General features: G+C 40.9%; 1 protein-coding gene across 1 annotated transcript; it reads right to left on the bottom strand.

The window, feature by feature from the left end:
- Positions 1 to 34,762: 34,762 nt before the first annotated feature.
- On the bottom strand, positions 34,763 to 59,121 carry FAS (Fas cell surface death receptor). Its single transcript, XM_068961783.1, has 9 exons — positions 59,086 to 59,121; positions 52,167 to 52,323; positions 43,469 to 43,606; positions 42,077 to 42,185; positions 39,206 to 39,261; positions 38,958 to 39,035; positions 37,174 to 37,235; positions 35,998 to 36,022; positions 34,763 to 35,271 (listed from the first exon to the last, which is right to left on the bottom strand). The coding sequence occupies exons 1-9, from the start codon at positions 59,119 to 59,121 to the stop codon at positions 34,952 to 34,954; spliced, it is 981 nt and encodes a 326-aa protein (XP_068817884.1). The 3' UTR covers positions 34,763 to 34,951.
- Between the last annotated feature and the right edge of the window lie 12,968 nt (positions 59,122 to 72,089).

Below are 72,089 nucleotides of genomic sequence, written 5' to 3'. Positions count from 1 at the left end.
GATCTCTGGTTCCTCTGCCTTTTCTAAAACCATCTTGAACATCTGGAAGTTCACGGTTCACGTATTGCTGAAGCCTGGCTTGGAGAATTTTGAGCATTACTTTCCTAGCATGTGAGATGAGTGCAATTGTGCGGTAGTCTGAGCATTCTTTGGCATTGCTTTTCTTTGGGATTTGAATGAAAACTGACCTTTTGCAGTACTGTGGCCACTGCTGAGTTTTCCAAATTTGCTGGCGTATTGAGTGCAGTACTTTCACAGCACCATCTTTCAGGATTTGAAATAGCTCCACTGGAATTCCATCACTTCCACTAGCTTTGTTCATAGTGATGCTTTCTAAGGCCCACTTGATTTCACATTCCAGGATGTCAGGCTGAGTGATCATACCATCGTGATTATCTTGGTCATGAAGATCTTTTTTGTACAGTTCTTCTGTGTATTTTTGCCACCTCTTCTTAATATCTTCTGCCATGTCTGTCCTTTATCGAGCCCATCTTTGCATGATATGCTCCTACCAAATATATAAAAGTAAGTTACAGCATAACTTAAATGTAAATATAATGTACCATATAAACTAAAACATAAGAGTTATAAGCCTATAAGAACTATGTGGATTAAAAATGTCATTTGGTGCACCTGAAAAGGTTTCTTGCAGAACTATGGACTTGAGCTGGGCTTTTAAATGTTAACCTAATTTAGTGATGGTATCAGGAATAGAGGGCATTTACAAACATGCAAAAAACCACTAATTAAATGCAATAAAAATACTAGTTAAACCTGTGTTTATTGAAGATTTACAAGATGCACAACTCTTTGAGTCACTAAGCTCTGGGACTTCAAAATCATAGCACCAACCTTTTATGAAAGAATTTACAGTCCAGCTGGGGAGACAAGATATAAAATTATAAAACAATTAGTGATAAGAACTAACAGCACTATGTAATGTAATGTATTAGGTTATGTAATGTAAAATAATGTACTAGGTTGTAATGGATCACTCAACTCTCTAAGTCAAGGGCTTAATGATAAATGATATGGCAACGGCTGTTTAGACAGTAAGAGTCAAAAAAATTAGAACTGAAGTAAATTTGACCTCTAAATGACTTTGGAAGTTCCAGAAAGAAAAACCTGGAGGCAAATTAGCATGTTTGTGTGTGTGTGTGTGTGTGTGTGTGTGTGTGTGTGTGTGTAGGATTGTATTTTTCCAGGAAAGATAGACTCAAGGTTGTGTTTTAGTCTGTCTGTATCCTTTTTTCCCCTCTTCTGTATCCTTTTTGAAGTAAATTACTTACTGACACTATGGGAGGAAACACATGTGATGTTTTCTGCTTCCTCTTAAGAGTACAGATTTCTATTAATTTCCTGTTTCTCAAAGCTTTGTACTATACTTTTCATTGTTCTTTTGCCAAGGCTGTCGTTCTCAACTTTCTACTAGATTCAAAGTACAATAATGAATTCTTGGAATGGAAATTCTGTGTATATTTAGTTTTTTTTCAGGACATATATTTTAATGTTTTTTTTTCTTTTATTAAAATATTTGAAACATTTATGACAACTGCTGATATTTGTGACACTTTGGTTGAGAGTACATGAATGTCTCACTATTGTATCATGTACATATATATCTTATTAGATTACATTTAAAATTTTCAAAATAGAAACTTTTTACGCACTTATAATATTCCCAAATTCTTGGCACTACAAATATAGCTCACAGCTACAATCCAACATCCATCATTAACAAATGAGGCAAACCCCAGGTTTACTTATATCCGACACAGCAAGTAGGAGGAAAGTGAAAAAGATTAGCTCGGGATGACAGTTACAAAACTGTTTTAATATAAAAAGGAAGGAAAATCTCTGACTTTAGTTTAACAGAATCAAATTGTGATAGAAGTCAAATGTACCACCCAGAAAACAAAACAAAGAAATGGTATAATTCTATATTTTTCACTATTACTCTTCTCTACACATCCTTCCAAGGCTTCCAAACACATAAGGCGTTTAACATCTGTAGCTCAGAAAAGTCTTTACGAACTCAAGAAATGAAATGACTGGCTTATTTCCTAATAGTTTAGGGGTACAGCCTTCCTAGGGTGTTGTTTAGTTGCTAAGTCATGTCTTGCTCTTGAGACCCCATGAACTGCAGCCTGCCAGTCACTCTCAAGCCGCAGCACACACGCTCTCTAGTTGGACCTGGACTTCCATCAGAATAGTTGATGCAAGTGTTTCCATTTTTGCAACTTTTGTATTTGAAAGACAATGAATTTTTTTTTAACTGAACCTTGTTTTCCAGAACAGACTTAGAGATTTACAAAAAATTGAGACGATAATACACTTGGTTTCCCCTACTTTTTATTGAGGTTACATTGGTTTATAACATAATGTAAATTTCACATGTACAACATGATATTTCACCTTCTGTACAAATTTTCCACTCCTCCCCTTGCAGTCAACTCCCTTTACTAATTTTGCTTTTGCCCTCCCACCCTGGTAACCACTGCTCTGTTCTCTGTGTCTATGTGTTTGTTTTTGTTTGTTAAATTATTTATTTGTCTTATAGTTCACATGTGAATGAAGTCACATGCCTTTTGTCTTTCTCCCTCTGACTTATTTCAGTTTGCATAATATTCTCAAGGTCTATTCATGTTTTTGCCAATGGCAAGATTTTATCTTTTTAATGAAGAGTTGACTCATTGGAAAAGACTCTGATGGTGGGAAGGATTGGAGGCAGGAGGAAAAGGGGAAGACAGAGGATGAGATGGGATCACCGACTCGATGGACGTGAGTTTGAGTGAACTCCAGGAGTTGGTGATGGACAGGGAGGCCTGGCATGCTGCGATTCATGGGGTCGCAAAGAGTCGGACACGACTGAGCTACTGAACTGAACTAAATGATATCTTTGAATGAGTGTGTGCGTGTGTGTGTGTGTGTGTGTGTGTGTGTGTGTGTATACCAACCACATCTTCTGTATTCTTTTATCCTTGGACTCTTAGGCTGTCTCCATCTCTGGGTTATTGTTAACAATGTTGCAATGAACATAGAGATGCCTATATTGTTTTGAGCTAGTGTTTTTGTTCATTTCAGATAAATACCCAGAGGTGGATATTAATTGGCTGGATCATAAGATAGTTCTATTCTTAATTTTTTGAGGATCTTCATACTGTTTTCCACAGTGACTTCACCAATTTATGACCCCAGCAACAGTACATAAGTGTTCTTTTTCTCTACATTCTCTCCAACATTTGTTATTTCTATCCTTTTTGATAATAGCTTTATAATTCCAATTATAGTTCAGATTTGCAGTTCCCTAGTACAGCAATGTTTAGCATCTTTTCATTTACCTGTTTCCCATCTGTGTGTCTTCTTTACAGAAATGTCTATTTCTTCTGCCCATTTTTAGTCGGGTTGTTTGAGGGGTTTTGTTGTTAAGTTGTTTGAATTCTTTCCATATTTGAATATTAATCCCCTAATGGATATCAAATATCTTCTCCCATTCAGTGGACTGTCTTTTCAACTTTATTGATAGTTTCCTTGGCTATGCAGAAGCTTTTTAGTTTGATGTAATTCCATTTGCTTATTTTTGCTTTCATTTCCCTTGCATGAGAAGACAGATCCCCCCCAAAAAAGGATATTTCTCCTTTATATCTGAATGATAACTTTGCTGGATAGAGTATTCTTGGCAGACAGTTTCAGTATTCTAAGTATGTCAAGTATTTTAGTATGTAAGATAATTTTCAGTATTATCTTTCAGTATTGTAACTATGTCGTTCCATTGTCTCCTGGCCTTGTAGAGTTTCTGCTGAGAAATCTGCTGATTGTCTATTGTGCTTTCCTTCATAGGTTGCTGCTTGTTTTCCCTGAGGGCCTTCAACATTCTTTCTCTGTCTTCAACTTTTGACAATTCTACTATAATGTGTTTTGGAGAGTCTTTTTGTGTTGAGGTAACTGGGTGTTCTCTAGCTTCATAGGCTTGTATATGTTTCTTCCCCAGATTTGAAAAGTTCTCAGTTACTGTTTCTTTAAATAAACTTTCTGTTTCCTGCTCCCTCTCTTTTCTTTCTGGGATACCCATTATCCTTATGCTTCCCTTCCTCATAGAGTCAGACAGTCTTCATAGAATTTCTTCATCGTTTAGCTTCTAGTTTTTTTTAGATTTTTTGGATGTGGATCATTTTTAAAGTCTTTATTGACTTTGTTACAATATTGCTTCTGTTGTTTATGTTCTGATATTTTGGCCCTGAGGCATGTGGGATCTTAACTCCCTGACCAGGAATCACACCTGCACTCCCTAGATTAGAAGGCAAAGTCTTAACCATTGGACTGCCAGGAAAGTCCCATTGGTTTGGATCTTAGCTGTTTCTTCTCTTCTACTTGTATCATATCTAAATTTCTATCTTCCAGCTCACTAATTCTTTCTTCCATATGGTCTGCTCTATTTCCAATACTTTCCAATATTTCTTTGTCTCATTTATTAAATACTTTAGCTCCATAATTTCTATTTGGTTCTTTTTAAGAGTTTCAGTCTCTTTGGTAAAGCGTTCTATCTGTTTATTAATTTTATTTCTGAGTTCATTGAACTGCCTCTAAGTTTTCTTGTAGCTCATTAGTTTCTTCATAGGGGCCATTTTGAATCCTCTATCAGTTATATCACAATATTCCACAACTTTAAGTATGGCTTCTGGAGAACTATTATTTTCTCCTATGATACTGTGTCCCATGGTTTTATATGGTACTTGATGAACTGTTCCTCTGCTGGTGCATATGAAGTGGCAAAGCTTTCATCTTTAGGTAGAGCTCTTATTTCACTTGATTCTAAAGATTCAAGTTTAGTAATTAGAGACCTTTCTTTTGTTTTTCAGTAGCTGGCACTAGAGCACATGTTTCTGGTTTCTCTTACCTGAGCTACCTCTGAGATACAGGCATACCTCTGAGATATAGCAGATTCAGTGCTAGACCACCACGATAAAACAGATATTGCAGTAAAGCAAGTCACATGAGCTTTTTGGTTTCCCAGTGCATACAGAAGTTATGTTTATACTATACTTTAGTCAGTTAAGCTTGTAATAGCATTACGTCTAAAAATCATTGTCACATATCTTATTTTTAAAAATATTTTATTTCTAAAAAATGCTAACCATCATTTGACAATGCAGGGTTACCACAAACCTTTCATTTATGAAAACAAAAAACAAAACAAAAAAAACACCCACACACAAAAAAGCAAAGCACAATAAACAAGGTATATTGTTATTTGAGAATCGGCACTTTCCACCATCCAGGACTATTGTAAATTTTACTCAAAAAATGGTAAGGAATTCCAACCAATTAATGGAATGAAGAATTTGGAAATTCTTCAGTATTGAGAATAAAGTAGAAATAGAAGAGAATCTTCTTAACACTGCTAGTCTTACACTTTAGCTATTTATCCAACTTGAGAAAGTTTAATCGAGTAACGTGTGATGTTACCTTGAATCCAGTTGTAATAGTTAATTTATAAAGCCAAAATTTAGAAATCGAATTTTCTTTGTCTTTCTATATCTTTTGTCAATCTTATATATTTACCAATCGAGTACATGTTATATAAAACAAGAACTATTATTTCCAGGAGAGGCTTTAATTAATATTTGATTATCTCATTTCAAACATATCAAATTATTTACAAGCTTAAATTAAATTATGTAGTTATTTAAATATTTAACTGCATTTATAATTTTTATATTCAATTTTCTTGTTAAATACATCAAAATTTGCAACAAGTTTCAGTCTCTGGGTTGGCAACTGATAACTTCAATGTAATTGTGTACTAGTATAAAGAACTGGAAGATACATAATTCTAAGTTGAATCTTCTTGAGCCCTAGATAGAAGCACTAATACCCTCCCCCACATCCCCTACACACACATTCTTTTTGAGTTTTTATGATGACAGTGGGAGATTCCAAGTTAATACTCGTTTTATGAGATTAGATTTAAAATCTTGACCTCCGAGTTCTTTCACCTTTGTCTCATGACATGGTTAGATGACATTCTGTATCCTTTCCAGCTGCTGCTGTTGCTGCTGCTGCTAAGTCGCTTCAGTCGTGTCCAACTCTGTGCGACCCCAGAGACGGCAGCCCACCAGGCTCCCCCGTCCCTGGGATTCTCCAGGCAAGAACACTGGAGTGGGTTGCCATTGCCTTCTCCAGTGCATGAAAGTGAAAAGTGAAAGTGAAGCCGCTCAGTTGTGTCCAACTCTTAGGCATCCCATGGACTGCAGCCCACCAGGCTCCTCTGCCCATGGAATTTTCCAGGCAAGAGTACTGGAGTGGGGTGCCATTGCCTTCTCTGAATCCTTTCCTAGGTTGTTTTATTAATTAGACTAAACCTATAAATCTATTTAATGTTTGAGCATATTAACCACAACTCTAAAGTCATTTTAATGACAAATGCTTACCATCTTTTCCTTTTAACTCTCAAATCACATTTTTACCTCTACATTCTGAGAAAATTTTTCCTTTCCTATTAAATTGATTTGATTTTTTTTTTAAACTGGGTAATTGGAGTATCTTAAATTGAATGTACTTTCTATACCTCCTTTGTCCCATTTGCCCTATGAAAGTTTTTTTGTAAAATAGCCACTTTTCACTAGTGTCCATGAATGGATAGTGTTACCATCGTATCACAAAAAGAACTGATAATCTCTCATGTGGTTAGAGCTATGTTTCTCCTGGGGAATTTGCAACTTCTGATTTAAATCTGAAAGAATTCTTCTCTGGACCATAGACTCAAAACTGCAATGTAGATTCCTGCCTACCTGCACTGCAGATTGCAAACCTGCCAGCCCCATGTCTGTGTGAGCCAGTCCCTTAAAACTCTCTCTCTTGCTGCTACTGCTAAGTCGCATCAGTTGTGTCCAACTCTGTACGACCCTGTAGATGGAAGCCCATCAGGCTCCTCTGTCCCTGGGATTCTCCAGGCAAGAATACTGGAGTGGGTTGCCTCACCATACAGATCACCATATAGGCTCTGTTTCTCTGGAGAACTCTAATACAATTTATTTTTTGCTTTTTTTGGTTTTGTTTAGGATGTGGGGTGTGTAGTATAGATTTAGAAGTGATTCTGTGATTGCTAAGGCTAGGTTTCAAAAATGATGGAGCTTTTGCTTACTTCTTTTGGATTGCTTGCTGGTGAGAGCCAGCGATCACTCTGGGAGGAAGGGGAATGAAAAAACTGCATGTTGGTGTTCTGACTACAGTCCAGCTCAGATCCCAGATGGCAGCCAGCCTTAACCACCAGACACATGAAGGAGGAAAGGAGGGAGGGAGGGAGCCATCTTGTGGTCCAGCCCTCAGCCACTAAACTGCACTAATTTATTCTGCAGGGAACAGAAAGATGCTACCTTCAACTCTCCCCAATCCCAGCTCTGCCTAAGTTGCAGGTTTGTGAGCAAACAAAATGATCATTGCCATTTTAAGCCACTAGTTTTAGGGTGGATTGTAAACAACAATAGATAACTGAAACACCTTGTAAGTAAACATATGGATCAGCTTAGACTAGGTTTAATTACAATAGCTATCAACCCTCCAAATCTCAAAGACTTGATAACATCAAAAGTTGATTCCTTGCTCCTATCACTTGCCCATTGTGGGTCAGCTGCAGTTCAGGTAATCTTTGTTTTGGACCCAGAATGAAAGGGCAGCCTCAATCTGCAGCGTAGTGATGTCACAGTAAAGGGTCAAAAGGAAATGAGGTAACTACACTTTGTCCCTTAAAGCCTCTACTTGGAAGATTCATACGTTTCTACTCACACTTCATTAGACAAATCATATGGCCAAGATGATGACATTTCAAAAGGGGCAGGAAAGGATGGCCTCCTGCAAGAAACAGCAGAAGTTGGACTTCCCTGGTGGTTCAGTGGATAAGAATCTGCCTGCCAATGCAGAGGACAGGAGTTCAATCCCTGGTCCAGGAAGATTCCGCATGCCACGGAGCAACTAAAGCCTGCGTGCCTCAACTACTGAGCTCGTGCTCTAGAGACCACGAGCTGCAACTACTGAAGCTCATGAGCCTAGAGACTCTGTTCTGCAACAAGGGAAGCCACCACAATGAGAAGCCTGCACATCCTCACTCACCGAACTGGAGAAAGCCCCCACAAAGCAACAGAGACCCAGCATAGCCGTAAATAAAATAAAGGAGCAGAAGCAACATGAGCAGCCACACTGGGACATGCATGCATCACCCTTTCACGGGGAGAAGTGGGGAACTTGCTGGACAATGTTGTGATCTGCTAGAGGGGACATCCTTATGCAGGAGAAAGGACAGGAAAGAGTCAATGGTTTGGACCCTTTCTAAATCTAGTTCCTGAAAAAAAAAATTGCTCAAATATCAATACCTCTTGTAAAACATTGCCCTCTCTTCCTGTTCCCTGTTCTCATAGTACTTAGCGTTTCCCTCCTCTATATTTATCATACTCTTGTAATACTGGAGTGGGTTGCCATTTCCTTCTCCAGGGATCTTCCCGACCCAGGGATCCAACCGGGTCTCCCGCATTCCAGGCAGACGCTTTAACCTCTGAGCCACCAGGGAAGCCCTGTAATACATCATGAGTGAGTGAGTGAGTGAAGTCGCTCAGTCATGTCCGACTCTCTGCGACCCGGTGGACTGTAGCCCACCAGGCTCCTCCGTCCATGGGATTCTCCAGGCAAGAATACTGGAGTGGGTTGCCATTCCCTTCTAGTAGGCAAATGAATTTAACCTGAATGCTATCTCTAAAAGACAATAAGGGGTTATTGAGGATTTGTGAGTAGAATGGCAAAGCAATCTACCTTATATTTTAGAAAGACTGATCCAGTAGCAGTTTGGAAAATGGGTTCAGATAGGATGAAACTGGAGACCAGTTAACCAGCAACTCAGCATTTTGTCTAGAAGTGTAGTGACTAGGGTCTGAATAAGTTCATAATGGGACAAAGGCCAAGGACATGGTTTAAAATTGTTGATAAATTTCATTGACTAGCATGAGTGATAAATAGGATATGGGAAGTGAGAGAGAAAGCGATGGGGATGCTTGAGTTTTCCAGTTTAAATAATTTCCCATTAATATTGAACAACTGGCATGTTTCCTTTCTTATGTTATCATTTCTAACTTTCCAGAGAAGAGAGACTAATTTGCAAAAAAAAAAAAAAAACTTCCTGGAACACAGGACTTTTGTTTAAGACAGGAGTGTTCTACTAATTTATCAATGTTTGTGTCACAGGTCTTAGATACTTCTTATTCAAAATCTACATGAAAACTCTTCTTAGACCAAGAAAAAAATAATGGCAATAAAATTTAAACTTGAACTCTGCTGAAATGTGTGTCTGGGACTTCTGGGCAAGGAAGGATGTGAAACCATCCGAAATGATGCTGTCGGCTGCTCCATGACAAGTCATAAAAAGACACAGCGGGTTGCTCAGCACAGCAGTTATCTATCTACTTGGAAGTTCTCCAACTGAATGGCAAAGAGAGACTGTCTTTTGAGGAAAGAGGAGGGAGAGAAGATTTATCTGCCCAGATTCCTCCCAGTGGATGTTTTGCCATATTCAAAATTTTTTTCCCACAAGGAGAAAATGCTCCTGGGTTGTGTCATCCAGTCTTTTCAGTAACCTCATGGGATGCTTGACCCCAAACCCTGATACATGGTGTTCTGTCTAAATCTAGAAATGATGACCAGAACTGGAAACACCAACAGGGCCGGTAGTCAAGTTTGAGTCAACACACGCAGCGCGCTTTACTGGATGGCTTAGACAGCAGAGCGACAGGGACAAGCAGAGTTTAGGGGACTGTACTCGACAAAGTAGAGTAGTAGCTGGGGTCCTGGGAGACCTGCGGAGTTGAAGGAAGCTGAGAGGGTGTATAAGACGTGTGCCCCATACATAACCTATTCTTCTTCACGATGTCACTGCTGCACACTAGATGCTCTGTTCAGATCATCTAATCATTATAACCTTGCAGACATTTTACATGTGAGGAAATTAATATCCAGAGAGGTTCATGTGTTGGCCAAGTCCACACTGCTAGAAATGCAGCACAATTTGAAAGGAATTTCTTGGCCACAATACTAAATTGGCAGACTTGGAGGAAAGTCTCCTGCACTTGACCATCGACATCATGAAGTCGAGACCCTGGTTGTCTTATTGCCACAGAAGGTATGCATTCCATTAGCACTGCTTGAATGAATTTAATAAACAAGACACTCCATTACTCCAAAAAAATATTTTATATGCATTCTTTCTCCTTAACCTTCCTGTTGTGTAATTTTTCAAAATCATAGGACGCTGGGTCCCTTTGGAATGCTGAAAAATATAGTTTAGAAGAAAAAAAAAAGAGTCTCAATTATGTACAATATGAATTCTCATTGGTAGACATACTTTTCTCACTATGATATATTATTTATGAAAAAGTGCTCCCTGAAAGCAGAATGCAATCCCCATCTCATCATTCAGAAATAAATCATTAAAATTTAACAATAAATCTGCTGTTTTTAATCTCAAATGTTAGACTTTAAGCATGTAAGCTTAACTGCTAGCTATATAATAATGAGTCATCAACAATATGAAAGCCTTTGAAGCACAACACTTTGTAAATTATTAAGCTCCCATAGCTTTGAAAGACCATAATACAGATATTTTGTTTTTCCTTCTTTGACAGCCATAATTAGATTTATGTTTGATGACAGTCTGGTTAAAAATGAATATGGAAACATTATTCAATAACACAGCATATTGAATAGCATATATGTCCACCAATAACATATACATTCTGAGTTTAACATATATCAAGAAAGAAGAGGAAGATAAAGTATAAAATGTGGCTTGCTGTTACATGGATTTTTTTTCCACAAATGTTCAAAACTGATCCTAAAACGTATATGGAAATGCAAGAGACCTCAAAAGCCAAAGCGATATTTGCTTTGGCAGAAAGAATAAAGCAGGAGCACTCATATTTTCCTGTTTCAAAACATACTGTAATCAAGACAGTGTGGTACTGCCATAAGGATAAATATATAGATTGCTAGAATAGAATTAAGAGTTCGTAAATAAACCCTTACATTTATTGTCAATTGATTTCTGACAAGGGTGCCAAGGTGCCTCAATGGGAAAAGAACAACAAATGGTTCTGGGACAACTGGGCATATCCACATACCGATAAATCAAGCTGGGCTCCTATCACACACCATATAACAAAATTATCTCAAAATAGACATAAACCTAAAGGTACAAAACTATGAAATCATTAGTGGAAAACATAAGAATAAATCTTTGTAACCTTGGGTTAAACCAGGGGTTCTTAGATATAATACCAAAAGCACAAGTGACAAGATAAGAAAATAGATAAAGTGGACTATATTAAAATTAAAAAGTTTTGGACTGCAAATGATAAGAAAGCCCAAAGAATAGGAGAAATATTGCAAATCATGTATCTGATAAGTGACTGAAGTCTAGAATTTATAAAGAACATTAATAATTCAATAATAAAAAGACAAGTCAAAAGTGGATAATCGATATGAATAGTCATATCTCCATAGTTGTACAAATAACCAATAGGCTCTAAATTTTGATAGACATCATTAGTCATTATGGAGTTGAAAATCAAAAGTACAATGCAATATCATTTCACGTCCTATAAGATGAATATCATCAAAAAGACAGTAACAAGTATTAGGAGAATGTGGAGAAACTGGAACCCACATTGCTTGCTACTGGAAATGTAAAGTGGTGTAGTCACTTCCCAGAAAAGTTGGACAGTTCATCAAAATGTAAACCCTAGAGTTAACATAGGATCCAGCAAGTCTACCTATTTCTAGGTATATACCCAAGAGAAACGAAAACATCTGTCCACACAAAAACTAGTACATGAATGTGCAAAACAGCATTATTTGTAACAGCCAAGAAGTGTAAGCCACCCAAATATCCATCAACTGATACATAAAATGTGATATATCTATACATGTAATTGCACTATTTATCCACAAAAAGGAATGAAGTACTGTACATGGTATAACATGGATCAAACTTGAAAATATTATGCTAAGTGGAAAAAAGCCAATCACAAAAGGCAACATATTGCATGACTGCATTGATATCCAATGTCCAGGATATAGGGATAGAAAGTAGATTAGTGCCTGCCTACGGTTGGACATCGGAGAAGGCAATGGCACCCCACTCCAGTACTCTTGCCTGGAAAATCCCATGGACAGAGGAGCCTGGTGGGCTGCAGTCCATGGGGTCGCTAAGAGTCAGGCACGACTGAGTGACTTCACTTCCACTTTTCACTTTCATGCATTGGAAAAGGGAATGGCAACCTCCAGTATTCTTGGCCTGGAGAATCGCAGGGACAGGGAGCCTGATGGGCTGCCATCTATGGGGTGGCACAGAGTCGGACATGATTGAAGTGACATAGCAGTAGCAGCAGGGTTAGACATGGGGACTCATTGCTAATGAGTATGAGTTTTTTGGCAAGGTGATGAAAATGTTATAAATTTAGATTATAGTGATGGCTGCACAATTCCTTGAATATACCAAAAACCACTGAACTGTACGCTTAATTTTTAAATTACTTTTGGGCTATGCTGGTTCTTCCTTGCTGCATGGGCATTTCTCTAGTTGTGAAGGGGAGGACTACCCTGCAGTTCAGGCGTGCAGACTTCTCACTTCTGGGGCTTCTCTTATTGCAGAGCATGGGGCTTCTCTTACTGCACGGCTTCAGTAGTTGATGTTCCCTGGATCTAGAGCACAGGCTCAGTAGTTGTGGTGCATGAGCTTGGTTGCTCTGGGTCATGTGGGATCTTCCTGGCTCAGGGATGGAACCTGTGTGCCCTGCATTGGCAGGCAGATTCTTTACCACTGAGCCACCAGGGAAGTCTCCTGAACTGTACACTTTAAATAGATGAATTCATTCAGGGCTGTTGAAGCGGCAGGTGGAGGGACTATTTAACTTCTCTGAGCTTCAGTTTTATCATTTGTAAATTACTTAGTTCACCGGCTTTTGTGGAAATGAAGTGTCCAATGAGCACCTAGCCCTTAAGAAGCACATGTCAATCAATACTCTTCAAGGAGGTGATTTGTAATTCATTTCCAACCTGGATTTTAGAAACGCTGATGAGAAGGATGGGCCGTTTCCTAGAAAAATTGACATGCAAGCTCAATTTAATACATAATTCCAGAGGACTCAAGGCTCCTGGAGGCACATCTACAGGTTCTCTAGGTCTGTATCTCTCAGGGGATCATCACCAGAAGTCACTCATGGAGAACCACGTTAGGAATTCAGCTGTTACCCGTGTGCATTAGAATCTGCATATGAGAACATCCTCTACGCTTTAAACTTACCCCACAAGGTGATTCACGTGCACTCACAACCACAGAGGTTAGATGGCCGCAGTCATGTCCTGCCTGACGTTCTGGGTTATTCACAGGAGTAAGAGGATGCAGCCGAAGTATACTCAGAAAGGGCTTTTACCTGCTTGACTGGCCTTTCCCTCAAGACAGCATGGAAACTGCCCAGGAGCCTCCTTGACATACTCATCCAGCAAAGGTGCTCTGACCTGTGTGAGCACATCACAAAGGAGGTTCTCTGCCTGGTGTTACAGAAAGACTAGCCTCGTGGGATGGCTTCCATTAGGGTTCAGCAGACACTGTCATTATTTGAGTTTGTAATAGGTATTTTGCAATCCAATTCTTGGAAAAACAAAACATCTGAGAGTTCCTAAGTGCCTCTATGGATATCAAATAGCTCCTTATTTAGTAAAAATTGCAGAGTCAAGGATAAAAAATCAGCAGAGAATATCTGTTTTTCATTTGATTGTTTTTAAATCTAACTTTCAATAAAAGTGTATGTACTTTACATAGGAAATACCTTAAAAATAACTTGTTTCATATGTGTGTGTGTGTGTGTGTGTGTGTGTGTGTGTTGAAAAGAATAATTCTACATAATTCCAATGCTCACTGTTTGGAGATAATTACATTTTAATTTTTCATGAATATCTGTTCATATCCGTTAGAGATACATTTAGCTAAGGAAGAATACAGTTTGATATCATGTCCTTGAGAAGCTCTTCCCTCATCCCCGTCTAGAATAGTTTCCCCTGTTAAACAGGTTCATATCACCTGTACTTTTTCTTGATATTCCTTATTAGAGAAGAAATTATTTAGTTAATTACTGGAGATGTTTTCTGCTATATAATTCCACTATGAAATAAGTTCTACTAGTGAGGTAAGAACAATGTCTATCTCATTCATTGCTATATCCCCAGCATTAAACTGAGTGCTAAGTATATAACATACGTTTCTTGAATTAACAAAGTTTAACATTAAAAGTCTGTGTGTGTGTTGTAAGGTCAGTTAGCTGCCATTTCAAACATTTTGTCAAGCGCAGTCTTGAAAGCATCCTATAGAAACAAAAATGCTACTATAGCTCTCATTAGGAACTGATACATTTTGTGGACTTGAAACAGAATAGGGTTGATGACCAAGAGAAGTAAGGTATGAGAGGGGACAGGGGTGCTCAAGAAGGAGGGATATATATATATATATATATGTATATGTTTGTTTATTTAGGGCTGATTCACCTTGTTTGTGGCAGATGCCAACATAACACTGTAAGGCAATTATCCTCCAATTAAAAAAAAACAAACCACAGAATAGAGAACGCACATACACGTACAGAGAGTTTGTGAGGAGCAGTATGAGGCATAGAGGATACTGGCAAAGTCTGCGCCTGGTCTGGTCATCTTTATTGAGTGTTAACTGAGAGAGTCTTCTCAAGGTGAGAGCAGGCACCTCTTCATCTAACTCTAAATCTCATGTCAAACCCATGTTGGTTTTCCATGAAAGTTCATTAGGCTTCCAGTGAGATGTAGGCATGACTAAGAGTTCCTGCAAATGACACTGCTCATTATTTTAGAACTTTCTCTAGAATGTGAAAACTCAGTCTGAGTTGTCAGCTGAAAGATGTATAAATATGTATAAAGCTTTATCTTCTTAAAGCCTTGGTTTTTTCATCCCTAAAACGGGGATAATAATACCTACCTCAAAGTCTGGGAATAAAATGCATTGATGGAATTAAAATTTAAAAGGATTCTTGAGTGAACCAGTAATCAGTCAGTCAGTTCAGTTGCTCAGTCATGTCTGACTCTTTACAACCCCATGGACTGCAGCACGCCAGGCCTCCCTGTCCACTGCTAACTCCGGGAGCTTGCTCAGACTCATGGCCATCAAGTCAGTGATGCCATCCAACCACCTTGTCCTCTGTCGTCCCCTTCTCCTCCTGACTTCAGTCTTTCCCAGCATCAGGGTCTTTTCCAATGAGTCAGTTCTTTGCATCAGGTGGCCAAAGTACTGGAGCTTCAGCATTAGTCCTTCCAATGAATACTCAGGACCAGAACTATTTTTCTATAATGAAAAAAGTAAGACTACCTCAAACAAATCTCTCACATCTGAGACCCTCCAGCTTCACATCTTACAGGAAACAATCTCACTAAACCTCTATTGAAATGCTTTCTTTTATTGACAATAAGGGCAGAAACTGAGGAAAGACTATGCAAGGACCTATCAAAGCTATTATTGTTGCCATGTGTATTCTGGGTCTCTCTCTCTTTTTTTTTTTTTTTTAGTTTTTATTGGAGTATAGTTGATTTACAATGCTGTGTTAGTTTCAGGTGTTATTATGTATCTTTACCCAAAGAAAACTTGCCCCAGGAAATACAGATCTGACAAGCACTGTATGTGTCACCTGAAGCTGAAGAAATCAGAAAAACCTTTGATTATAACTATCAGATAAGAACTAGCAGGTATTGCATTTCCTTTTTTTCACTGCAGAATTAAAATCTGCCTCTTCACTTGAATATTCTTAGACATACAGTTCCATGAGAGAAAGCAGACACAAAAGACCACATATTATGTGATTTCATTTATATGAAACGTCCAGAAGAGTTAAACCCTTAGAGACAGAAAGCAAATTGGTGGTTTCCAGGGGCTGGAGTTGGGGAGGGGGAGAAATGACCCCTACATGGATACTGGGTTTTCTTTAGGAATGATGGAAATGTTTTGGAACGAGAGAGAGATGGCGATTGCACAACTTTGTGAATATACTAAACGCCACTGAACTGTACACTTTCAAGTGGATAATCTTATGTGAATTTCATCTCAGTTGAAAACAAAAAAAGAGGGGTGCAGAAAGGGACTTTCCAAATTTGATGTTCTTAAGAAAGTCCTTTCTCAGTGAAAAGATGACTAAGGTGTGAGGCATAGGTCATCCCTAGAAAAAGTAGTGGAGTCAGGAAAATGCCCAAAGGCAGAGTGTGCTTTGCACAAGAAGGACTTGGCAGGATGGGGTGCAAAAAGTGCTGCATTAATGAGTCACATTTTAGGTCAAGCAAAAAACAGTATCACATTCCTTTATTTGCTATACTACATTTATATCAGATTTACAGTTCTTCCATGGTCCTCACATTTCTGTATTCAATCTTTTTTCCTAAGCAACTGCTAAGAGCAAGAGCTGGATGAGTAAAACCACCAAAATAAAAAAAGGAAGTGCTGCATTGAGATCACCTCTCATTTACTGATTCAGGTTTCCACCAATTCAACAAATGGTCTTTACAAAGATCAACGGCAATCAAATCCATTTATCATGTAGCATGTCTCCTGCTGCTAGAATCTTAGCTCCACAAATAGTAGTCTTTGGATATTTTATTAACATTTTAGTGAAAGGTTTAAAATGGTGCCTGGCTCAAAAAGAAAAGTTCAACAGGGATTTTCTCAGACTAAAAATTCTGTGATTCCATTTAAGCACCTTCCTTGCCATCTTAGTGTGAAGTCTGAACATAGTCCCAGCAAAGCAAGTTTCTGCAGCCCCTTTGGGAAGCTTGGTTGTCTCCTGTTGCCTAAGATGAGAGTAGAAATACTAACGTCCAGGTGCTGGGGTTGTCACATCGAGCTATTCTACTCCAGCCCCACTCCCCAGGGGCCAGACTGCATAACGCTTGTGCACGCTTTGAACAGGACCTTCTCTGCTGGGGCAACAACGCAGTGGAGGAGCACCCTCTGAAGAGTAAGGGGGCCGAATCTTTGCTTTGATGTTGTGAAAATCCTGCCAGTACTGGTCGGAAAGTCCTGGAGGTCTGTGATAGCCACAGTGACAGAGAACTTAAGGAGATTCCTGAAACCTCATTGCTAGACTTCCTGCACATCTCTTTCTGCAGGGCGAAGCCATTATCAGAAGGCACTGGGTCACTTATCTGTAAGCAAAGAGCAGCCCATGGGAGTCCAGGGGCAGAGCTCACGATGATTCTGTTGAGTCTGCCAAGTCCTGTTACCCAAATATACCTGTAAATGAGGTAAAACCTTCAAGGATGCTTTATAGACTGTCCTAGATCTGATCACATGTATGCTAAGTCACTTCAGTCATGTCTGACTCTTTGCGACCCTGTGAACTGTAGCCTGCCAGGCTCCTTTGTCCATGGAATTCTCCAGGCAAGAATACTGGAGTGGGTTGTCATGCCCTCCTCCAGGGGATCTTCCCACCACCCCCCACCCCCCAGATCTGATTACCACATAGTAAATATTTCTAAATATTTGCTGTGAACACCGAAGGATGAACAAAATACAATTCTCTGATGCTGGGAGGGATTGGGGGCAGGAGGAGAAGCGGACGACAGAGGATGAGATGGCTGGATGGCATCACTGACTCGATGGACGTGAGTCTGAGTGAACTCCGGGAGTTGGTGATGGACAGGGAGGCCTGGCGTGCTGCGATTCATGGGGTCGCAAAGAGTCGGACATGACTGAGCGGCTGAACTGAACTGATGAGTAAAGGGGATTTCATAAAACTTTTATTCAAAATAGAAAACAATTAGTGTTATTACAAAGGAAGTTAATAACTTCTGTGCCTTAATCTCTCTTTCTATTTGTATATATTTGCATAACGCAGTTTCTTAAATTGTGGTCCAAGAGCCTTCAGCATTGTGACTATTTATCAAAGATGCTTGGTAATATGCACCTTTCCAGGCACAGCCCTGTACTTACTGAATATCTCTGGGAGAAAGACCTGGGGAATATGCATTTAAAGAATTTTCTCAGGTGATTCTATGCACATTAATGGTTAAGAACCTGTTCCACAGTGCATTATAATTGATTACACTTGCCCATGTGTTTTCTTCTTGTTCTTCTCCATCATAAGAAGGGCAAGCCAGGTGTGTCTGTCATTTTATAGGTGAGGAAACGGAAACTTGGAGATATTAAATTCAAGATTGTAAGTTAGTTAGTGGCAGAACTAGAATCTGAACTTGGATTTATCTGATTTCAGATTGAGTCCTTGCCCTACTACTCCAATCTGGGCTGTGCCTGTACACAGGGACACTAGGAAAATTAAAAAAAAAAAGAATTAAAACACAAAATGACTGCTTTGTTTCAGTAGGCATGTCTTTTACACAAGCCGGGCAGTTAGTACTAGGAGACACACTGCCATCTTCTGGCCACCTGAAAGCAAAGTGTAACCTTATTATTTTACTGATCATTTTCTCTTGCAGACCTTGATGCTCCTTTCAATGATGGATATGTTCTGAGCCATCCTCACTCACCATAGATGCATTTGAAGGACCAGTGGACCAGTCCTTCAATCTTTAATTTTGTAGTTGAGATTTTTTTCCCTCGTAGCTGAAGTTAGCTTACTCGTCTAGGAGGGCAGATACCACAAGATTATTAATGCCATATACACAGGAAGGTACATTGATGAAAATGTTTTCTGGGGCTAACATATCCTGAATCTCTAGACTCTTAGTCTTTGTTTTTAATTAAAAAATATTTTTTGTTATGGTTACGCAACTTTCCTGATGAATCCAATGTGAAAGTGAGAGAAGAGAAGGGGAAAAATACAGCAAAAGCGTGAGATGGAGGGAAAGAAGGATGGAGAGGGGTGAGGGGCAAGAGAGAGGTGCTTTCAAGTTGTTGCTAGAGAAGAAGGGGAAGAGGAGAAAGCTGAGAAAATGGGGTCAGAGGAAGGAAAGGAAAGGCTCTCCCTTCTTGGTTCGGTGGCCACTGGTGGCACCCAGTCTCTGTGTTTCTAGGTTTGTGTCTCCAATAGGAGCTGATGGTTGATGGCTGCAGATGTCTCACAAGGCGGTTAATGTTACCACTAGATTAGACCCCTCTCATTAAAATTTTTTTTTAAAAAGATTACTGTTGGTGTCAGAAAGCTAACCCCTCTCTTCAAGCATTTTTTAAACACTATTTTATTCATTTATTTGACTGTGCCAGGTCTTGAGTTGTGGCATGTGGGGTCTTCAGTCTTCATCACAGCATGCAAACTCTTCATTGTGGCATGTGGGATCTAACTCCCTGACCAGGGGTTGAACCTGGGCTCCCTACATTGGGAGCACAGACTCTCAACCACTGGACCACCAGGAAAGTCCCCTTCAAACATGCTCATGGAAGAGAATAAGATAGAGCTTCTCTCTGCTCTGCTTAGTCTCTCAGATGTGTCCCACTCTTTAGCTTGATCCTATCTTTATCAGTGCAAGCCTTACCAGACAGATGCTTGCAATGGTGGCTAGAAATTAAATATAGGACTTTTAAGCAAAACTTGCAAGTCTCCTGATATTCACTGGGTTTCATAGTAGACTGATCTCTTCTACTTAAGAAGCTTTATATTACTCCCCTCCACAGTAATATAAAGCTGCCAGCAATTTAACAGTTGGCCTACAAAATTCCTGAGTATTGAACAATTAATGCTTGTGAGCTGGTCCATAGACTTGGATAACTGTGATATTGAATGGTTTGCCTTGGAGACGAACAGAGATCATTCTGTCATTTTTGAGACTGCATCCAAGTACTGCATTTCGAACTCTTTTGTTGACCATGATGGCTACTCCATTTCTTCTGAGGGATTCCTCCCCACAGTAGTAGATATAATGGTCATCTGAGTTAAATTCACCCATTCCAGTCCATTTTAGTTCCCTGATTCCTAGAATGTCGACGTTCACCCTTGCCATCTCTTGTTTGACCACTTCCAATTTGCCTTGATTCATGGACCTGACATTCCAGGTTCCTATGCAATATTGCTCTTTACAGCATCAGATCTTGCTTCTATCACCAGTTACATCCACAACTGGGTATTGTTTTTGCTTTGGCTCCATCCCTTCTTTCTTTCTGGAGTTATTTCTCCACTGATCTCCAGTAGCATATTGGGCACCTACCGACCTGGGGAATTCCTCTTTTGGTATCCTATCATTTCGCCCTTTCATACTGTTCATGGGGTTCTCAAGGCAAGAATACTGAAGTGGCTTGCCATTCCCTTCTCCAGTGGACCACATTCTGTCAGGCCTCTCCACCATGACCCGCCCGTCTTGGGTTGCCCTGCAGGCATGGCTTGGTTTCATTGAGTTAGACAAAGCTGTGGTCCTAGTGTGATAAGGTTGACTAGTTTTCTGTGAGTATGGTCTCAGTGTGTCTGCCCTCTGATGCCCTCTTGCAACACCTACCATCTTACTTGAGTTTCTCTTACCTTGGCGTGGGGTATCTCTTCACGGCTGCCCCAGCAAAGCACAGCTGCTGCTCCTTACCTTGGATGAGGGGTATCTCCTTACCGCTGCGGTTCCTGACCTTCAACGTGGGATAGCTCCTCTAGCCTTCCTGCGCCTGCGCAGCCACCGCTTCTTGGGTTGCTCCTCCCGGCCACTGGCCCTGGCCTCGGGTGTGGGTGGCTCCTCCCAGCTGCCGCCCCTGGCCTCGGGCTCAGGGTAGCTCCTCAAGGTCACCGCCCCTGGCCTCGGGCGTGAGGTGGATTCTCCTGGCCGCCCCTGACCTAAGACGCGGGGTGTCTCTTCCCGGCCGCCGCCACTGACCTCGGATGCAGGGTAGCACTTCTCGGCCGTTCCTGCACCGTCGCAGGCTGGCACTCTAGGCCGCTGCCCCTGACCTCAGACGTGTGGTAGCTCCTCTCAGCCGCGCTTAGTGAGCTGGCTCGCAGCTGCCCGCACTTATTGAACAGTTTTATGAAGACCTACAAGATCTTTTAGAACTAACACCCAACAAAGATGTCCTTTTCACTATAGGGGACTGGAATGCAAAAGTAGGAAGTCAAGAAACACCTGGAGTAACAGGCAAATTTGGCCTTGGAATGCAGAATGAAGCAGGGCAAAGAGTTTTGCCAAGAAAATGCACTGGTCATAGCAAACACCCTCTTCCAACAACACAAAAGACTCTACACATGGACATCACCAGATGGTCAACACTGAAATCAGACTGATTATATTCTTTGCAGCCAAAGATGGAGAAGCTCTATACAGCCTTGACTAGATGGACCTTAGTTGGCAAAGTAATGTCTCTGCTTTTGAATATGCTATCTAGGTTGGTCATAACTTGTCTTCCAAGGAGTAAGCATCTTTTAATTTCCTGGCTGCAGTCACCATCTGCAGTGATTTTGGAGCCCCCAAAAATAAAGTCTGACACTGTTTCTACTGTTTCCCCATCTATTTCCCATGAAGTGATGGGACCAGATGCCATGATCTTCGTTTTCTGAATGTTGACCTTTAAGCTAACTTTTTCACTCTCCTCTTTCACTTTCATCAAGAGGCTTCTTAGCTCCTCTTCACTTTCTGCCATAAGGGTGGTGTCACCTGCATATCTGAGGTTATTGATATTTCCCCCGGGAATCTTGATTCCAGCTTGTGTTTCTTCCAGCCCAGCGTTTCTCATGATGTACTCTGCATAGAAGTTAAATAAGCAGGGTGACAATTTACAGCCTTGACGTACTCCTTTTCCTATTTGGAACCAGTCTTTGTTCCATGTCCAGTTCTAACTGTTGCTTCCTGACCTGCATACAGATTTCTCAAGAGGCAGGTCAGGTGCTCTGGTATTCCCATCTCTTGAATTTTCCACAGTTTCTTGTGATCCACACAGTCAAAGGCTTTGGCATAGTCAATAAAGCAGAAATAGATGTTTTTCTGGAACTCTCTTGCTTTTTCCATGATCCAGCGGATGTTGGCAATTTGATCTCTGGTTTCTCTGCCTTTTCTAAAACCAGCTTGAACATCAAGGAGTTCACGGTTCATGTATTGCTGAAGCCTGGCTTGGAGAATTTTGAGCATTACTTTATTAGCATGTGAGATGAGTGCAATTGTGCGGTAGTTTGAACATTCTTTGGCATTGCCTTTCTTGTGATTGGAATGAAAACTGATCTTTTCCAGTCCTGTAGCCACTGCTGAGTTTTCCAAATTTGCTGGCATATTGAGTGCAGCACTTTCACAGCATCATCTTTCAGGATTTGAAACAGCTCCACTGGAATTCCATCACCTCTACTAGCTTTGTTCATAGTGATGCTTTCTAAGGCCCACTTGACTTCACATTCCAAGATATCTGGCTCTAGATTAGTGATCACATCATCATGATTATCTGGGTTGTGAAGATCTTTTTTGTACAGTTCTTCTGTGTATTCTTGCCACCTCTTCTTAATATCTTCTGCTTCTGTTAGGTCCAGACCATTTCTGTCCTTTATCGAGCCCATCTTTGCATGAAATGTTCCCTTGGTATCTCTAATTTTCTTGAAGAGATCTCTAGTCTTTCCCATTCTGTTGTTTTCCTCTATTTCTTTGCATTGATCGCTGAAGAAGGCTTTCTTATCTCTTCTTGCTATTCTTTGGAACTCTGCATTCAGATGCTTATATCTTTCCTTTTCTTCTTTGCTTTTTGCCTCTCTTCTTTTCACAGCTATTTGTAAGGCCTCCCCAGACAGCTATTTTGCTTTTGTGAATTTCTTTTCCACAATGTCACGAACCTCATTCCATAGTTCATCAGGCACTCTATCTATTAGATCTACACCCTTAAATCTATTTCTCACTTCCACTGTATAATCATAAGGGATTTGATTTAGGTCATACCTGAATGGTCTAGCAGTTTTCCCTACTTTCTTCAATTTAAGTCTGAATTTGGCAATAAGGAGTTCATGATCTGAGCCACAGTCGGCTCCCGGTCTTGTTTTTGTTGACTGTATAGAATATGGTTTTTCCTGTGGTCATGTATGGATGTGAGAGTGGACTGTGAAGAAGGCTGAGTGCCGAAGAATTGATGCGTTTGAACTGTGGTGTCGGAGAAGACTCTTGAGGGTCCCTTGGACTGCAAGGAGATCCAATCAGTCCATTCTGAAGGAGATCAACCCTGGGATTTCTTTGGAAGGAATGATGCTAAAGCTGAAACTCCAGTACTTTGGACACCTCATGCAAAGAGTTGACTCATTGGAAAGGACTCTGATGCTGGGAGGGATTGGGGGCAGGAGGAGAAGGGGGCGACCGAGGATGAGATGGCTGGATAGCATCACGGACTCGATGGACGTGAGTCTGAGTGAACTCCGGGGGATGGTGATGGACAGGGAGGCCTGGCGTGCTGCGATTTATGGGGTCGCAAAGAGTCGGACACGACTGAGTGACTGAACTGAACTGAGCTGGTCCAAGCAGTCTTCATGGTATCACTGAGCCATGCCTTTGGACTGCCTGTCCTGTAATATATTGGGTTGGCCAGAAAGTTCATAGCATTTTATGGAAAACCCAAACGAGCTTTTTGGCCAACCTGATACTGTATTTTTTTGTTGTTAGTTTGAGGTGGGTACCCAAAACATCCTAGCACTCCTGCTGGGAACCCCCTTTACCCTCTTACAAGGGTCCTCCTCCCAACTACATCTTTGGCAATTCAGGGAAACCTGATCCTACCCCAGGCTCAAGATTGAGCCACATGGATTTAGCCAACCAGAACGTCTTGCCCCCTTACATAACTGTTGTCCTTCCTGGATGTTGTGATACACAGATAGGTCCAAGTAGCTTGTTGCTATCAGTCTGACAAGTACATCGATATGAAGATGGTAAATCCAAGAGAATCATGGGAAATCATGACTGGAGGCACTGGAATAGATTAGTGCTTAATGGGACCAGTCGCTCAGTCGTGTCCGACTCTTTGTGACCCCATGGACTGTAGCCTACCAGGCTCCTCCCTCCATGGGATTCTCCAGGCAAGAATACTGGCGTGGGTTGCCATTTCCTTCTCCAGGGGATCTTCCCAACCCAGGGATCGAACCCGGGTCTCCCGCAATCCAGGCAGACACTTTAACCTCTAAACCCACCCTATCTCTGAACTTCTAGTAAAATATGCCAGTCAATTTACATTTTGCTTATGCATCTCAGTTGGATTTGTTTTTTTATTACTATCTGCCAAGGTATAGAGTCAGGCACCATGGCATATACTTCATACATGTTTAATTTATTCATCATAAAACTCCAAAATACTGAAACAATTTTCCCATTTTATAGATGAGGAAACTAAGTCTCAAAGACATTAAAATATGCATTTCTACCCTTATGGAGAAAATAAACATTTAATCCCAGATCTGTAGGTCTCTAGATGTATCACAATAATAAAACTCAGGTCCACTTGGGAAATCCTATAGTCCCTGTTCTTCTGTTCTTATCAAAGGACTCTGTGTAACTGAAAACAACTTGAGTGTTAGTTGTAGCTTAAAAATGTAAAACAAAACATTGTTTCTGATCACCTAATGACAAAATTGGGGCCTTAGGGTTGAAATAGAATTGTAAGCAGCTTCTGGAGGGCCACGCCCTCCCAATCTGAACAAACAGCAATGATCCACAACACACTTTAAAAGGAAAAGGAAAAGGCACAGCCAGGCTAAAGAATAAGAAACCCTTCCTTGCTAGAAGACTGGAAAACAACTGCAAGATAATTAATGACCTGGACACAAGCCAAAGCCTTGTGAGATCAATGCCTGGAAAGAAAGTAGCGTTTGTTCATGGGTTTAGTCAACAATAAATATGCCCCACTTGAGGCCGAGGACAAGAGCCAGCCTCTCTTCTTAAAATCGGGGAATGAGGCAGAGTTTTCTGACTGGTGAAAGAAAGCTAAACAGAACTTCTGCCAAACATGGCCCGGGACTATGGCTTCTATGCAGTTGTGGAGTTTGAGAGCTAGGAAGTCCTAGGTACAATAGCTACACGACATGGAGCTGAGCCAAGCTGCCCCTAGACGCGTGACTGAGTACTGTTGTTCAATCGCTAAGCTGTGTCCGACTCTGTGACCCCACGGACTGCTGCACACCAGGCTCCTCTGTCTGAAAATGTGACGCTCTAATGTCACCAAGGACTGTGAGTTGCATAACACATCTATAAATCCAGTCTCAGAACTGAGGACTCTGGAAGCCCTGATGAAAGAAGCCACGAAACTACTAGACAGATGAGACTGCAGAGAAAAGGGCGGCGGGGGTGGGGTGGGGGCGGGGGGCGGGGGGCGGGGGGGGGGTGCGGATCCATTACGGAGCTCAAAAATACGAGAAGAAAATCCTTCCAGAAGAGCCACACTTCAAAATCAGTATGAAATTGCTTCAGTGAAAGTTAACAAAGCAGTTCTAAACAAGACTTTAAAATAACTATAAGATCCTCTTCTCTAGAAGGAGATCGACAGTGGAATAAAATCCATTAAACTCTAATACATTGCCAATGAAAAACAAGCATAAATGAGATAAGTACAAGAGAAAATGTGAAAGAAGCACTTAGAAATGTTAAGAATGAAAAATGTAGAGAATAAAATACATACCTAAGTAGATAGAATACTCCAACCTGATTACTAAGAAAAAAATAATTTAAAGAGAATGATGAGGAATTTCCCCCAAATGCAACATTTAGAGACAAATATATTAAAAATAAAAAAGTAAAAATTAGATATGCAAAAAAGTTCACCAGATAATACTAAGAGTTTCAAAAGAAACTCTTGTGAAAGAGAAAATAGCTGAGAATTTTCCAGACAGAACAAAAACTACAGCCCTATCTTTCTGATAAAAATTCTACGCTTATTACATAGGTTAAGTAAAACTAAATCTTCACTGAAGCTCATTATAGTGAAATAGCAGAATACCAAGGAAAAGGTAGGGGAAAGTTTAAAACTTATCAGAGTTAAAAAATAAATATTATCTTTGAAGGAATGATATTTAGACCAACAGTAGACATTCCTTCAGCAGTAATAAATGTAAGAAGACAATAGATTAACATTTTCAAAGAAATGAGGGAAAATTGCAAGTATCCTAACATAAAATTCTGTACTCAGATAAAATACCTTTCAGGAGTAAGTATGGAAAAAATTTTTAAATTGTATTGATGCTATAACTTATCTAGACAGCTGTGCAGAAACTGATTCGATCACTAAAAATTTCTGATCAAATCAGAGTTAGGAGAGCTCTGTGTGCATGCCAGTGAGAAAGACCAAGCTGTTTGTGTAAGCAAGTCTCACTGCTTCTATAAATGACCTTTTCCTTCCAGCTCACAGGTGATACTCTTCCCCATGATGTCTACCACCAAGACCAGATCATGTTCACCACAGTAAGGGTGATCTTGAACCAAGGGCCACCTCAGACTCTGGAACATGGTTATAACTATTAGGAACAGTCACACTCAAGTGAAACTATGAGGGAAAGAGCCATGCCACCAAGTCCAAAGACCTTCTCAACTTCCCTCGTCCTCCCAAAGGAACCTGAAATTCTTGGATTGGAGCTCACCAGAGAGGGTACAGGGTATTCTATGACTCAAGTTCACCTTGCAAAGTACAAGGCATACCTCAGAGATATTGTGGACTCTGTTTTAGATTACTGCAATGAAGCAAATATTGCAAAAAAAAAAAAAAAAAAAAAGGCAAGTTGCACCAATTATGGAGTCACCCGGTGCATGTAAAAGTTATGTTTATACTATACTTTAGTCTACTTGGTCTGCATTCGCATTATGTCTAAAAAACTTACAGACACTAATTTTAAAATGTTTTATTCCTAAAAAATGCTAACCATCATCTGAACCTTCAGCAAGTTATATATATATATGGGCAGCAGATGGCTCAGATGGTAAAGAATCTGCTTGCAGTGCAGGAGTGGTAGTGGCTTAGTTGCCAAGTTATGTCTTTTGCAAACCCATGAACTGTAGCCTGCTAGGCTCCTTTGTCCATGGGATCCTCCAGGCAAGAATGCTGGAGTGGGTTGCAATTTCCTTCTCCAGAGGATCTTCCCGACCCAGGAATCAGACCCAGGTCTCTGGCATTTCAGGCAGATTCTTTACTAACTGAGCTATCAGGGAAGACCTGCAATGAAGGAGACCCAAGTTCAATCCCTGAGTCAGGAAGATCCCCTGGAAAAGGGAATGGCAACATATTCTGTAGTATTCTTGCCTGGAAAATTCCATGGACAGAGAAGCCTGGCAGGCTTTACAGTCTATGGGGTCGCAAAGAGTTGGATATGACTGAGCAACTAACCCTTTCACTTTCACTCTTCACGACATCAGAGATCACTGATCACAGTTCAGTTCAGTTCACACGCTCAGTCGTGTCCGACTCTTTGTGACCCCATGGACTGCAGCACACCAGGCCTCCCTGTCCATCACCAACTCCTGGAGTTTACTCAAACTCATGTCTATTGAGTCGGTGATGCCATCCAACCATCTCATCCTCTGTTGTCCCCTTCTTCTCCTGCCTTCAATCTTTCCCAGCATCAGGATCTTTTTAAATGAGTCAGTTCTTCACATGAGGTGGCCTAAGAATTTGAGTTTCAGCTTCAGCATCAGTCCTTCCAATGAATATTCAGACCTGATTTCCTTTAGGATGGACTGGTTGGATCTCCTTGCTGTCCAAGGGACTCTCAAGAGTCTTCTCCAACACCACACTTCAAAAGCATCAATTCTTTGGTGCTCAGCTTTCTTTATAGTCCAACTCTCACAACCATACATGACTACTGGAAAAACCATAGCTTTGACTAGACAGACCTTTGTTGGCAAAGTAATGTCTCTGCTTTTTAATAAGCTGTCTAGGTTGGTCATAACATTTCTTCCAAGGTGCAAGTGTTTTTTAATTTCATGCTGTCACCATCTGTAGTGATTCTGGAGCCCCAAAGAATAAAGTTGATCACTGTTTTCCCATCTATTTGCCATGAAGTGATGGGACCAGATGCCATGATCTTCGTTTTCTGAATGCTGAGTTTTGAGCCAAATTTTTCACTCTCCTCTTTCACTTTCATCAAGAAGCTCTTTGGTTCTTCTTCGCTTCCTGCCATAAGGTGTCATCTGCATAACTGAGGTTATTGATATTCTCCTGGAAGTCTTGATTCCAGGTTGTGCTTCATTCAGTCCAGCCTTTCTCATGATGTACTCTGCATATGAGTTAAATAAGCAGGGTGACAATATACAGCCTTGACGTACTCCTTTCCCTATTTGGAACCAGTCTGTTGCTCCATGTCCAGCTCTAACTGTTGCTTCCTGACCTGCACATAGTTTTCTCAAGAGGTAGGTCAGGTGGTCTGGTATTCCCATCTCTTGAAGAATTTTCCACAGTTTCTTGTGATCCACACAGTCAAAGGCTTTGGCATAGTCAATAAAGCAGAAATAGATGTTTTTCTGGAACTCTCTTGCTTTTTCCGTGATCCAGTGCATGTTGGCAATTTGATCTCTGGTTCCTCTGCCTTTTCTAAAACCAGCTTGAACAACTGGAAGTTCACAGTTCACATACTGTTGAAGTCTGGCTTGGAGAATTTTGAGCATTACTTTGCTAGTGTGTGAGATGAGTGCAATTGTGCGGTAGTTTGAGCATTCTTTGGCATTGCCTTTCTTTGGGATTGGAATGAAAACTGTCCTTTTCCAGTTCTGTGGCCTCTGATGAGTCTTCCATATTTGCTGGCATATTGAGTGCAGCACTTTCACAGCATCATCTTCAGGATTTGAAATAGCTCCACTGGAATTCCATCACCTCCACTAGCTTTGTTCATTATGATGCTTCCTAAGGCCCACTTGACTTTGGATTCCAGGATGTCTGGCTCTAGGTGAGTGATCACACCATCGTTATTATCTGGGTTGTGAAGATCTTTTTTGTACAGCTCTTCTATGTATTCCTGCCACCTCTTCTTAATATCTTCTCCTTCTGTTAGGTCCATACCATTTCTGTCCTTTCTGTGCTCATCTTTGCATGAAAAGTTCCCTTGGTATCTCTCATTTTCTTGAAGAGGTCTCTAGTCTTTCCCATTCTATTGCTTTCCTCTATTTCTTTGCATTTATCACCAAGGAAGGCTTTCTTATCTCTTCTTGCTATTCTTTGGAACTCTGCATTCAGATGCTTATATCTTTCCTTTTCTCCCTTGTCTTTGTCTTCTCTTTTTTTCATAGCTGTTTGTAAGGCCTCCTCTGACAACCATTTGCCTTTTTGCATTTTTTTTTCTTGGGGATTGTCTTGATCAGTGCCTCCTATACAATGTCATGAACCTCCATCCATAGCTCTTCAGGCACTCTGTCTATCAGATCTAATCCCTTGAATCTATTTCTCACTTCCACTGTATAGTCGTAATGGATTTGATTTAGATCATACCTGAATGGTCTATTGGTTTTCCCTACTTCCTTTAATTTAAGTCTGAATTTGGCAATAAGGAGTTCATGATCTGAGCCACAATCAGCTCCTGGTCTTGTTTTTGCTGACTGTATAGAGCTTCTCCATCTTTGGCTGCAAACAGTATAATCAATCTGATTTTGGTGTTGACCGTCTGGCGATCTCCATGTGTAGAGTCTTCTCTTGTGTTGTTGGAAGAGGGTGCTTGCTATGACCAGTGTGTTCTCTTGGCAAAACGCTATTAATCTTTGCCCTGCTTCATTCGGTACTCCAAGGCCAAATTTGCCTGTTACTCCACGTGTTTCTTGACTTCCTATTTTTGCATTCCAGTCCCCTATAATGAAAAGGACATCTCTTTTGGCTGTTAGTTCTAGAAGGTCTTGTAAGTCTTCATAGAACCATTCAACTTCAGCTTCTTCAGCATTACTGGTCAGGGCATAGTCTTGGATTACTGTGATATTGAATGGTTTGCCTTGTAAATGAACAGAGATCATTCTGTCATTTTTGTGATTGCATCCAAGTACTGCATTTTGGACTTTTTTGTTGACTATGATGGCTACTCCATTTCTCCCAAGGGATTCTTGCCCACGGTAGTAGACATAATGGTCCTCTGAGTTAAATTCATCCATTCCAGTCCATTTTAGTTAGCTGCTTCCTAGAATATTGACTTTCACTCTTGCCATCTCCAATTTGACCACTTCCAATTTGCCTTGATTCATGGACCTAACATTCCAGGTTCCCACGTAGTATTGCTCTTTACAGCATCGGACTTTACTTGCATCACCAGTCACATCCACAACCCTGTGATTTTTTTGCTTTGGCTCCATCTCTTCATTCTTTCTGTGGTTAGTTCTCCACTGATCTCCAGTAGCATATTGGGTACCTACTGACCTGGGGAGTTCATCTTTCAGTGTCCTATCTTTTTGCCTTTTCATACTGTTCGTGTGGTTCTCAAGGCAAGAATGCTGAAGTGGTTTGCCACTCCCTTCTCCAGTGGACCACGTTTTGTCAGAACCCTCCACCATGACCAGTCCATCTTGGGTGGCCCTACATGGCATCATTCATAGTTTCATTGAGTTAGACAGGCTGTGGTCCATGTGATCAGACTGGTTAGTTTTCTTGGATTGTGGTTTTCAGTCTGTCTGCCCTCTGATGGAGAAGGATAAATGGCTTATGGGAGCTTCCTGATGGGAGAGACTGACTGAGGGGGAAAGGGTCTTGCTCCAGTGGGCGGGGCCATGCTCAGTAAATCTTTAATCCAATTTTTTGTTGAAGGATGGGGCTGTGTTCCCTCACTGTTATTTGACCTGAGGCCAAACTATGGTGGAGGTAATGAAGATAATGGTGACCTCCTTCAAAAGATCCCATGCACACACTGCTACACTCAGTGTCCCCGACTCTGCAGTAGGCCACTCCTGACCCACACTTCTGCCAGAGACACATGGACACTCATGGGCAAGTCTGGGTCAATCTCTCGTGGGGTCACTGCTCCTTTCTCCTGGGTCCTGATGCGCACAAGGTTCTCTTTGTGCCCTCCCAGAGTCTGTTTCCCCAGTCCGGTGTAAGTTCTCTTGGCTCTGTGGTGGGGTTAATGGCGACCTCCTCCAAGAGGGCTTATGCCGTACCCAGGTCTACTGCGCCCAGAGCCCCTGCCCCTGCGGCAGGCCACTGCTGACCCGTACCTCCTCAGAAGACACCCCAAAACAGTTCAGTCTCAGTCTCTGTGGGGTCTCTGGGTCCTGGTGCACACAAGGTTTGTTTGAGCCCTCTGAGCATCTCTGGTTGGTATGGGATTTGATTCTAATCACAGATCACCATAGTAAATATAATCATCATGAGAAAGTCCAAGACATTGATACTGCAAGAATTACCAAAATGAGCACAAAGTGAGCAAATGCTGTTAGAAAAATATGATGCCAATAGTCTTGCTTGATGCAGGGTTGCCACAAAACCTATTGGGAAAAATCACAACATCTGTAAAATGCAATAAAGTGAAGCACAATATCCTGAGATGTGGCCACAGGACTTCTGCTTCTGGCCATGAAGATGAACTAGTTGCCCCACTGTTGTCTAGAACTAGAAAACCAGATAATAGAGAGTACAGATTGTCCCTTAGAGGATAAAAACTAATGAGGTGACCCCTATGATCACTCAGACCTTCTGCCCACAGGCTCTTTTCAGACCCTGGTACAGGAGGAACTCTAAGCAGAGAATAGTCTTCTTATCAAGTTGAAGGGCAGAGGGTAGTATTTAGGAGGCTGAGGCTGCCAGACTTTTCAGAACAGAGTACTGAAAAGAAGGAAGTTACACAGAAAAAGAGATCCAGAAATCTGTGCAGAGACTCTTTGGAATCTTTGGCTGTTACTATGTGCAGAGATAAGACTCTGAGAGCCAGCAAAGAACAGCTATGGGTGCTGCAAGCAGAACAATTCCCAGCAGTGACATGGGGGTAGGAGATGTTGACACTCCAACCAACCAGAGTGAAGAGAACCCCCTCAAAGTATTGGACTTTAGTAGTAGGGCTAAACCAGCCATAGAGTTAAATTTGCAGACCTGCCCTAATAAAGATAGAGACCTGTAATAAAGATAGAGACCTGAACTATCAATACCATAGCCACTAGCCACCAGCTGTTGAATCTTTGAAATGCAGCCAGTCTAAACTGAGATGTGCTTAAAACTGTAAGTAAAATACAAACCAGATTTTGAAGGCTTTACTAGGAAAAAAAGAAAGAATGCAAATGATCTCATTAATAGTTTTTACATTGCTTAGATGTTGAAATGATAACACTTGGGAAATAATGGGCTAAACAAAATGTATTATTAAAATTAAATTTTAAAAAAGAGAGATAGTCCAGTGGTCATTATGGAGCCAGAAATAAAAAGTATGCAGGAAGGAATATTTCAAAATCCCCATTTAGCTTTCTTACCAATAAAACCAATCCTTTTTGAACTACTTACTTTTTTCTTTTTCTTATATATTTCCAGTTATACATATTTTAAAGAAATTTTATTATTGAAATATAATTGTTTTACAGTGTTGTGTTAGTTTCTTCTATATAACAAAGTAAATCAGTTTAACATACACATATATCCCCTCCCTCGTGAGCCTCCTTCCCACCCATCTAGGTCATCTCAGAGCACTCAGCTGAGCTACCTGTGCCATAGAGCAGGCTCCCACCGGCTATCTATTTTACACATGGTACTGTAATATAGGATATTCCTCAGGTAGTGCTAGTGGTAAAGAACCTGCCTGTCAGTGCAAGAGACATAAGAGATGCAGCTTCGCTCCCTGGGTTGGGAAGATCCCCTGGAGGAGGAAATGGCAACCCACTCCAGTATTCTTGCCTCAAGAATTCATGGACAGAGGAGCCTGAAAGGCTAGAGTCCACAGGGTTGCAAAGAGTCGGACGAGACTGAAGGGACGCAGCATGCACGCACCGTATACATATCAATGCTACTCTCCGATTTGTCTCACCCTCCTTTCCCTGCCTCTGTCTACATGTCTGTCCTCTACGTCTGCGTCTCTATTTCTGCTCTGCAAATGCGTTCATCTGCACCATTTAACTAGATTTCATCTACATGGGTCAGTATACAACACTTCTAGTGCCTAATATATAATCCTGTCATGATAAGTCCTCACATAATGAGTAACTATGTGTTGTTTAGGAGATATATTCTTAGAGTAGCAGACTATGGAGGAAATGATTTAACCACTAAAAGCCTTTAAAAAGGAAATACCTCCTGAGAGATCAGAGAATGGATGAAAGATTAATGAACAGGTTACAGTTAGTAATAAACAGAAAAAAGGAAAATAAAAAGCAAGGTCCCACCAAAAAAGAGATAACCAGAAATATCAAAAACATGATTTTAATAAAATATTTTTACTTATATTTTCTATTTCCTTATATTTCTATAAGGGAAAAACATCTGCCATCAATGGAAGCTCTTTAGGTAGTTCTGAGCATCTGTTTCAGCTTAAAACTGTCTTCTAATTACAACTATATAAATATAAATAATATTTATTAACATTCACAGTTAATACAAACTTTCAAAAGTGTTTAAATGTAAAAGCAAGGAAGTGATAGTGGGGAGAGGGGCTTGTCTAAGAAGCTACAGAAAACAACAGAGGCAATTCTTAACACCTAGTACGATTTCTGGAGAAGACAATGGCACCCCACTCCAGTACTCTTGCCTGGAAAATCCCATGGACGGAGGAGCCCTGTAGTCCATAGGATCACCAAGTTGGACACGACTGAGCAACTTCACTTTCACTTTTCACTTTCATGCCTTGGAGAAGGAAATGGCAACCTGCTCCAGTGTTCTTGCCTGAAGAATCCCAGGGATGGGGGAGCCTGGTAGGCTGTAGTCCATGGGGTCGCACAGAGTCGGACATGACTGAAGCAACTTAGCAGCAGCAGCAGCAGCAGCAGCAGTATGATTTCACTTCTGCTGTGTATAAGCTGACTTTACACCAACAGAGAACACATGGCAAGTTACTGAGCACTTTGTGGGGGATGGAACAAAATAAGAATCTATCTTATCAGCTTTGGTGATAGACATGGGTTCACGATATGCCACAAAGCTACCTTCCATAAGAGCAGCTGGTCTCTCCAAACCAAGCTAGATGTTTCTAAGGGCAGCCCCAGTTTTTCATGGATCATTCAGTGTTTCTTAGAAAGTCCTTTCAAGTCTGGGGATACACAGTCTACCAAGATGCACATCACGGAAGGCGAAAATAGAGAGATGACAGTGATCTAGTAATTCTTTCCTGATCAAAATGTTTGACACCTGAGAAAGAAGTGGGTTATCTGATCCAAAGTGACAAATATAAAATAGTCAAGCATTATAATTGAGTCTGCATTTTCTATGTGAATCCAAAATGGAAATATTTCACTATGAAAGGCCAATAATCTGTGCAAAGATCTTTGAGGTAGAACCTTATTAAATTTTACATTCAGAGGATATGTGCAAGTTTTCCCTGAATATACTCCTCTCAAAGGTGTAAACAAAATTTATAAATATGGCAAAATCTCTAGAGTTATCAGTGGAGCTGGGGAAGTAATTTAGAGGCAGTTGATTGTCACATGGCAACAATGATCACATCTACTAATTCGTGGAATGGGGTCAACCTGTGGATAGGCACTTGTGTTCACATACATTAATTACATTCACACTGACAGAATCATATGTTACTCACTTGAGCATGATCTCAATCTTTGAATACACGCTTTTTTACACACTTTTTAACATGCTTTTTTACACACTTAACAGGCAAGAAGATGAACATGGGTATTTACTCTCACCAGCATTCATCTCCCCAACTAGACTTTAAAAATCCTTGAAGGCAGAATCACGAAATGCTCAAAGCTATTAGCCCTACAAATAGCTTTGAGCAAATATATTAGCTCTACAAATCTAATAAATGAAAAAAAGAAAACACATCCAGTAAAAAGCCAAGCCAAGCAATATCTATAGCTACTCAGAACTTATTTGAACATATTTAGAATATTTAGTATATTCTCAGAACTGAGTTAATTGTTTTTCACTTTAAACCAAGTTTTCACTTTCATTTTGCAAGTTTGCATTTTCACGTTCATTAGTAATGTCCTTCATGACTATGTCACAAATCTTCTCTGCAAGAGCTTTTGGGAGATTTTTAGTCAACGTACAATATGCATTTTTCTTCCCGTGACTTTGGTACCACTTGCGGAGCAGTTGGACCTTCTGTTCAGCTGTTTCATGGAGATTGTCATGCACGATATCATCTATTTTGGCTTCCTCCATACCATTCTTCCGAACAAATTCTTTAACTTCAGTTATTCTCATTAGTTCAGCAATACTAGGGATATATTTACCCAAGTCAACATCTAAAAAATAGAGAACAGTCTCTGAAAATTGGTTTTTCTAAACAAAATTCCCACTTTTGAAAAACCACAGTTATTTCTCTTCTTACTGTACTTAAGAATATGGGTAAGTCCTAGAGATCTAAAGAGCCAATTGGGGAAAAATAAAAACAGAAACAACCTTGACTTCTTATCCCAGCTCCTCCTATGTCCCCAGTAATTTGCTCTATACCCTGGGCGAGATACAGAACATCTCTGCATCTTCTTTTCTCATCTATATAATAACAGGGCTGGAAAAGCTCATTTCTAATGCCCTCATGGATCTGATGATCAATGATCCACAAATCTAAAAGGCAGGCCAAGGGTTTACGACCCTTAAGTCAGTCATCTTATCACTGACTCACTGGAACTAGGATACACCGAGAGTAAGTATACAACTGAGTCTACAATTCAGATTACCTAGGGGTTTAGGCAGAGTTCTTCTATACTATACCCAACTGCTTGTGAAGGAAAACAAAGCTTTAAGAATGCAGCATCTTATGTTACCTGACTTATTTTTAATAATGAGCATTAGTTATACATTTAAACACACTGCCTAATAAACCCTTGTGAGCAGGAAGAAACGCAGCCTCAAGGAATAGCAAGAACCCATAATGTGTCACTGAAATTCACAACATTATTTTAACTGCAAAATTAGCCTGTTACTCCCAAGGAAGCCATCTCTATCAAACAAAATGATAAAAATCTTACCTGTTAAATTCACTTGCCTCCCTTCCTGGGGAGAAAAAAAAACAACAACAGAGGGAAGGAGAGAGGGAAATAAAAATATATTTAGAATACTCTAAATGCAATCTTCTAATTCTTCCTTAATACTCAAGGAAGTACACCTACTTGATGTATAAAATTAGACTAAATGACTAAGGACGATTCTTTCACCATTCAAATTTTATTCTGAAATGTTCCAGCCTAACCAGAAACGAAGGGAATATTGGTTCATTTTTTACAGAGGCAAGAAACCTAAGAGATTTGTGAAATGTGCTGAGATTATTCTTTGTACAGGCACATGAAAATAAACACAGTAAACATCATTCTAACATTTTCTTTACTGTAACGATTTGAATTTTTGACACAAGAACATAGTTTAAGTTGAAATGATTTTGTACTATAGTGATTTAAAGAACCCTAAATCCCACTGGCCTCAAATGAGAAAAATCAATATTCATCAGGTGAGCTGGTTACTCTCCCCAGTGTACCTTTGGCTGTTTTTTTTTTTTTTTCTCCTTTGAGCACGGCTTGCAGGATCTCAGTTCCCTGACAGGGACTGAACCCAGGCTATGGCATTGAAAGCCACTAGGCCACCAGGGAACTCCTTTTTTTAGCGATGTGACAGGCTTTGATTCTATGTTAGAAAAAGATATGGTGACCGATAAGGTAACAACTGACTGGAGAGAACTGAGTTGTGCCTTTAGTGTGGGCTTTCAGAGTAATCTCTTTGCTTGGGCATGTTGAATCCATGCTCTGGTAAAGGATATCTCTCTGCATTTCTGTTCATGAATAATACCACCATGGAGGCTTGGCCACATCCTTTTGTCAGCGACCTTTGTGTAAGTGAGAACTTATTAATAAGAATTTATTTGTATGCTATTTGTATAGACGTTTCTTATAAACTGGGCACCATGTCTTAATTCATTTTTGATGCCCCTCTAATCCATGCACACACAAGCACCATAAAGATTTGCTTTTTAAAAAGTAACAAGTAGGGGGACACATGTACACCCACGGCTGATTCATGTCAATGTATGGCAAAAACCACCACAATATTGTAATTAGCCTCCAATTAAAATAAATTAATTAATTTTTAAAAGTAACAAGTAAAAAACTGAATGACTATTTTTTTAGGATAGCTGTCCACATTTCAACACTTACATCATTTGAGGCTGTAGAGACGCAATTACCATTCTTTTTATTCCTGCGTCGACTTCTCACCACTGAAAGATCCAAGAAATATCTATCAGACTCAGGTCTCAGCCTTGTAGGAAGCATGACAGAACAAAGTTTCATACTAAGAGAAGCATGAGAATAAAGGAGAAATTCATTCACTAAAATTTATAGCAACCAAGCACCAAAAGAGGCAGATTTGTCCTGATTTTGAAAATTCCATCCCATTGAGTCAAGTGGTACAGAGACATGCCACATCTTTCTTTAAAATTAAAAAAAATTTTTTTTCTATGTGGACCATTTTTAAAGTCTTTTATTGAGTTTGTTAACGCTTCCCTGGTGGCTCAGATGGTAAAGAACCTGCCTGCATTGAGGGATACTGGGTTCGATCCCTGGGTCAGGAAGATCCCCTGGAGAAGAGAATGGCAACCCACTCCAGTATTCTTGCCTGGAGAACCCCATGGACAGAGGAGCCTGGTGGGCTACAGTACATGGGGTCACAAAGATTTGGACACGACTGAGCAACTAACTCATGCACTGAATTTGTTGCAGCATTGCTTCTGTTTTATGTTTGGTTTTCTGGCCATAAGGCATGTAGGATCTTAGCTCCCCAACCAGGGATCGAACCTACACCCCCAGCACCGGAAGGACCGTCAGGAATGTCCTGCCATGCCACATCTTAATGGAGCCATCCAGTTACCACACACTAGTCTGAAGCTGGCTTTTGACTTACTCTGTGGCCATTAACACTCTGTCTTGCTGGCTTTAAGCTGGGTAGCATGGCTACAGCAGGGCACAGAAGCCATAGATTACAGAAAGTTGACTTCAGTTTGCTGTGAAGTGGCATTTAAAGCAGATTTAAAGTGTTTAAACGTTGAGTTTATATTTTCAGCTAAACCTCTCAAGGCTCTTTTATCTTCAGCTGACCTGGAGAAACAGCGATTTGTTCCAACGGAAAGGAAAAATTGGATGCATCAGTGTTATCAAAAGTTGGCTCTGCCATGTGTTGTATGAATGATCTAATGGGAGTTTTCTAGAATAATTATTGTTGTTGCTTTAGTTGCTAAGTTGTGTCTGACTCTTTTGTGACCCCATGGACTGTAGCCCACCAGGCTCCTCTGTCTTTGGGGTTTCCCAGGCAAGAATACCAGAGTGGGTTGCCATTTCCTTCTCCAGGGAATCTTCCTGACCCAGGGATCAAACCTGTGTCTTCTGCATTGGCAAACAAATTCTTTACCACTGAGCCGCCTGGGAAGCCCAGGGTATTCCAAATTTTGGTTTACCTGATGGTTTTACTAAGTAACTCTTGCATAAAAGGTATGCCAGTCTTTAAAGTGGATAAATAACCAAAACCATGGGGTCTGGACAAGGGAGAAAAGGCCCAGAGAGGGATGAATTTATCAAGTGTCTGCTGCAATCCCTTTGCTCTCGGCATTCTCTTTGTGCAGGGGATGATTTCAATGTAGAGTGAAGGACCACTTCCAATTCTTGGCCAACTTGGCTGCTGTGTAAATGAAAATACCCTTGTTCATGGGGAGGATGGGAATACCGAATGAGTGCCCCAGAATGGTTGCTCAAAAACAGTAGCTGAAGGATAATATCATCTATTCTTATCAGCTCTCAGGGGTGCATTTAGAAGTAGGAATATAACTCTATACCAGAGTTGCTACCTGGTAGGAGCTTTCTCACAAGTAGAAGACAGAAGGGAATTCTTGTGAACAATGACTTCCCAAGTCACTTCAACCTGCCATTTGAATGAAGTAAGAGCTTACCTTTGTATATTATTAGAAATATTAGGATGAAGAGGAGGATCAGGAGGGCCCATAAACTGTTTGCATGAGATCTGGATCCTGTAGATAGGAACATTGTACATGGCATATGAAAGTACATAATTCTTAATATTATTTAAAAAAAAAAGATGGAAACAAAGTACTCATAGAGTCAAATGGATTGCCTTTTCTTCATATTTTGCAGTGAGTTTGGGAGAAAGGAGAATATAATCATAAAAAGAAATAATAACCTTTGCATTTGGTGTTGCTAGTTGGTGTGCATTTCTCAATGATTCCATGTTCACACCTAGAAAAAAATACAGAAGGAATTCAAAAATTCTGATGGACTGATTCCTTGATCATTTTCAATAACATACTATAAATCCAGGGACATTTTATCCATTTTTGCATCTCTGGCAAACATAATCCCTCAAATATTTCTAGATCAGCATTTTGTTGTTGTTGTATAGTCATTCAGTTGTGTCTGACTCTTTGCGATCCCATGGACTGCAGCACGCTAGGCTTCCCTGTCCTTCACCATCTCCCAGAGTTTGCTCAAACTCGTGTCCATTGAGTCGGTGATGCCAACCAACCATCTAATCCTCTGTCATCCCTGTCTCCTCCTGCAATCAATCTTTCCCAGCATCAGGGTCTTTTGGAATGAGGTGGCGCTTCACATCAGGTGGCCGAAGTATCGGAGCTTCAGCTACAGCATCAGTCCTTCCAATGAATATTCACGGTTGATTTCCTTTAGGATTGACTGGTTTGGTCTCCTTGCTGTCTAAGGGGCTCTCAAGAGTCTTCTCCAATACCACAGTTCGAAAGCATCTATTCTTTGGCACTCAGCCTTCTTTATGGTCCAACTCTCATATCCATACATAACTAATGGAAAAACCATAGCTTTGACTATATGGTCCTTTATCAGTAATGTCTCTATTTTTTAATACACTGTCTAGGTTTGTCATAGCTTTTTTCCTAAGGAGCAAGCGTCTTTTAATTTCATGGCTGCAATCACCATCCACAGTGATTTTTGGAGTCCGAGAAAATAAAGTCTGTCACTGTTTCCATTTTTTCCCCATCTATTTGCCATGAAGTGATAGGACCAGATTGGAGAAGGAAATGGCAACCCAATCCAGTATTCTTGACTGCAGAATCCCACGGACAGAGAAGCCTGGTGGGCTACAGTCCATAGGGTCGCAAAGAGACAGACATGACTGAGCGACTAAGCACGCATGCCTAATGGGACCGGATGACATGATCTTAGTGTTTTTTAGCATCTACTAGGTGCAAATTCATGACATAATTTGGATGTTTGGATGAAAAATATCCTAAAGAATGACTATGGGTTAAAAATACCTTGAGGTTAAAAAAATAGGCATTAAAATATCAACATATGAGAAAAAAGATGGAATAGACATAAAAATAAAGTTTAATTAGCAAATAAAGTTAAAGTCATAAATTGCCAAAAGCAATTTCAAAACAGTCATGGAGCAATTAAATGGTCAGACAATAGCCCACTGCCCAGGCTGCTGCTTATGGAGTCTACATAGCTAGCCCCTAAAGGCCTCCTCTTTTATATCAACTAGTGATTAGGGCACTCAAGAAGTCCCTGTAGGATTTTCTTCAGACAGCCAAGTACTGACAAATTGTCTGAATTATAACCTGGTTCTGCTCATTCCCTAACAAGGTGAGCTTGGACAAATTTTTACAGCACATACTACCCAATCTGATTGTCACAGAAATGATGTTGATAAGACAAGTGAGTATTATTTGCATCCACATTCAAAAAACTAACATCATGGCATCCAGTCCCATCACTTCATGGCAAATAGATGGGGGAAAAAATGGAAAGTAACAGACTTTATTTCCTTGGGCCCCAAAATCACTGTGGATGGTGACTGCAGCCATGAAATTAAAAGACACCTGCTGCTTGGAAGAAAAGCTATGACAAACCTAGACAATGTATTAAGAAGCAGAGACAATACTTTGCTGACAAAGGACCGTATAGTCAAAGCTATGGATTTTCCATTAGTTATGTATGGGTGTAAGATTTGGACCATAAAGAAGGATGAGTGCTGAAGAATTGATGCTTTTGAGCTCTGATGCTGGATAAGACTCTTGAGAGTCCCTTGGACAGCAAGGAGATCAAACCAGTCAATCCTAAAGAAAATCAACCCTGAATATTCATTGGAAGAACTGATACCGAAAATGAAGCTCCAACAGTTTGGCCACCTGATACAAAAAGACAACTCATTGGAAAGGACCCTGATGCTGGGAAAGATTGAGGGCAGGAGGAGAAAAGGGCGACAGAGGATGAGATGGTTAGAATGGACATGAGTTTGAACAAGCTCTGGGAGATAGTAAAGGACAGGGAAGCGTGGCATGCTGCAGTCCATGGGGTCGCAAACAGTCGGACACAACTTAGCGACTGAACAACAACAAAATGAGTGAGGAAACCAAAGTGCACAGAGGTTAAGTGATCTTTCAAAATCACCCGATTAATCGGAAGAAAAGGGAAACCTACAATCAGGTGTCCTATCTTTGGGTTGAAATCAAGCACTTTAGCATGAAAGACAGGTCCTTCATGATCTGACCTGGTTCCTTCTCAGTCTTTCCTAAACTCCAGCCAGGTCCTTTGTTCTCCAGAGCTTCCTTTTGCCTGTTGCAGTTGCTGTTCCCCTGCCTGAAATGTCCTTTCTATCTGTTTACACCTTTTTTCAAGACTCAAGCCATGTGTCATATCTTTACCCATCCCCCAGAGTTGAAAGGTCTTCCTATATAACTCAAAATCTGGAACACAAGTCTTACCATATGGTCTGGACATAATAACCATCATCTTTCTTGACACTCTCTGCCTCTAGCCTTAGATCTTCAAGACCAGGCATGTGTCTGCATACATCAATGGCTTGAGCAGCCAGCACGGAATCAAGCACACAGGAAGTGTTCAATAAATGTTTAGACACAGGATGTTTGGGTGAAAAAAATGGTTGTTTAGTTTCTTGGAGTCAAAGCAAGATTAAAACCCAGATTCTTCACTCTCAGCCAGTGTTGCTTCCCTTTCAGGAAATCATTTTCTCTCAAGATAAATCTACTGTTTTAACCAGAGAAAGAGTAAAACTTACGTGGTGCAAGGGTTACAGTGTTCGCATGGAGAACTGTTACAAAAAAAGTTCGATTTGCATCTGCACTTGGTATTCCGGGTCCGAGTACAGTTCTGTTCCACTTCTAGCCCTAGAACACCAATTTGATGAATGAACAATGAAAAGGATGGGCAGGAACAGCATGGGTTTTTGAGATCCAGCGCTGACATCAGCAGTCAAACCATCAAACCTTTAGTAACATAACTAGTGCTTAAATGCCAAATAGATAACCCCAGGCTGAAAGAGCTGAAATCATCTAGCAGTGTTTTAAGCAGACAGACCATCCAGCAACCTACACAATTGCACTTGTACTTAAACGGCTCCCCTGCTCTCGTCTAGAGCCTGGCTACTCAAAGTGTGGCTTATAGAACAGCAACATCAGCCTCACCCTGGAGCTTGTCAGAAATGCAGAACATCAGGCCCTGCCCCAGACCTACTCAATCAGACCAATGCCAAAACCCTCACTTAGAGATTCTGATTTAATCGCTCTGAGATGGAACCTGAGTGAGAGAGTGAGTGAAAGTCACTCAGTGGTATCCAGCTCTTTGTGACCCCATGGACTGCAGACTGCCAGGCTCCTTTGTCCAAGGAATTCTCCAGGCAACAATACTGTAGTGGGTAACCATTCTTTCCTCCAGGGAATATTCTTGGCCCAGGGATCAAAGTGGAGTCTCTTGCATTGCAGGCAAATTCTTTACCATCTGAGCCACTAGGAAATCCTTGAAATTGGATCTAAATGTTGGCAATTTTCATAGCTTACTGTTTGATTCTACTATACAGTCAGGGTTGAGAAACATTGCTTTAGAGCCTGCACAGGGGCAAGAAAAGCTTTATGTCCAGAGAGTTCTTGATGTTCTTCTTAACAAAAGTGGGAGTACCTCTGCTTTATTTTAATCTGAACCCTCAAGATAGACTGGACTATCCATGAAAATTCAGGTCCTCAACAGTAAGTATCAGGACAAGCCAGATCCTCAGAGAAAGGGGGAGCAGTCCACCCACCTCTTGGCTTTCTCTGTCCTTGCCTCTGCAGGCTTCTGAGATCTTTTTGGCTAAGAACAAAAGCCATTTTCCAAGCATAAATCAAGACAGGAAAAAAAGTCCCTTCAATTCTGGTTAGAGTTGATGGGTCCTGTTTACCATGCTTGCATTCAGTCATTCTCTTACATCTGGAAGAACTGCCTAGACTTGACCCATAAATGTCTAGACCAGTCATTCCCTCAGTACCTGATCCTGCTTCATCCCCATCAGCCCCACCCTCTCCCTCCTGTAAGCTGACGTAGCACCAGCGTAGGTCCCAGTTTCTGACTGTATTATACATGGTGCTACATGCAATACCATGATTGTCCCTTTTGAATGTTTCTTTAAGACACTTACCATGTTCTTCATCACAGACACTACATCTTATGCATTTGTCAGAATGATGGCTCTTGTCTGTGTACTCGTTCCCCTCCGAGCAGAGCACACATTCTGGCATATCTCCGTCGCGTTTGCAATCACCGTTTTTACGTTTGCCTGCCCATGGGGAGAAAATGGAGCAAGTGTTTAAACACAAGGTGGTCATGCAACAGCAAGTGAAGTCTGCAGGGATGATAATAAAACACTGCTGAAACGGGAGTGGAAGGGCTAAGCTAATGAAATATAAATATAGTAGTGGAGAAGGTTGTTGAAAAATCATTATCAAGAGACAGAATTTCTCCCAAGACAAAAGCTAAAAGAGTTACTGAGAGCCAGAGATCAAATTGCCATCATCCGCTGGGTCATGGAAAAAGCAAGAGAGTTCCAGAAAAACATCTATTTCTGCTTTATTGACTATGCCAAAGCCTTTGACTGTGTGGATCACAATAAACTGTGAAAAATTCTGAGAGATGGGAATACCAGACCACCTGACCTGCCTCTTGAGAAACCTCTATGCAGGTCAGGAAGCAACAGTTAGAACTGGACATGGAACAACAGACTGGTTCCAAATAGGAAAAGGAGTATGTCAAGGCTGTATATTGTCACTCTGCTTATTTAACTTATATGCAGAGTACATCATGAGAAATGCTAGGCTGGAAGCAGCACAAGCTGGAATCAAGATTGCCAGGAGAAATATCATTAACCTCAGATATGCAGATGACACCACCCTTATAGCAGAAAGTGAAGAGGAACTAAAAAGCCTCTTGATGAAAGTGAAAGAGGAGAGGGAAAAAGTTGGCTTAAAGCTCAACATTCAGAAAACGAAGATCATGGCATCCAGTCCCATCACTTCATGGGAAATAGATGGGGAAACAGTGGAAACAGTGTCAGACTTTATTTTTGGCGGCTCCAAAATCACTGCAAATGGTGACTGCAGCCATGAAATTAAGACTCTTACTCCTTGGAATGAAAGTTATGACCAACCTAGATAGCATATTCAAAAGCAGAGACATTACTTTGCCAACAAAGGTCCATCTAGTCAAGGCTATGGTTTTTCCAGTGGTCATGTATGGATGTGAGAGTCGGACTGTGAAGAAGGCTGAGCGCCGAAGAATTGATGCTTTTGAAGTGTGGTGTTGGAGAAGACTCTTGAGAGTCCCTTGGACTGCAAGGAGATCCAATCAGTCCATCCTAAAGATCAGTCCTGGGTGTTCACTGGAAGGACTGATGTTAAAGCTGAAACTCCAGTACTTTGGCCACCTCATGAGAAGAGTTGACTCATTGGAAAAGACTCTGATGCTGGGAGGGATTGGGGGCAGGAGAAGAAGGGGACAACAGAGGATGAGATGGCTGGATGGCATCACCGACTCAATGGACATGAGTTTGGGTAAACTCCGGGAGTTGGTGATGGACAGGGAGGCCTGGTGTGCTGAGATTCACGGGGTCGCAAAGAGCTGGACATGACTGAGTGACTGAACTGAGCTGAACTGAACTGACGCCTACTTAATTTTAAAAAAAACATTGATTGACTGATTGACTTTGGCTGTGCTGGATCTTTGCTGCTGCACGCGGGCTCTCCCTGGCTGCAGCGAGGAGGTGCTGCTCTTGAATTGTGGCGTGCAGGCCTCTCACCGCGGTGGCTTCTCCTGTGGTAGTGCACAGGCTCTAGGGCACTCAGGCTTCAGTGGTTGTGGCACAGGGCCTTAGCTGCCCAACAGCTTGCGGAATCTTCCTGGACCAGGGATCAAACTCACGTTCCTTGCATTGGCAGGCAGATTTCTAACCACTGGCCCACCAGGGAAGTTCCTATGCCTACTTCTATAGGATGATTAGCAATAGGAACATATGAAAAAGAGGTCCGAATGACCAAAAGCACTGGAAGAGATGCCTTTACCAGCTTTGGGGGAGGAGGGAAGAAGGTTGCTAGGTATACATTCATATTAAGAGATGACTGCCACTGGCCACTGAGATGACCCAATTCTTGCTCTGACTTCTCATTTCACTTTCCAAAGTCCACAAATCCTGGTAAGAATAGTATTGTTTAAGGAAAAGAACATTTGAAGTTCTAAAGACTCTGGCTACATTTTAAAAAATAATATCAATAATATCTTTAACAAGCTGCTTAATCTCTCTGAGCCGAATTTCTTCATGCATGTGATGGAGATCATCACACTTCATTTGCACAGCTAAAAGAACTGCAAGGGGCCTGCCCAGTGAGTGCTCATAGTTTCCTTTTTACTCCTCTTTCTTTCTATTCCTTTGCCACTAAGTGACAGAGTATGTTATGATGTGTAGGCATGAACTTTATTACCAGGCTTGCTATCTTAATACACAAAATTTTAAATCATATTTATGTTTGCTTTCCTTTACTTTAAAAATAAAATGAATCATTGGATTGCTATTAGTAAGTATTATACAACAATGGCCTTCCCTGATAGCTTAGTTGGTAAAGAATCTGCCTGCAATGCAGGAGACCCTGGTTCAATTCCTGGGTTGGGAAGATCCCCTGGAGAATGGAAAGGCTATCCACTCCAGTATTCTGGCCTGGAGAATTCCATGGACTGTATAGTCCATGGGGTTGCAAAGAGTCGGACACGACTGAGAGACTTTCACCTTCTTTTTCATACAACACTGTCTTCTGGAAAATTCATTTCCTTAAGAAGTGTTTATTAATACCTATTGTGTGCCAGGCACTTTGTAGGAGCTGGAGATACCCTTGAAAGACAAGTCCTTGGTCTCCAAAGACTTCACATTTTCAAAGTAGAAGCAGGCCAGGCACAAACAAATACAGGATGGCAAGTGGTGATAACTGCTGTGGGGGAAGCTAAGTTATAGCAAAGGAACAGAGAAAGAAGAGAAAATATAAAGGGAACAGCAAGGGAACAGAGAAAGATGAAAGAGAAGGTATAAAGGGAAGTTTAAGAGAAAGGCCTGAGTAGTGACTAACCTTGTCATAACTAAATAAAAAGAACAGGCAAAATCTAATCTGCCCCCCTCGTACGAACAGCAAACATAATTCATTCTGTTTTTCTCAGGTATATGACTTTCTTAATAACTTCATAACATTCTTTTTTTGTCTTTTTCTTAGTTTTTAAAAAAATCTATTATTGGAGTATAATTGCTTTACAATGTTGTGTTAGTTTCTTCTGTACAACAAAGCAATTCAGCTTTATGTATACATAAGAATCCGCCTGCCAGTGCAGGAGATGTAAGAGACACAGGTTCAATCCCTGGCTCAGGAAGATCCCCTGGAGGAGAAAACGGCAACCCACTCCAGTATTATTGCCTGGAGAATCCCATGGATAGAAGAGCCTGGTGGGGTACTCCATGGGGTTACAACGAGTTGGACACCACTGAGCGACTTCCACTCACTCTCTCACTCAGGTCCCATCTCAGAGCAATTAAATCAGAATTTCTAAGTGAGGGTTTTGGCATTGGTCTGATTGAGTAGGTCTAGGGCAGGGCCTGACACTCTGCATTCCTAACAAACTCCTGGCTAATGCGGATTTTGCTGGCTTATAAACCATACTTGGTGTAGACAGGCTCTAGATGAGAACAGGGGAGCCATTTTAAGTAAAGGTGGGATTGTCCTGGTTGCTGGCTTATCTGTCTACTTAAAATTCCACTAGGTGATTTCAGCTCTTTCAACCTAGGACCCAGAACCAGGGTGTATATATGAAAATGCTACTCTAATTTATTGTAACATTTCAGACAATTACTTTACACGACTGTTCAGAAAATATTCTCATTTTGGATTCCATGGCAGCAACAACAAAAGAGTAGTGGATTAGTATACAGAGAAAGTGAGAGAAGGAACATTTGAGATTTATGTTAAATTTTAAAAGAAAATTCCTCAGTTACAGTAGCTCATTGTCCTTCATGAGAAATATGTTAGAAGACCATCACAAATTCTCAGTTTCACTTATTCCAATATAGCATGTAGTTCCATCCAGAAGAATGCAGGTAAAATGTATATGAACTCATCAGATCCATTCAAATGAACCACCCATTCAAATGTATATGAACCTATTATACTTCTTACAGTGGTAACAATAAATGATAATATTAACACTTACTGAGTCAAGCACTCTGCTACACACTATTAACACATTATTGTTCACAATAATCACAAAAGGTCAGAACTATTACTACTTCCATTTCACAGTTAAAGAACCAGACTCAAAGAAATCAAGTATCTTGCCCAAGGACATGAAGCTTGTAAATAGCTAGGAGGACCAATCATGCCTGTTTGCCCAGGATGTGAGACTTTTAGTGCTAAAATTGGGGAAGTCTCGGGCAAACCAGAATACGTTGGTCATCCTGTAAGTGTCAGATGGAGGATCTGAAAGCAGTGTCTGATGCCAGAACTTAAACTATGAAACACAATTGAATATCTGCTTGGTAAAGATTTCAGCTATCATATTACAAACTATTAATACAACAAAACTTTTCAGGGGCTCTGATAAAACAGATCAGGGGCTGCACCGGAGAATGTGTGTACCAGAGCATGATTCTTCACTTGCTTTCCCTTTCCTTTTTAACAATGCCCCATAATTCTCTCTCAGAAGTCAGTTTGCCTTCCTGGGATCGCTTTACTGGGGAGCTATTTACTTGGTATGCCCACTATGGTGCCAAAAACCTAACTGCAAATGGTGATTACTACACAGTTTAACACATTACAATGTCTTTACATTTTTCTTAATTTAGAACTTTGTAAAAGATCAGTCAATGTTGCAGAGATCCCTGATTCACCTAATATCCATTTTTCCTTCTCTCATAAGAAGAGAATATTTACTAGGAGACATGGCTGCCCTGAGTCAAGACTACATCTCCCAGCATCCTTTGCATGGGTATGTAATTAAATTTTGGCCAATGGGATGTTAGCAAAGTGTCCAGTAATATCTTCCAGGATGTTTCCTGAAGAGAGCTGGTATGCACTTTAAAGTTTAATCTGCCCTATTCGTATGAAGAGCAAAAATTATGTATACTATCTTTCCTAGGAACATGACTTTCTTAATAATTTCTTTTCACAGCATTCCTTTTGATAAAACAAAATACTACTCAATACATAAACAAGTCATGAAATTTAAACATATACAATACTTTAGTAAACAAAGGCAATGATATGTCAATATAAAAAATAAACAAATCGTGGAAACTCAGAACCAAATTTAAATACAGGGCATCAGGGTTCTATATCATTGCAGCAGTATGTTTAAAAGAAAACCAAGTCAAAGTACAACTTTAATTGCTTGCCAGTAGAATAATACTGCTTTCTAAATGGACTGACCTCTTTAATGAATTACCTTGCAAAATGTCTATGGCATGACAGAAACATAATATCACAAGTTCTTTCTTTCTTCCAATGTATAAAACCTAAATTTATCAAAATATTAAAAAAGAAGTTGTTTTCTTGAAAATAATATTTTAAAATATATTTGTTTCTGAGTATATTACTACATATGTTCACTGTATAAATTTTAGGAAAGTATAAAAAGCATCTATATATCAACCACTCTGAGATATTATTTTGGTACATTCCTACACATATAAATACACATATATACATGTGAGTATATGTATGCATACATACCTATGTGTATATGTATGTGTCTGTGTGTATATATAAATATAAACATATATATATATGCAATGTATGCAGTGTACCATAGAATCCTTCTTATTGAATATGGTGATGTGATAAGGACTTTTTTGATTAAGAAAATGTCAATTCACATAGGGGATCACAGAAAAATTACTATAAATAATTCAGTTTATAAAGTATAACTGTATAATTATTTGCCACTCTTGTGATATAGAAACAAGTTATTAGAATTCCAGCTTCTTTCTCACTTAAGTCACATCCAAAATGTATCACTCACAATTTCTTTTTTCTTTTTCCTTCTTCCTTTCTTTTTGATGGAAAGCAAAGTTAAAGACTTCAATAATCTATATGAAAGGCTTTCATAGTTTCATTATTTTTCCCATGTATTTTGCCTCCACCTAGTTCATTAATAATTTTTTTAGTAACTCGACTTTACTGAAATTCTTCAAAGAATTAAAAATAATTTTAATAGAAATTAAATGTTTTTTATGTGTATTTGTTTACTGATTTATGTAATGTTAAATTATATATTACCACCGCAAAAATTTTTGGAAGCAATTTGGATATTGTTAAGCTTAAATTTTTTTTCAAAAAGGAATAGAAGTGGGAAGATGTTTAGTACATATTGGACACCATCCAGGATGTTTTAGAGATGGAGCAGAGAGAATCAGTTAATCCAGCCAGCAGATCAGTTAGAAATCTCTTAAGGAAATTTATATACATTGAGGTTTATATTAAGAATATATCAGAAAACATGATTTTGATTGATACATAGTATTCCAGTCTTTGAATACTTTGAAATTTACTTAATCTCACATCATTGGATATCACAGTGAAATGTTATGCATATATTTCTTTTATTTTTTACTATTTTCTTCAGACATTTTTCTACAAATCTATTATAGTATCAGTAGATTTTCAATTTTTTGACCCACATATCCGAATTTCTTTCTTAAAATGTTTTAACAATTGACATTCCAAGAGTGACATAGGAGAGTTTGCTTATCTCATAAGCAAACTCACTATGACTGAGATCACTTTGAAAATGAAAATAAAAGAAAGCAAAACAAAAAAAGCAAGCCAACAAAAATCCTTAACAACTTGATATGCAAACCATATTATCTTTATTTTAATTTGCATTTTAGGGTTTAAAAATATGAGTAAAGATCTCAATTCATAAGACAAATAGATGGTGTTTGTGAGTGAGCATGAAGTCGCTCAGTCATGTCTAACTCTTTGCGACCCCATGGACTGTAGTCTACCAGGCTCCTCTGTCCATGGGATTTTCCAGGGAAGAGTACTGGAGTAGGGTGCCATTGCCTTCTCCTCTCCAGGGGATCTTTCCAACACAGGGATCAAACCCAGGTATCCCGCACTGCAGGCGGATTCTTTACCAAGAGATTACAAAAAGCCAGGAAGCCATTCTTTATTCTCATTTGGAGAAGACTAAATATAAACAGGCTTAAATATAAATGGGTTGGATTATGACAGATTTTCCATAAGGGTTGTTAAAACCTGGAGAGAAGGCCAAGTAAGACTGTTAGAATCTTTTCATAAACAGGACCCACATCTGTTTAGCAGCTTAAGTACTGGAGGCCTGGAAAGCCAAACATGAAACCTACTACCATCCTTTACGGTTCTATTAATCTACTATATATGCCCATGTGCTGTTTTCCTTTATCTTCCTGTCTTCCTTCATGATGCAGCTGGGAAATGCTTATCTGTATAACATAGTAGTCAACTCTACTCTGTGTTGATAATAAAAGTCTGCACAACTGCATTTTGCTTAGCTTTTAATTGGCTAGTGTTCAGAGGATTTCCGTTTTGAAATTGGTTTTCAATACTGATTTTAAAAAATGGTTGGTTTTTATCCGTTGCTTTTCTAGCTCATCTAGTTATTCGGTTGCAAAATGCAAATATATTTTTCAGGCTTCAGTGCTAGGACAAACATTTTTCTTAGAGACTTTCTGGTTGAAGGGAAGTGTTGAGACATATCTCTTAAGGGTAGAAGTTTCTTGCTTTTAGAGCTCCACAATTATTATGATACATTCTAACCAGTTCTGATGTGGTAAGTTTTAATATCTACAAATTAGTCTCTTTTGGCTATTGAAAAATGGAGCTAAACAAATAAATCCTCTCACTTCTGAGGTACATGTCATTTACAAATTTTATTTACTCATGCTCACATCAAACCAGTGTGATAAAGATAAAATAAGCTAGTCTTGGAGGAATGAAACCACCATATGACCCAGCCGTCCCACTCCTAGGCATATAGCCTGAGGAAACCAAAGTTGAAAAAGACACATGTACTCCAACATTCATTGCAGCACTATTTACGATAGCTAGAACATGGAAGCAACGTAGATGTCCATCGACAGATGAATGAATTAAGAAGTTGTAGTATATATACACAATGAAATATTACTCAGCCATAAAAAGGAACACATTTGAGTCAGTTCTAATGAAGTGGATGAACCTAGAGCCTATTATACAGAGTGAAGTAAGTCAAAAAGAGAAAGATAAATAACATATACTAATGCATATATATGGAATCTAGAAAGATGGTACTGATGAATTTATTAGCAAGACAGCAATGGAGAAACAGACATAGAGAACAGATTTACAGACATGGGGAGAGTGGGGGAGAAGGTGAGATGTATGGAGAGAGTAACGTGGAAACTTACATTCCCATGTAAAATGGACAGCCAACAGGAATTCACTGTGTGTCTCAGGGAACTCAACCAGGGGCTCTGTGACAACCTAGAGGGGTGGGATGGGGAGGAGATTCAAGAGGGAGGGGACATATGTACACCTCTGGCTGATTCGTGTTGATGTTTGGCAGAAAACAACAAAATTCTGTAAAGCAATTATCCTTCAATTAAAAAGTAAATACATTTAAAAATTAAGCTAGTCTTGGGAAAATAATGTCATAGTTTTTTTTCTTTTCAGTCACGCCATAATGCAGGAGTGAATGCTATAAAAACACTCTCTTCCTTATGACCACATGCTACTCCTCACCCCGATTTTCACTCTGATTACTGGATTGCTTTTGTTTGCGTGTGTATAACATACCAGGAGGACAAGGCTGACAGCAAAACAGGTGCTCACGATATAGGCCTTCTTGGCAGGAACTTGCTCCAGTAATATTCAATCTCAGCCCCTCAGAGTTGATACCAGCCACGTGGGCATTTTCACCTTTAGACAATGGTCCAGAAACAGAGATAAATATCTATAAAAGAAAAGCATGAACAGAATTTTACTGACTTCTGAACTAAGCAACTTGGAGAAAAGGTGTTACCTCACCCCAAACGGCTGTGTTTTACTTGCTGCACACAGATCGACGTAGGCTCCATCCTTCCACTGACCCATCTCCAAAAAAGGAGCAGGTCAACCGCATAACAGTCTAAACCTCGGGTTCTCCGAACCATCTGAGACACAGCATCACAGATGGTAGCTCAAGGGACAACACAGCAGACTGGGAAAAAACATGAAATTTCAAAACAACTGTGGTTTGAATCCTAGCTCTGCTGTCGACACTGACTTTAGGCAAGTTAGATAACCTCGGTGATCCTCAAGGTCCTGATCTGTAAGAGACAACAGTACTTTCTGCTTTGAAGCGCTGTGAGGATAAAAAGTGGTAATTTCTCCCAAACCCGGTACTTAGCTTACAGCATGTTCTGTTTCTTCCTTTTTTATATATAGTGACAGAATCTTCAGTGCTGATGAAATCCTTCCTGGTTAACCAGCACTAACAGGTGCCTCAGACAGTAAATTATCTGCCCAACAGTGCAGAAGACTCAAGTTCAATCCCCCGGTGGGGAAGATCTGCTGGAGAAGGAAATGGCAACCCACTCCAGTATTCTTGCCTGAAGAATCATGGACAGAAAAGCCTGGTGGCTGTCACAATAAATCCAACAGGATGTTTTTCACTTTTATTCAGGAAAAATGAACTTCTTTCAATATTGGTTCCTTTGTTTGGGAGACAAAATCCATAAGGGACACTGTCAAATTTATCTTAGTCAGTTGTAGGCTTGAGTTCCTCAGAAAAATAAGCTCCTAAAATGTATAGAAACATCTGGGGTTAATGTCTGTTTGATCCCTTTCTCAGGTTTTCTAAACATTTATTGTTTGTCTCTCTAAACACAAATTTAAATAATCTTTCATTCTGTGTGGAATACGTAAATTCATTGCTAAGCATCAAAATTTTTTAAACTACTAGTTCTGAGGGTTTTTTCCCTCAAGGTCATTTATCACGTTTTTCATGGCATACATTATTTTTTCTACTTCATGACATCTTCTGGGTTAAGGGAACTAAATATTCTTTGTGTATACATCACTGTCACAGGAGTCCCCAAATCTTCCCTTTTAGCCCTTCCCCCTTTGTCACCAAAGCCTGGATTCCCCTCTAAGTTACAAGATACCATGGGACCTCCAAGGAAGGAAGGATGAAGGAGGTTGCCATCTTTTCCTTCTGAGATGGCTGATTTAAAAATGCATTTCCAGGGACTTCCCTGGTAGTCTAGTGCTTAAGAATCCACCTTGCAACGCAGAAGACATGGATTCGATCCCTGGTTGGAGAAACTAAGATCCCATGGAGCAACTAAGCCCATGTACAACTACTGAAGCCCACAAGCTCTGGAGCCCACGTGCTAAGACTAGAGAGAGAGTCTGTGTGCAGCAACAAAGACTTACATGCTGCAACTAAGACCCAGCCCAGTCAAAGAAAGAAAGGAAGAAAAGCATTTTAAAAATAAATAAAAAAACAAAAATCCATTACTAACACCCAGACTCCAGGAGAAAAAGTCACACCAAAATATCAAGAAAATACCTGGCTTATCCAGGATCACTCATGAGCAAAAAGCAGAGAGCTAGGTCTTGTCCAAGTCACCTTCCTCATATTACAGTGTTTTTCCTGCTACACCCAATTCACCATAAAATGTAGCTTACTTTTTCTATGTCAACAATTCTATTTAAAGAATAACTGGAGCTGGTAAACAGATCAGAGGAATTATGCCTCAGTGTGCTGGCTTCACTATCAAACCACTGCCTTTTCAACCCAACAGACATTTCTTTAGCACCTACTCTGTGCCAGGTCCTGTGAATACAGAGTTGTGTAACACTGATTATAATCGAAGATGAATTTTAAGTTTCCAAAAGCAGGCTTGCACAGGGGCGTGTCATTTGTAATATATTTATCATTTGGGAATTTTTTAACATTATATTTGCCTGACTTTTACTTTTTAAAACACATTTGAATCTATGGTCTTTTTCTAAAGCAGCTCTGACTAAAGATATTTATCAGTATCAATTTCTCTTTTCAAGATGACAGTTCCCCAATCAATTCTTACCTTCTCTACAGAAGATCAATCTGTTAATATTAGTCCCTCTTCTAAATCATAGAATCAATAGCTAATGAACAGTAACTGAACTGGACACTTTAGGAAATAATGTGATTGAAATCACACCAAAGCATTCACTGTTAAGATGGGAAGGGCTTTCAAATAAAAATCACCCATGTTTTAGGATCCTTATTCTATCACAAACTTTGCTCAATGTGACAGTCAGGAATTAAATATACTAACCATATAACATTCCAGACATTGTCAGCACATGGAAATTCTTGCACAAATGTACAAGTCTCTGCTAGAAGAAATCAGTAAGCCCCTTCTACAACAGATAATGGGAAACTGAATCGAAGCAACCAAACTGAGTAGGAGCAACCAAACCTCAAGGCCTGGAAAGAGGGAATTAACAGAGAGATACTACTTGCTCTCCTCTTTCAATTCTGGTTTCTCATCTCACCAGAAACTGAACAAAATGCCGCACATTTAAACTCAAAGAGATTTGAGTCAAAATTGGACTAGTCAAAACTGACAACTCAAAGGTGCTCAAGGTTGATACACAGCAGCGTGTGTGTGTGTGTGTGTGTGTGTACCCTACAGCTATAGGGCCCATCTTCCTTGGTATGCTAATTTCATTCAGTAATCATGTGACAATATTATGAGCAGGTCCACAATTCCTGGTTTAAATGATCGAGTGCTCAGAGGAGCAGCACATTTTATATTTATGAATTGTTATATTAGTGTTATTTCTAAAAACACTGTGCATATACTCAACTTTCTGGAACTGTCTGAAAGAAATGTACTTGCTAATACATTTCATTTTAGTGTTGAAGTTTTTGACTGGAAATCAAAAGTCACTGTCCAAAATACATTCAGAATTTGAGAAATGTGAATCTTGGAGTAAATAGTGAAAGACATAAATATCATTGGCCATGAAGCAGACACCGGCACCAAACTCACCTCATATTTGATCATACCAGCTTTAGAGAGCTCAATTTCTGGAAACATTTCCTACTTACTTCAGCATCAAAGAATTATGTCAAGTATTAAAAAAAGAAAGATGGGTCTAAAGAGCATATTCTAACTGTTACATGATACGATGTAAGCAGTTTCCACACAGCTTGCATTTTTTAAAGTTTTTATATTAGCTCAAGTTTGCAGTATGCAAAGATTTAACCTAAACTTTCCTGGCAGAAACTGGGGTGTTTTTAATTGTGACAAGGCAGGAAACCCACAAAGAACTAAATGATCAGAATGCTCAAAAATTGTTTTTCAAAAAAGCTGAAAAGGCCAGAAAATTAGTTAAAGATTTGAAAAGCAGATATTCTAAGGAAAATGATAACCAAATGGGGAAAAAAGGAATAAAATTAACCATCATAACAAAGATTAAAAAGTCAAAAGGACCTCAGTTTTAGATTCTGCTGGGAATAATCTTAGCTGATACATTCATTATTTAAATGAGCAAACACTTTGCTGAGTACCTTTGTTGCTGTTTAGTCACTCAGCCATGTCCAATTGTTTGTGACCCCATGGACTGTAGCCTACCAGGATCCTCTGTCCATGGGATTTCCCAGGCAAAAATACTGGAGTGGGCTGCCATTTCCTTCTCCAGTTGAGTGCCTGCTTTGCGCCAGACAGACTCTGGGAACAGAGCAGTGTACAGATGAGGACTCAGCTCTTATAGCATTTATATGTAAATGAAGTTATTAGTCAGGCTTCTCAAGAAAAACAGGCCCAGTACTGAGTGTGAGTGAGTGAGTGTGTGTGTATGTGTATGAAGAAAGAGAGACTGATTGATTTTCAGGGATTGGCTCACACAACTGTAAAGGCTTGGCAAGTCCAGATTCTGGTGATGGGGTAGGTCAGTATGTTGGAGAGTCAGAGGAGAGTAGCAGCTGAAGTTCAAAGGCAGTCTGGCAGAATTCTTTCTTCCTTAGGGGGTCTCAGTCTTCGTTCTACTAAGGCCTTCAACTGATTGAATGAGACCCACACACATTACAGAAGCTATCTAATTTACTCAAAGTTTAGCACTTTAAATGTTCAGCTCATACAAAGCAAACAAAACCTTCACAGAAATATCCAGAGTACTGTTTGAACAAATATCTGGGTGCCATGGTCCAGTCATGTAGACAAATAATATTAGGCATCACGTGAAGGGAAATGATGAAGAAACAGAGAAACAGGCAACATAACCGGGAGGAATGAGGACTATTTTAAGGAATAAGGCAAGCTTAGGGGGCATGGAGAATTTGACGTGTGAGGCAGTGCTCTTTCAGGAAGAGCTGTCTGTGTAGGCCATTGAATAAGAAAACTGACTTGTTGCAAGTAGATGATTAGCTGAAAAGGGCTTTCCAGGCAAGTCACACCCAGAGGAACTTGGCTTAGCCCAAATGGGGACATACCTGAGGTCCTCAGCAAAAATATTATTAACAGTTAGCTATTAACAGAGATGAAGCTCAATGTCTCCTGAACCACACAGGTAATTAACATGTTGGCTATTAAAGACACAGTGCAGTGGGATCATACAGCCAGTCACAAGCACAGATGCTGCAATCTTGTGGAATCCTGAAACATCACAGCAGAAAGGGACCATGTAACCATCTGCTCAACTTCCACATAGATTTAAAAAATGGATCTTCTTGAGTCTTTCCTTATTTACAAGGTTTTAATATTTTCTGCAAATCAGAAAATTTCTTATGAAATGATGAAGAAAGGTAAGATTTGTTATTTAGCATGCCCAGTAGATGCTTTAACAGCATAAAGTCAAAAACCTGGTGAAATTCATTTTGAGAAATGGCATGTAAAAATATTACAGTCTCTTAAATTCAGAATCTTGAGAGTTCTGACAATGAAGTGGCAATTCATATCTAGCATCCTAAGTGAGGAGACTATTATGACCAAGATGTCATTAGGTCGAATGGGTAGAGTCCCTCTGAATCATTCATGGAAGTGTTGTCAGGAAACCAAACCCTAGAGTTATTTACCTATTCTTCCTTGACATTTGCCTGGCGTTTTACAAAGTTCATTTATGTATATCACCTCATGGTCGCCACAATAAACCTAGACATGAGGAATTATTACTTTCTTATTTTATAGCTGAGGAAGCTGAACAGAGTATGTGAAATGACTCATTGGATAACCCCCGTTAGGACAGGCTAAGGGAAGACTCGGCACCTCTGGTGCAAATCTGGACTCTGGTTCTGGTTTATAAATCAGTTTCCTAATTGCTTTCCCCATTTATGCATGTAAACAATGCAGTCTGTTTCCAGACAATTGTGGGCAAGATGCCTGAGTGTTAATTTTACAATGAACCTTCAAAGCAAATGTGTGTTGAGGGTAGAGGAAGTTAGCAGGAACTTTCTGAAAACCAGAAGTCCATCCCAAGCCCTCTAGTTTGGGAAAACTGCGGCAGGGCTATCCAGGCTGGGATTCTGGCTGGCAGGGAAGGGGAAACTTCCTAGCCCTGATCTGCATCTTGAAAAGAAGAGGAGTTTGGGTTTCTCTTCCTCCCATCTGGGTGCTGAGTTTCTGAGCACAGCCATCAAAGGCACTGTGAGTCCCTTGTAGGGGTGGGGATTTGCAGTCAATAGCTAGGAACCAGGAGTCCTCCTAGCCTACCATTGATCTTTGCATTTGCTCCCTTTGAAACTCTCAAAAACAGGCTGACATGAGAGTCTGTCCCTTGTATCAGATGACAGTTGACTTTATATTAATTAATTGCGTCATATGATGGATATTAATTAATTACATCATATGATGGATCACTTTTCATAGCCAACTCCGTTACTACATAGAGGAAACAAAGCAGGGAGGGCAAGATCCAGAAATTGATGCCCACCCTTGAAGCATATCACTCTCCTTTGACAAGCTCACCATGCTTTCCCAGGAATTGTAAACACTCAAGATCTAACATGGCAATTACAAATAGAGTAGCCTCACAGTGACTGAATTAAACAAACTACTAGAAGAAACTGAGAATCCCATTAGGGTTACTTCAAAGAATCAGTGTGGCAATTAGCCCTAAGAGATGAGCCAGGGTTTGAAAAGGAAGTTTAAAAAAAAAAAAAAAATCACCTTTTTTTCTGTTCTCAGTGAAGTTCAAAACAACAGGAAAAGAATTTTTAAAAGTAGAGGAGAAAAAAAAAGGTGTCTGAAGGTGAAAAATGGCAGTCCTTCAAATGACAAGAATAAGAAGACAGATGCTTAGAATGGTCAGTGAGAATTTTTGATACTGAGCACATACTTCAGACAGACTACAAGCTCTCCAGTAATCATTGGGAAGAGTTTTAGAACCCAAGCCCTTCATCCGTTAGAAGAAGCTATGTCCCAAACTGGCGGTCGGGTGCCTGGACCATGTCATACAGCTGGATCAAGAGAGTCAGACTCTTATGGGCCGAGTGGTCTCTCCCTCACCTCCAAATTCTTCTGTTGAAGACTTAACCCCAGTAACCCAGAATGTCAGCATATTTAGAGACAGAGTCTTTAAAGAGGAAATTAAAATGAGGTCATTGGGTGCACCCTAATCCAATGCGACTGGTGTCCCTCTAAGAGGAGGAAATTTGGGCGCAGACAGGGACAAGGGGAAGAGGATAGGAGACGGGGGAAGGGCATTCACAAGCCAAGGAGAGGAGCACGGGACAGATCGTCACCTCGCGGTCTTCAGAAGGAGCCGAACTTGGCGACATCTTGATCTCAGACGTCTAGCCTCCAGAACTGAGAGAAAATACATTTCTGTTGTTTAAGCCACCCAGTTACCGCAGCCACAGGAAATGAGTACCTATCGGCCCACACCACTGTCTCTTGATTCCCTCAGAGTCTGGATTTGAGGGAGGTCCGTGGTGCACACACATTTGGGCATCCCTTGCAGCTAAGCATTAGGATTTCCCATCTTCAACCATCACTGTGCTAAACAGACGAGAGGCCGAAAACGGTCTTGAGAACTGGAATCCTCCGGGGCCAGGAGGAACCTGAACTTCCCAGTCTTACAGACCTCCGCTAGGAAGTTGAAATCTCACTGGCCCCTACTGTCCAGGACACAACTGTAACAACAGATGAATACTGGTCATTCCCTTTTCAGACTTTTAGTTACTGATCACCACTTTAGGAAAAAGAACTTCTAAAACACCATTAATAGTCCAACATGTCTGACTGTTCAATGCATCTCTAATATATTTGTATAGAAAGTGAGATAATATTAATAGTGATGGTATTTTGTAGTAGGTGCATTATTGAAAAAGTGAAATAAAAACAAGTATTCTAAATTTTCTAAACACAGAAACTTTTCAGTATTAAAGAGATAAGCGAAGATTTCATTCACTCTTATTTTTTGTGTGTAAATAAAAACACAACAAGGTAATCTTATTCCAGTAAGGTCTTCATTCTTTCTTAAGGCTGGTTTCTGGGAAGATCAGGAGAGAGACAGCAGTTAGTAGAGTAAGTGGAAGTGAGAAATAGATTTAAGGGCCTAGATCTGATAGATAGAGTACCTGATGAACTATGGAATGAAGTTTGTGACATTGTGCAGGAGACAGGGATCAAGACCATCCCCATGGAAAAGAAATGCAAAAGAGCAAAATGGCTGTCTGGGGAGGCCTTACAAATAGCTGTGAAGAGAAGAGAGGCGAAAAGCAAAGGAGAAAAGGAAAGATATAGGCATCTAAATGCAGAGTTCCAAAGAATAGCAAGAAGAGATAAGAAAGCCTTCTTCAGCGATCAATGCAAAGAAATAGAGGAAAACAACAGAATGGGAAAGACTAGAGATCTCTTCAAGAAAACTAGAGATACCAAGGGAACATTTCATGCAAAGATGGGCTCGATAAAGGACAGAAATGGTCTGGACCTAACAGAAGCAGAAGATATTAAGAAGAGGTGGCAAGAATACACGGAAGAAGTGTACAAAAAAGATCTTCACGACCCAGATAATCATGATGATGTGATCACTAATCTAGAGCCAGACATCTTGGAATGTGAAGTCAAGTGGGCCTTAGAAAGCATCACTACGAACAAAGCTAATGGAGGTGATAGAACTCCAATTGAGCTGTTTCAAATCCTGAAAGATGATGCTGTGAAAGTGCTGCACTCAATATGCCAGCAAATTTGGAAAACTCAGCAGTGGCCACAGGACTGGAAAAGGTCAGTTTTCATTCCAATCCCAAAGAAAGGCAATGCCAAAGAATGTTACCGCACAATTGCACTCATCTCACATACTAGTTAAATAATGCTCAAAATTCTCCAAGTCAGGCTTCAGCAATATGTGAACCATGAACTCCTTGACATTCAAGCTGGTTTTAGAAAAGGCAGAGGAACCAGAGATCAAATTGCCAACATCCGCTGGATCATGGAAAAAGCAAGAGAGTTCCGGAAAAACATCTATTTCTGCTTTATTGACTATGCCAAAGCCTTTGACTGTGTGGATCACAAGAAACTGTGGAAAATTCTGAAAGAGATGGGAATACCAGACCACCTGACCTGCCTCTTGAGAAATCTGTATGCAGGTCAGGAAGCAACAGTTAGAACTGGACATGGAACAACAGACTGGTTCCAAATAGGAAAAGGAGTACGTCCCTGCTTATTTAACTTCTATGCAGAGTACATCATGAGATACGCTGGACTGGAAGAAGCACAAGCTGGAATCAAGATTCCCGGGAGAAATATCAATAACCTCAGATATGCAGATGACACCACCCTTATGGCAGAAAGTGAAGAGGAGCTAAGAAGCCTCTTGATGAAAGTGAAAGAGGAGAGCGAAAAAGTTGACCTAAAGCTCAACATTCAGAAAATGAAGATCATGGCATCTGGTCCCATCACTTCATGGGAAATAGATGGGAAACAGTGGAAACAGTGTCAGACTTTATTTTTTGGGGCTCCAGAATCACTGCAGATGGTGACTACAGCCATGAAATTAAAAGACGCTTACTCCTTGGAAGAAAAGTTATGACCAACCTAGATAGTATATTCAAAAGCAGAGACATTACTTTGCCGACTAAGGTCCGTCTAGTCAAGGCTATGGTTTTACTAGTGGTCATGTATGGATGTGAGAGTTGGACTGTGAAGAAGGCTGAGCACCAAAGAATTGATGCTTTTGAAGTGTGGTGTTGGAGAAGACTCTTGAGAGTCCCTTGGACTGCAAGGAGATCCAATCAGTCCATTCTGAAGGAGATCAGCCCTGGGATTTCTTTAGAAGGAATGATGCTAAAGCTGAAACTCCAGTACTTTGGCCACCTCATGAGAAGAGTTGACTCATTGGAAAAGACTCTGATGCTGGGAGGGATTGGGGGCAGGAGGAGAAGGGGACGACAGAGGATGAGATGGCTGGATGGCATCACTGACTCGATGGACGTGAGTCTGAGTGAACTCCGGGAGTTGGTGATGGACAGGGAGGCCTGGCATGCTGCAATTCATGGGGTCACAAAGAGTCGGACATGACTGAGCGACTGAACTGAACTGAACCGAACTGAGACTAAGTGATTGGTTAGACTAATGACTGAATCAAGTCATAAATAAAATGAGGAAACCTAGAGAATCCCATTTGGGATTAGATTTGGGGTTTTGTGCTAGAGTTAGAACAACTGTCCTCAAAACCCTGAAAAACATTAGAATCATGTAGTGATGGTTTCCCCAACAGCTCAGCGGGTAAAGAATCCACCTGAACTGCAGGAGACACAGAGATGCGTGTTCGATCCCTTGGTCAGGAAGATCCCCTGTAGAAGGATAAGGCAACCCACTCCAGTATTCTTGCCTGGGAAATCCCAAGGACAGAGGAGCCGGGTGGGCTACAGTCCATGGGGTCACAAAGAGTTGGACAAAACTGAGCACACACATACACAGTGATACATTAAAAAATAAGAAATGCTTCGGTCCCAACACAGACCTACACAATCAGGATCTCGGAGAATGGGGCCTCCTCATGATTATGCTCACCCTTGTTATTTAGTATCTAATAACCCTGGTTATTTTGCTGCTCCTCCCAGCTGAAGACCTGGGAAGGTCTTCAGGGCTGGAGGAAGCGAAATCTGAGGTTAGCCGATGAGTACATTTACATGTGAGAAGGGTATTACAGACCAACAGCCTCTGCGCTCTGCACTTGCCAATCAGAATTTGACTTTTCATGGAGACATAATGACCCTTCTAAAAATAAGCCTGAAAGGAAGAGAAGTCATCTTTGGTGGAGGAAATGGGAGGATTACCGAGTCGTAAACTAGAGCCCAAGAATTCTCAAATGCCCAGAGGGGTCACAGGAGTAAAGCATCCAGGTGGAACAGACAACATAGTGTAGGCAGGGCGGTCAAAATGGAGGCGCACCTGGACCCAAGGGGCAGCCTTCTGATCCAGGAGGTGGGGACCAGGTGGCATGTGGCTCCAGACCTTTCATTTTTCAAGAGAAACCAAAATCCTCCAACATTCAAATGGGGCAACTAATATGAAAAATGCATACCTGCCTATATACATTCTGTATGTGTCAAGACAGTGCAGCATAGACATAACACAGTCAGCGGTGGTGACTTCCCTTGTGGTCCAGTGGCTAAGACTCCATGCTCCCAACGCAAGGGGCCTGGGTTGGCTCCTCGGTTCGATCCTTGGTCAGGGAACTAGATCCCACATGCTCCAAATAAAGACCTTGCATGCTGCAGCTAAGACCCAGTGCAGCCTAAGAAATAAACAATAAAAAACAAAAACATAGTTTGGGGCAATGTAAGCCCAATTTTTGAAATCACGCCTGAGACAGACATTCATATGAAAAAAACAGTCCGTTAGGGACAAGGATCCTTTTGTGAAGATGGCTAAAAACCAAAGCTCAAACCTCAGCAAGGGGTGGGAACCTTATGCCACATGTTCTGAGTTCATTTTCTCTGTCTCTCTCTCTCTCTCTCTTTTTCCCAAGATCTCTGATCTCAGAAATCAAAAGTACTGACGCTTCTCACAGGTTATATTTTTATGGTGTCCCAGAACACGGAAGTGACGATATCTACAATGCAGCGTCACTCGACTATAGGACAGCCTGACATTAATGACTTCAAAAAAAGTTTATTCTAATTTCCCAAGTTTCTCCCAGTTCACAGCTTCACAATACCTACATATAGTAGGTTTGCTTGCTTTGCTGGGCTGAGTACATCTGCTGAAAGAGTTTGTAGTCAGACTGCTAATTTATAAGACTAGCCTTAATCAAAATGCATAATTTCATACAAAAGTTACTATCACCCCCCACTTAGTGGGTCTCTAGCCAGGTGTCCAACAGAGCAATGGCTGCTGTTTCTAACTGGTCCATAGATGGGGATGGCTCAGCTGCACAAAGCTCATTCCAAATCAAGAAGGGAACTGTGATCAAAGAGGAGAACCAGCCCATTTCCTTCTGAGGAAGGTGAAGTTAACAGTCTTACAATAATTAACTTTCTAATTCGAGTCTTACTACTCATACTCTCACATCAAAGAAAATAAAAGTAGGCAAGTACATTTGAATTATTTGTTCCTGTTTAAGACTGAATGGAAGATACTCAATTGGTGTTAGGGATCCAACTACATACAGAGCAAAGATACACTACTTTATTTCATTTTTGTTTATTTATTTACTCATTTTATCTGTTTCATTTAAAAGCAAAGTTCTTCTGGGAAATGAAAGGACTTATTAAGTATTAAATGCAGTTTTCCCACTTTTGTAAATAGATACACAGACATAGCAAAAAGAATACACAACTGTCCATTAAGGTACTTATAATGATTCTGCAAATAATTTTTTGGTAACAAGCTATACATGTTATTACCTTTATATTATTACTTTTTATCATAAGTCAATAAGTCTTTAGTACCTATTACAAAACATGTGCTCATTTAAGGGACTTTTGGAACCCAAGATAATTTACCAAAATGTACTTAACTCATTAGGGGTTTTCAAGTGGGGGATTTCCTTATTCAGGTTTTTTATCATCTCTTAGAAAGTGATTACTCCTTAGCAGTTGTGGTATAGTGCTAGTAGCCTTCAGAGAGGTTCCTTTGAAATGCTGACACTTCCACTCTTAGGAACTATTTAGAAGTAAATTACTTGTTTAGTATTCGAAAGAAACTTACTTAGAGACAACATCAAAATCTTGAGTCCTCTTTGCCTCTATCTCACTTTTCTCCTTCTATAAACTCAGTGCAGGAAGAAAAACTGCTTTCTCTAAATTAAACTCTATTTTTGCCACTAAGGGTGGTAACTGTATTATGGAGATAGACAATAGAAGAGTTTTCATTCATCTAATTGAAGCTAGCGGTGAAGGCCCTGAGGATCTTCACATATCAATTTCATTTTTGCCTCCCAATCTTGCCATCTTTTATCAATGTGTGCTTTTACATGCTGGTTGTTAATGTTTTAAATTACATTTCATAATATTTTATTCAAAAGAATTTTCAAGTCCACCATGAGATAAGGAAAATCTGCTAAAAACAACAATAAATAGAAACACACTACAACCTATTTCTTGCTTCTTAGTCTGGTTTATGGAAAAATTATTAAATTACAAATTAAACAACTGTCCTTTATTTCTCCTCAAAGCTCTCCTGTATGATTACTTTAAATACACCGGTTTCTTTTTCAGCTGCCCTCTCCTTTCCCTTGCCCATAATTTCGAAAACTCCAAGAAATAAAGGACGGGAAAATGGCTATCTAGTAATTGCCTAACCATAGACCTAAATAGCACAAAACAAAAGCTATCAGAGCTCTGTGCTATTAAAAGAAGCAGCAGCAGTGCTCACAGCTATTTCTCACACAAATTTCTAAAGTAACTGCCTTTTCTTCTGTATCCGAACGGCACCCAGAAACTAAGAGAGAGAGAACTAACTTCAAGGGGGAAGAAAGAAGGAAAGAGGTAAAGGATGGGATATTTGCTGATGATAGATCACACGAGAGATGAGAGGACTAGAGAAGAAAGAGGAAAAAAGCAAGCATGGTCACTCCCTCCCATCCCTTTCCAGTCCACTGACATGACTGAACCAAATTTGCTTGTGTTCCATGTAGTTAGCACTCATGCCCTGGTTTAATTCGTGACTAGTAAGTAAGCCCCACTAAGTGCTAGATCATAAAAGCAAGCATTTTCTGGAGACACACAAGGTGACATAATGGTGTGGAAACTTCTTTAAGAATAGAGGTGTGATGCTGGGCCCCTGATGGGGGCAGGGCAGGATTCTGTGTAACTAAACTGAAGAGTCATATTAGAAAAGGGAAATAGAGGATATACTACAAAATGTAAACAGGACTGTGATGCAGTTATATCAGATTTTTTTTTCTTTCTACACATCTATATTAACACATTTTATTCAATAAACATTCACTTCTGAGGTTCTATATCATAACAATAATAAATGAATGTTTAATATATATCATATATTATAATAGATATTATAATATGCATATACAAATAAATGTAAATCTGTATTTGCACATGTGTGTGTATGAATACGTGTGCATTCTTTCAGAAAAGCAGTTTCCTTGGTGTTTTAAACAGGCACCCCTGGTAGAGATGCTATAGGATTATAAAAGTAAAGTGTAGCTCTGGGCTTTGATAATTTTGCTATACTAGTTAGAATTGTTGTTCCTAGAACTAAGAGATTGTCAAAGCAACCAAGACTGCAATAAGGCAGTGGTTCATGATAAGGAAGAATGTGATTTGAGGGTGTATAAATGGTTTCCCAACTTTGAATCTCAAATTTTCTCAAAGAAAATTTCTAAAGGAGCCCAAATATCGTACATTACTTCCAAAAGGACCAGGGGGAATTTTTTTTTTTCCAACCACAAGACAGTTCTAGACATCGATTTTTTTTTTCTTTTCCACTTTTGGTGTCATCTGGACATAGGTGTGGTCGACACCCCCACCCCACGCCCCAGGCTTTGGAATGGGATCTAAATTGGATTTAAATTCAGTCCTGCCTCTTACTGTTTGGACTCGACTTACGTAAGCTGTCTGAACCCCATTTTGCCATCTGTAAGATGGAGATACTGCGCAGCTCTGCGAGAATTGACGGAGATCATACTCATAAACATTCCTATCACACTGCCTGGCACGCCGATGAGGCCCAGCAAATAAGAATCCACTGGTTTTCAGAGAGTTCGGAACTCAAATGAACCCCTTGAGGCCAAGGTCTTCGATCAGCCATCACCAAGCCGGGATATCTGAGGTAGGGACTCTCCAAAAGAGGTCGATGCGGCTTACGCTTGTAAGCCAAGTTCAGGCTGCTCAGCGCGTGCGCGGTGGCAGCAGGTACCACCGCCTGAGCAATGGGGCCAGGGTTATCTCCCGCCCCCGAGTCCGGCAAGCCATGAAAGATTTAAAAAAAAAAAACAACAACAAAAAACGGAAGAGAGAGAGAGGGAAAAAAAGGGGCGGGGGGCAAACCTGAGATAGTGACTCACTCTCAAGGAGAGGGATTCCCGGAAGGGAAACAAAACAGTTTCTTTTTCTGTGTAGCAGTAAAAAGGTAAACAAGTCTCTTTAAGGCGCATTCAGCCCCAAGGTAACGTTTTCAAGAAAGAAACGGTGCGCTCCCAAGCCTCTGGTGTAACCACTGCCTCGAGGCTGATTTATTCCCTAAAGTTGGGAAGTGTTGGAAAAAACTTGTATTATCAATTTCGAGACTGCAAGTTCTCACCGCCCCGAGGCGCACACGTTCATAGCACAGCCTTAGCGAGACAAGCAAGGACTTGTCCAGAAGACCCTTTCCTGCCCCAGACGGGGCTCTCCCTGCAGCGACCCCCAAACATCCTCGGCGCCGGCCAGCCCCCCGCGCCCACCCCCTCGGCGCCGCAAACCGCGTTCCCAGGGGGCACCCAGAGATGTTCCTCCTGCCTCGAAGGCTCGCAGCTTCGCATCGAGCCCCAAGAAAAACGAGTAGCCTGGTTTCCTAAGACCTCGCCTCAAGAGAAGTCCTAGCAGTCATGCGGAGCTAGCCGGGCAAAGGCCGGCCAAGTCCGCCGCCCACGCGCTCGTTCCCCCGGCCGCCCCCAGAGCGCGTCCCGCGCCAGCCCCGGGGCCGAGCTGGGAGAGGCCCTCGCCGAGGCAGAGACGACTCACCAGTGACAAGTGGACCCAGATCCCGGACATGGCTGTGGAGCAATCTCCGAAGTGAAGGAGCCTTTCCAACTGGCACCAAGGCGAGTTACGCACCCGGGGAGTAGTGAGCCCCGATTGGCCCCTCCCCGAGCTCCAGGCGGCCTGGAAGAGTGCTCCCCTCCCGGGCCCGCCCCGGGCGCTCACGCACAGTTACTCTCCCGACGCTTTCCTGTTTCTCCGGCAGCGTGTCTGAACACCTGTTGGTAGCTCATTTGAAAAGACCAAAAGTAACGTCGCCGGAGCCAGGGGGTGGGGGCTGGAGGAGGAAGCTTAGCTGGGGAACGCCCGCGTAGGGGAGGGCGCCTTTGATTCTGCAACCCTGCGCCTGGAGTTGGGGGTGGGGTGGTGGAAGGGGTGTTGAACGGGGAGCGGGGAAAGAGCCAGCGTTTGTTGCACAAACGGGCATTCCCCGTTGGGAGCGTTTCCGCAGTCTCCTGGCATGCTCGGGTTCAGGTGAGGATCCTGAGAACCGGCCCCATGTCCTTTCTAAACTGTTCTGCAGTTTCAACTGGGGAGGCTGGGGAGGACTCAGGTGCAGAGCGCACGCGTCTTGCTCGGAGCAGGAGCCTCGGCTGACTGCTGGGATTCCCAGAGCAGACCCAGCCTTGGCTCAGCTCCGTGTGCCGTGGTGGCCACGTTAGAGGCTCACAGGAACCCCGGACTAGTGCCTGTAGTGGCAGTGCTGTGGGGATTCCGAAGAGGGAGGACCCTCTGTATTTTATTCTCACGAGGAGTACAAAGCTAACTCCTAAGACGAATCACACAGCTCCAGCTATATGATTAAAAGCTTACAATTACTTCCCCTCCTTTATTACTCATTATTTCCTGGCCAATTTTCTTTATTAAAAAAAAAAGTATACTTTAGTGCTTTGGTTAACAGCTCGAAGTCATTATTGTTTTGGAAAAGTTGATCCGTCCGGTTAGCCAGTTTGCAACAGTTTTACAGGAGGTTTGTATAATGACATCCTTCATGAGCGTGAATCTGAAAGTAGTTGGTGAGCGGGGAACCGCATCCTCCCCAAAGCTCTGCACCTGCGCTCTGTTGCCCATCTTCCCTGTTGGCTGTATCCCATTAGGAACACTCTCCTTTCCCTCCCTTTGCCTGCCTCATTCCTCATCCGTGCGGATCCTTCTCTGAAGACGTTTTCAAGACATTTTCGTTTGGGAGATCTTCCTGGCTCGCAACGCAAGGTTAGCAGCTAAATGCTTTCCTCCTAACTGCTTTCACTCTCCCTGATCGCTGCTCTGCCCTCGTGGCCCTGTCTTACAGCTGTGGACTTACCTGTCCCCTGCTTCACTGCCCAGCAGATTATTAGTGCTATGAAGAAGATCCTAGCTGGCCAGTCCTGCTCCTACAGTTCCCAACCCAAAACGGACACAAAGAGAAGTGGATGGCGGGAGGTTGGGGAGAGGGGTGTAGATGGGCTGGCGTATGGAGACTCTGTATTATCTTTGCAACTTTTCTGTAAGTCTAAAACTATTCTGAAATTAGAAGTTTATTGAAATTAAAAAAAAATCATAACAAGGAAGGGAGGAGAGCAAGACAGCTGACAAAATCAGCATCTCTTGGATTTCCCTGGTGGCTTAGACTGTAAAGCGTCTGTCTACAATGCGGGAGCCCTGGGTTTGATCCCTGGGTCAGGAAGATTCCCTGGAGAAAAAAACAGCAAGCCACTCCAGTGCTCTTGCCTAGAAAATCCCATGGATGGAGGAGCTTGGTGCAGGCTACTGTCCATGGGGTCGCAAAGAGTTGGGCACTGCTGAGCGACTTCACTTCTACCTAATATTTGCCATTTTAGCCCAGTGAGGTAGCTAATTATTATATTTATTTATAAAAAATTGTAGCTGAAAAAGTTAAGCAACACTGACAGTTTGATTAGTTAGTAAATAGTAGATTCAGGAGTTAAGCTTCGATATTCTTGCTCCTAAGTCCTTGCTCTTTCTCAGTTCAGTTCAGTTCAGTTCAGTCGCTCAGACGTGTCCGACTCTTTCGACCCCATGAATTGCAGCACGCCAGGCCTCCCTGTCCATCACCAACTCCTGGAGTTCACTCAGACTCCCGTCTATTGAGTCAGTGATGCCATCCAGCCATCTCATCCTCGGTCGTCCCCTTCTTCTCCTGCCCCCAATCCCTCCCAGCATCAAAGTCTTTTCCAATGAGTCAACTCTTTGCATGAAGTGGCCAAAGTACTGGAGTTTCAGCTTTAGCATCATTTCTTCCAAAGAAATCCCAGGGCTGATCTCCTTCAGAATGGACTGGTTGGATCTCCTTGCACTCCAAGGGACTCTCAAGAGTCTTCTCCAACACCACAGTTCAAAAGCATCAATTCTTCGGCACTCATCCTTCTTCACAGTCCAACTCTCACATCCATACATGACCACAGGAAAAACCATAGCCTTGACTAGATGGACCTTAGTCGGCAAAGTAATGTCTCTGCTTTTGAATATGCTGTCTAGGTTGGTCATAACTTTTCTTCCAAGGAGTAAACGTCTTTTAATGTCCTGGCTGCAGTCACCATCTGCAGTGATTTTGGAACCCAAAAATATAAAGTCTGACACTGTTTCCACTGTTTCCCATCTATTTCCCATGACGTGACGGGACTGCTCTTTCTAACTCCCCTCAAACCTCCCTCACTCCACATACACACCTAACCCTGAAGTTTAATGAAATAGTAATAGGTACTTTGTGGGAAGAAATGTGTTACATGATCAAATGATTTTAGAAAATTCTGGGTTAATTTGAACAGGTCTCCTAATCTAAGAGTTCTCTGAGCCCTCAGTATGCTAATATGCATTCTGACTAAGAGGGGACTGTGATCTATTCTGTTCCCTACTCTTCTTGGTCTTTATGGAGTTCTTTGAAGAACACCTACTGAATAACACCTTATGAATGCTGGTGTTCTGGAAGAAACAGTTCAGACATCTTTAACAGTGAATTTTAAGAACACATTTTTACAGGCCTTCAAGGGCAAAGAAATACAATTTTAATAATAGAGTTTCAGGCACTCTACCAGATGTGGGAGACACTTTGGACAACCATCCTGATTTTACTCGAACTGCACCATGTAAGTTAAAGCCTGCTGCTTCTACTCTAAAGAAATCCTTGCCATTGAACATTTCATTGTAAATAACTTTAAACACATATCTACTTATTTTAAAAAGCTGGGAGGAAGAAAACCCCCAATGCCCTTTTACCACCGAGACTTTTTATTTCTTATCCCCTAATGTTTAAAAATTTTTGTCAACAAAATTTCTCTTACTAAATAGCAGCAAATTGGTTTTTAATAATCCCCCTCTGTAGTGCACATTCATGCCTGTTTATGCTACATCTTCTCCCCTTCTTCCTGGTAACATCTTCCAAGTTGCCTTTGTCCCTCTTCTGTCTTATTGGCTATTGATGTGGTTGCATTAGTTAGGATTCTCTAGAAAAACAAAGCCAATAGGATACATACAGATTAGCCATAGATACAAAGATTTATATATAGCTAGTTTTTTGGGCTCCAAAATCACTGCTGATGGTGACCACAGACATGAAATTAAAAGACGCTTACTCCTTGGAAGAAAAGTTATGACCAACCTAGACAGCATATTCAAAAGCAGAGACATTACTTTGCCGACTAAGGTCCGTCCAGTCAAGGCTATGGTTTTTCCTGTGGTCATGTATGGATGTGAGAGTTGGACTGTGAAGAAAGCTGAGCGCTGGAGAATTGATGCTTTTGAACTGTGATATTGGATAAGACTCTTGAGAGTCCCTTGGAGTGCAAGGAGATCCAACCAGTCCATTCTGAAGATCAGCCCTGGGATTTCTTTGGAAGAAATGATGCTGAAGATGAAACTCCAGTACTTTGGCCACCTCATGCGAAGAGTTGACTCATTGGAAAAGACTGATGTTGGGAGGGATTGGGGGCAGGAGAAGAAGGGGACGACCGAGGATGAGATGGCTGGATGGCATCACGGACTCGATGGACACAAGTCTGAGTGAACTCCGTGAGTTGGTGATGGACAGGGAGGCCTGGCGTGCTGCAATTCATGGGGTCACAAAGAGTCGGACATGACTGAGCGACTGAACTTAACTGAACTGATATCTATATAGACCTATATATAAACAGAGAGAGAGAGAGAGATGTATTGTAAGGGATTGTTTTATGTGATTATGTAGGCTGACAAGTCCAAAATGTGCCAGGAAGGCTAGCAAGCTGTAGACCCAAGGAAGAATTGCAAAGGCCATCTGCTGGCAAAATTCCCTGTCTTTCAAGAGAGGTCAGTCCTTTTCTTAGGGCCTTCAACTGGTGGGATGAGGCCCACCCATCCTATGGAGGGCAACTACTTTACTCAAAGTCTCCTGATTTAAATATCAATCCCATCTAAGAAATACACCTAGAAACACCAAGTCTTTGGGTCCTGTGGCCTAGTCAAGGTGACACATAAGATTAATCACTACAGCTGCAGAGACACCAATCCCAGAGTCTGTGTGTGTATGTAAAGCAGGGGAGAGGAGGACAAGGAACCCCACGTGGTTAATGCAACCAGCTCATCACTTTCTGTCGTGAGCTTTCCAGGAAACAGTGGGACGC

This window comes from Capricornis sumatraensis, chromosome 23 (assembly GCF_032405125.1).
Source record: "Capricornis sumatraensis isolate serow.1 chromosome 23, serow.2, whole genome shotgun sequence".
NCBI classification, from domain to species: Eukaryota; Metazoa; Chordata; class Mammalia; order Artiodactyla; family Bovidae; genus Capricornis; species Capricornis sumatraensis.
This window is presented reverse-complemented; position numbering and strand designations above follow the sequence as displayed.

What these genes read in the sequence shown, in the direction of transcription:
- FAS (XM_068961783.1), bottom strand. Translation starts at nt 59,121, where the DNA reads ATGTCGCCAAGTTCGGCTCCTTCTGAAGACCGCGAG. An exon ending in CTGTCAGCCTTGTCCTCCTG is followed by an intron (nt 43,607 to 52,166) that starts GTATGTTATACA and finishes CCCCATGGGCAG; the next exon opens with GCAAACGTAAAAACGGTGAT. An exon ending in GAGGCAAGTGAATTTAACAG is followed by an intron (nt 35,272 to 35,997) that starts GTAAGATTTTTA and finishes TCTATTTTTTAG; the next exon opens with ATGTTGACTTGGGTAAATAT.